Source organism: Marmota marmota, unplaced genomic scaffold (genome assembly GCF_001458135.2).
Source record: "Marmota marmota marmota unplaced genomic scaffold, marMar, whole genome shotgun sequence".
NCBI classification, from domain to species: domain Eukaryota; kingdom Metazoa; phylum Chordata; class Mammalia; order Rodentia; family Sciuridae; genus Marmota; species Marmota marmota.
This window is the reverse complement of record NW_026000174.1, coordinates 20,541,384-20,613,472: the sequence shown is the minus strand read 5'-3', so window position 1 is coordinate 20,613,472 and position 72,089 is coordinate 20,541,384. Positions and strand designations below refer to the sequence as shown.

The 72,089-nt window shown below is 35.7% G+C and overlaps 2 protein-coding genes across 3 annotated transcripts; one reads left to right on the top strand and one right to left on the bottom strand.

The window, feature by feature from the left end:
- Window positions 1-12,087: 12,087 nt before the first annotated feature.
- Window positions 12,088-42,480, bottom strand: Nlrp14 (NLR family pyrin domain containing 14). The gene is made up of 11 exons (XM_015476115.2): window positions 42,189-42,480; window positions 41,348-41,416; window positions 37,456-39,049; window positions 34,368-34,532; window positions 30,934-31,101; window positions 22,825-22,995; window positions 22,186-22,356; window positions 20,306-20,476; window positions 18,225-18,395; window positions 12,863-13,033; window positions 12,088-12,228 (listed from the first exon to the last, which is right to left on the bottom strand). Exons 1-11 carry the CDS (start codon window positions 42,478-42,480, stop codon window positions 12,093-12,095), a joined length of 3,279 nt encoding a protein of 1,092 aa, XP_015331601.1. The 3' UTR covers window positions 12,088-12,092.
- A 15,438-nt stretch (window positions 42,481-57,918) lies between these two features.
- Znf214 (zinc finger protein 214) lies at window positions 57,919-71,223 on the top strand. 2 transcript variants are annotated; one of them, XM_048788270.1, is made up of 4 exons: window positions 57,920-58,156; window positions 58,509-58,571; window positions 67,500-67,661; window positions 68,992-71,223. In XM_048788270.1, the coding sequence occupies exons 3-4, from the start codon at window positions 67,535-67,537 to the stop codon at window positions 70,683-70,685; spliced, it is 1,821 nt and encodes a 606-aa protein (XP_048644227.1). In that variant the 5' UTR covers window positions 57,920-58,156; window positions 58,509-58,571; window positions 67,500-67,534; the 3' UTR covers window positions 70,686-71,223. The 2 variants fall into 2 exon arrangements, with proteins under 2 accessions (XP_015333075.1, XP_048644227.1); XM_015477589.2 differs by lacking the exon at window positions 58,509-58,571 and having other exon boundaries at window positions 57,919-58,156.
- Window positions 71,224-72,089: the final 866 nt, after the last annotated feature.

The window sequence follows — 72,089 nt, the reverse complement described above, 5'->3', positions numbered from 1 at the left end:
CCTCAGTACCGCTTTCTTCAACTTTTCAGCCTTTAAAGGATTCATGATAATGTTGTAGTCAAACCGCCCTTTAAAGTTATAGCACAGAAAGTTGTCTATAGAACAAAATAAAGACAAAACACGCGAGCCCTTGGACGCTAATCCCCGTTGCTCCTTGGACACTTCTGAAAGTACCACTTGAGCCTATCTGTCACCTGGATAGAGGTGGTGCACCTCAGCAAAGAAAGACTTCCTGGGCTAAAACAAGTTACACAACTGAAGTTTGAATGGAAGTAAGCATGAAAAGCAAATGATGAGCACACCTTTGCTTGAAATAGTAACATCTAAATCCAGGTGTACAAAGACTGTGTTTGATGCTGTTTGTTCAAAAAGTGGTAATAGATTTTTTCAAAAGTTGTCATTGTGAAAAGTTGATCATAAGTTTATATCAGTGTGCACATATATACGTATATGAATACGTATACATGTGTTATATTGATTTATGGCAGTGACTAAGGTTGAAACAGTGAAAACAGGCATTTTTATGATGTTTCCAACTTTAATGGAGATGCTTCTAAGTTTTTTTTTAATCATGCGCGAATGGCGTTTAATGTTAAATGAATCGGTTTTTATTATTAAAACATTGTATTTCAAGGTAACTCTACCTGTGTTGGGATGTATTCATTTTCTAAAAATTAATGCATTTTACTTGCTCATTTTCCTTAGAAAATTCACATGTCTAAGCATAAAGGGAATTTGCATATGTATTTCTTTCCGTACTGAACTGCACAGACTTTTGCCTAAGGACATCCAGCCTGCTATTTTGAATCTACTTGCCCAGTAGTCAATTTCTTTTACTTATGAATGTATCCAGGTTTTTTTTTTTTTTAATTCCATTTGTAAGATAACTTTTCTGAGAATCCATTTTTGTATCAAATTTCAAATTTATCAATAGCTGCATCCTTTTTTGTTCTTTTCATTGACCAGAGCTGCTAAAAGTGTTTTTGGGTTTTGTTTCATAAATCTGTTGTTTTGTTTTAACAAGTTTTTAAAAGAACCAGTTTTCAACTGCTGCCCTCTGTTTTGATTTTATCTGGTGGTACTGTCTTTATTATTTCTATGTTCTTTGGATTTACAGTTTGTATTACTTTCGTTAGTTTTTTTTTTTAAGGTATGGCACTTAGCACATTAAAATTATTTTTAATTAAATTTTCTTATAATTGTTATAATGAAGATTGAAACTTCTACATACTGGTTAACAACATGTCCTGAGCTGTGATACATGGGGTTTTCACTGTTCAGTTCCTAACATTTTCTCATTTTCATCATTTCTTCCTTGATCCATGAGTTATGAAAAAGTATGTGTTTACTTAAGTTTTCAAACATAGGGACATCTTTGTTATTTTTAACATGCTCTATTATTATGTCCATTCTGTTTCTTATTGAGACTTCCTTTGTGACCTAATATGGTATGTGTAAATATGGATGTATATTTTAATGTTTCATATATACTGAAAAATGTATTCTGTAAATGTTGTTATAGAACTCTTTCTTTATATTGTGAAGTTCAAATGTTCCCTGTTCTTTTTTGTTGAACAGAATTGGAAACCACTAAGATCTATTCTTAAATTCCCCATAATGGATTTGGCAGTTTGTTTTTATGGGCATTTTTGCTTCATATAATTTAATGTTTTATTGTGAGGTATATAAAAATTGTGAATTGCTAATATATTTCTGGTGATGTCTTCTATTATGTAATGATCTTCATTATTCATAATAACCTGTTTGGTAAAATATTTATAAATTTCAGTAAATTTTAGATTTCTTCTTGCCAATTTATTGTGTGCCTTCTACCAACCATGCTTTTCTTGCCTGTTTTTTCCCATCTTTCTTACCTTCTCTCATAGCAAATCCTTTCTTTTTCCTCTACTGTGGAAGAAGTTATGCCTTCTGTTTTAATGCTTTGAATGATTGCCTTTCATGATTTTATTGAGGGCTAACTTATAAACACTAAATTTATTTATAAAATATTAAGTTTACTGTTTCATTAATTTCTATATTACCATAACAAGATATATAACATTTCCAGCACCATAGAAAGTTCCTTTATGCCCTTGTCAAAATAATACTTTCCTCACAAAGGTAATCACTATTCTGACTTACATCAACCACAAATTAGTTTTGCCTATTCTTAAACTTTATAAAAACGTAATCCTACAGAATGAACTCTTTTGTATTTTTGCTTATGTTACTCATCATATTGAGATTCACCCATGCAACATAACCAGTAGTCTGCTCTTTTTACTTAACATTTTTAGTATTCATTGCACAACTGTTCCACAACTTATTTTTTTTCTTTTTCTTTTTGATAAATGTAGGAGCTATTTACACTTTTGGAAGTGATTCTTATTTCTTCTAGTTCCCACAACGACTATCCCCAAATCCTGTCAGTCAGAAAGTGCTCTTGGCCCTGTCCCGAAGATACATCTGGAATCCTTTCTTCTTAATTCTGCACTGCTACCACCTTCATAGAAATTACCACACTTGCATCTTGGCATGGAGCTCCTAAAACCCTTTGCGTTTCCTATTAGGAATGTCTGACAACCGCAGCTGAGGACCGATGCTGCAGGAAGGGAGTTGATCACCTGAGGAACCCCCCCCCCGCCCAGTATTAGAAGGTTAGAACTTGAGTACTCCCCCAACCTCCCCAGAGGGGAAAGGTGCAGGACATTGATCTTCACAGCCAGCTAGGCTTACTCATGCCAGGCAAAGTAAGGGAACCATTGTGTATCTGAAATGTTTACTGTCTTTTATTCCAAGGAGCGCCTCTTTATAGTCTAGTTTGGGAAAGATCCAATAGCCCAAAAGAGACTGTTGCAATTCAATACTGTTTTTAATATAAATGTTTGCATCTTAGAAAGAAAACAGATGGTAATATTAGGTCATAGTGGCAAAGCACATAGTTTTCAGGAGTTTTAGAGGCAGGATGAAGTTCCCATATTCTTAACTATACCTTACAAACAAGCCTATGACTTTATCCCATCCTCAGCGAACTTTAAAAACAAAAACTTGGCTTCACTGTGCTTTGGAGCACTGGATAAGGAGTCAGACTCCACACCACATATTCAAATGGGCAAGCCAACTGAAGGCAAAAGGCTTGCTCAGACATCCAGCTGTCATATCCAAGGACCTGAAGGTGTTCTATCCTAGAAATGAGTCTCAGCACTATAGAACTGTCAAAAATAAATAGTATCCAACACTTTTTTTAAGTGACACAAATAGATTTAAGTATAAACTTAAATGATGTGAACTCCAAAGAAGACAAAAGCAACAAGTTTTTAAAAGTTGGACAGGGAACAAAAAGGAACTATGGGAAAGTAAAAAGGAACCAGAAAAAGGACAGAGTGGCTATGGGGAAATGGAAAAATATAGACGGGGAAAAATAAAATTATTGAAACTAGTTTGGCAACATGGGGTAGGACAAAGTACATTTTGAGGTTTGGCAGCATTTGCATTTTCATCTGCTGGAATATAGGGACTTGAGTCTCCTTTGTAAGGAAAAGGCCTAATACAGGTGGAAGCCAGGCTCAAGTTTGTCCAGCCTCATAGCACAGCGTTCAGACAAGTCCTTTGTGCTTCATGGGACTTCACAAGTAGTATACATTGGGACATAAGACAGAAGCCTGCAAGGGTATCCCAGCAGTGACTACTGGAACTTTGAAAGTCTGCCCATTGGAAGAACCTGCTTGTAGGTTTGGAAGGTGACTGGAATTTACCAATGGATATTGCTGTTTGACCAAAGTGACCACTTGGGTCCATGGAATGACCCAAATGAGTGGGGATGTAGAGCAATGTAGAAATAGGCTGAATTTAGACATATTCCTCTTGTACTTGTGGCACAAAATATTGCCCAAAACTGTTCTGTCAACAAAAGAAACAGATTGCAGATGATTATGTCAGATTCCCTGGGAGAAGGCCCTGAATATAGCTGGGAAGTGGGACTGATTCTGGCTACCTATTTTGTTGTGTGTGTGTGGGTGGGGGGGTCACACTGGGGATCAAACCCAGGCCCCCATACATGCTAAGCAAGTGCTCTGTCACTGAGCTATACCCCCACCTTTACCAATGAGTCTTGACAGGGATAAACACTGATTGGTCTGTTCTTTGCCTACCCAATGATAGATGCAAATGTCCAAAGTACTGTATTAAAAAAAAAAAGATGTTGTACTAATTTGAACCACCAAGTCACATTTCTTCAAATAAAGAATACATATGGTACAACCCATAATTTTAACAATGTGCAGAGAGAGATCCTCCCGAGAATTAGAACAGGCAATTAAAACACTGGTTGTCTAAAATGAGAGGCAATGAGGTTACGAAGGGCTGGTTTACACAGCTTCACATGTGTATGCTTGCACTCAACAGGAATGCTGAAGGAGTAGCCTCCCTAGGTTCTTCTGTTTTTCTGGTAGATATTCAGAAGAGGGATGGGAGCAGAATGACCCCATTAAATGACCATAGGTTTTCCCACATGGCACATGACTGATGACTATACTTCTTTCTTCCTTTCCACATCACCCCAACTTTGTTTGATGATCACAGGACCAAGGATTCAACTAGACGTGTTGGAAGCAAGGATAATTCCTGTACAAGAAATTGTTTTAAAATTGTATTTCAGAATTCCTAGTGGCCTGATGAGGCAGGTTGTGTCTTCATCCCTCTGGAAAAATTGGGATTAACAGTTAATGCAGCTATTCTAAGAGTGGAAATTTCCCAGTATTTTTTTTTATGAATACAGGAGGCACTCACCAGTCTATTATTTGTGTCTGAATCTGGACCAGCACAGTAGCTGAACATGACTCATGTACCTACCAAAGGAGGGAAATTTGAGGTATAAATGGAGAGAAGGAGGAACAACAGAAGAGGATCAAGAAATGAGTTAATGGGTTATAATATGATGGAAAAACACACAGTACATTAACATTCTGAAATAGGCATAGAGCAGGACATGTTATCTTTTATTCAATTATACCCGTCACCTGAAAGTATAAAGCTGTCTATTTCTGAGACCACACCTATTTTTGAAACCTCACAGTATCAAATAGAAGCCTACAAACCAAAATGGCTTCATCCTGAGAGATGTTTTCATACAATATGATGGATTAGACAAATTATTTGATTTAATGGCATTGTAGTAATGTGCCAGTATCTTTTGACTTTCATTTTTCAGGTTACAGCTACTATAATGCAACACTGTCTTATACTGACATTGTTGGTAAATTATAATACTGAAATTGATAGTCAAATATATTAGAAAATTGAGTTAAAAGCCTCTAATATCTATCTCACACTGGCTCTTTCAAATGTTGCTCAGATGGTATTGTTTTTTTTTTTTGTTTTTGTTTTTGTTTTGCTTCAGGGGATCCATGGTTAAAGATGAGGGGTTAGCTTGTGATGTAATATAAAACATTTATTTGATCTTTTCCCCTGATATAGAACTTCTAAAACCCTTAGAGATTTTTGAGAGAAATGACTCTTTTGTTATCCATAATGTGCCCCTCAATAGCATAAATCCCACTGATAGTGGGGCCCCTAGATAGCTTTAGATAGGGGCTGGTGGCCAAAGGAAACAATTCTTGTGACTGTAAAGTTAAAATTTTCACCTCCTCCTATTCTGACTTGAAAAGAAATAGGCACTAGAGACTTGAGTTTAATCATCCTGGGGCCAATAATTTAGTCAGTCATGCCTATTAACAATAGGGTTCAGGGAAATTCCCAGTTTTTGAACACTTGCTTGTGCTAGAATAGGGTATGCCCCAAGAGGGTTTGGAAAGTGTGTATGCCCCAAGAGGGTTTGAAAAGTGTGTGTCCTTTACCCACTTCTTGCCCTGTTTGCTTCTTCAGCTAGCTATTCATTTGTCTTTTATGACAAACTGTAATTATAGCACTTTTCTGAATTCTGTGAGTGGTTCTAGTGAATTACTGATCTTGAGGGGGATATGGGAAATCTTTAAATTTGTAGTTGTCCTGGAGACTATTATAGTAGTTGGAAAGAGATAATACATGATTTTACAATGACAATTCTCAATTCTCTGACACTGACCATGCGTTGTACAATTTAATTCTGCCACTAAGAACCAGGAGTTGAAACAAATTTCACAGGTTAAAAGCTCAGTACCATCAAGACAGCCTTCACTTCAGGTGCCAGCTGCAAATGGTATCCTCAGGCTGCTTGCACTGTTGCCAGGTCATCAACAATAAAGAGGTTTTAACATACATAGTCTTCATGAGTTCTAATACTCATGGTCTGGACTACTCATTTTGAAAAACAATAACTATGATTGATAAAAAAAATTATTAAATAGATGAGTATGTTGTGTGTTTATACACTGTCTCCTAGGTGACCATGAAAGGCTATTTTTCATTCCAGGCAGCAAAATGTAGTAAATGTGAATGACAAGTGAAGGTGTGAATACCGGTGAACTAGGAAGAGTACACCTCAGAAGCAAGAACAAGGTAAAGAGGGAGGCATTTCCTGTGGAGTTTCTCACTGGCCACACCAGTCCCAGCATCCTCCAAGAGAGAAACTGGGAGGAGAAATTTTAGATGGGGATTTATGGGCTGAGAAGCTCCAAGATGAAGAAAAGAAATGTATCTACCATCAAGGAAAAGAAGTCACATTTCAAGAAAGAAAAAGTCCCTACACAAGCCAGAGACAAGGAGGAGTTGGACAACACACAGAATAATCTTGCACATCCCCATCCTCTGTGTAGAAATCTATAGGACAACTGAACAAGACTCCCATCCTTCAACTAAGAAGGTGAGAAGAATTTCCCTGGAAGTAGCACCAAGTGCCTGTGGTCTGAAACCCTGACTCTGTTTCCAGTTTCTTAAGGGATTGAGTTCTGGTCCAAACATCCAGTTATGCAGTGCAATGTCAGGGCTTTGTACTGGGTCACAAGTTCCTTGACAGTAAAGAGAGCAGCTTGGGTACCTCCTATTTTTAAATTTTATTTTTTAAATGGAAAAATATAAAATTTACCATCTTAACCATTTTGGTGTACAGTCCAGTAATGTTAAATACATCCACACTGTCGAACTCTTTACCTTGCAAAAAACACAAACTCTGTCTCCATTAAACAACTCCCCACTGTCCCAGCCCCTGGCAACCACCATTATTTGTCTATAAATTTTGACCACTAGGGTATCTCCTCATTAATTCAAACATCAACTAAAAGTCTAGTTGTCTTTAAATGTTTCCTTAATTTATACATAATAATTTACACATAAATATTTCCTTAATTTACACATAATAATAATTTACACATAATTTCAATGACTAATACCAAGTATCCACTTTCTGCCTGTCTTTGGGAAACTGGCTTCAGAGATTAGGACCTTAGCTCCATTATGAGGAGTGAAATTGCCCTCAGCAAGCAAAGAATTCCAAATTAAGCAAATCTTAATTTGCTTAGGTCCGCCCCATGAGCGCTGTCCACGGTCCTGTTTTCTCCAGAGATGGAAACCAGGCTTGGGACAGCTTCTCTGTGGCACCTTCTACAGGTTCTGAATTGCCTTGATTCAGGGGCACAGAGGGTAGGGGATCTGGAGAGAACGACTTGCGACCCCCTCCCAGCAAGCCCAGCTGGGCTGCCAGTGCTGCAACCACCTAAGGCCAGGCCTGGAGTTGAGGTGCCTGGAGCTCCACAGTTCCTCTCCCGCCTGAACCGCAGGCACCCAGAGAGAACTCTGGCCCCGGCCTCCCGTTCGGCCTCGTATTTGGACTTGAGGGCTGATTCGCCTCACCCAACTAAATAATAGATCTCAAAAGTCAACTAGAAAGTAGAAACGCTGGGCTCCCTGTATAGAGAGTCCTGAGACTTGCTCTCTATGTGAAGACTGCAATTCCAGATGTCTCCAGAGGGGGGCGTTTAAGGACAGTGTTTCCATGCAGCAGGATTCAGAGGGGAAATATCCTGCCTTGCAGAGTTGGGAGATTCGAAATGAATGTTTCCAGAAGAGCTGGATACTTTTGCTTCCATCCACTTTTTTTTAAAAATCAATTCATTCATTACTGAATAAGAGCCCACAATGAGGCACTATGGTGTGGACCGGAAATACAATTGTGAACAAAAGAGCCATGTTTCTGATCCTCATTGAACTTTCTCAAAAGGAGACACACACACAATGCAGAAATAGTTCAATCTGAGTGGAAGTGAAGAAAAACACGATGCTTTGTTAGGAAGGGGAGGTGATGGCAGCATTTAAGATGCAGAGCTCTGCCTCTCCAAGGAGGCAATATTTAAACTGTAGGATAAAGAATGGTGTAGAGCCAGCTCTGAGAAGTGGTAAGAGGAGCTGAGTAGGCAGAGGAGAAGCTATGCAAAGGTCCAAGTTGTGAAAACTTGGAGAACTCAAGGAATTGAAAAGTGAGAGGGGAGAATGGCTTTTTGGGGGAAAAAAAAAAAGTTGAGTAAGGAAAACCTGGTCCAGCTCTATCATCATCCATTTGTCTTTCATTCATTCAAGAAATATTGAGCTTCCACTATAAAACAGGCACTGTACAAGGTGTTAAAAATTCTGAAGTGAAGATAAATAGTAAGGTGGGCTGTTTAATTATACCTGAAAGAGATAAAAGTACTAACTATGAGTCCAGTCTTTCTCCTTCCCCATTGTTGTAGAGTAACCTGATCATTTTCACCTTTTGCTCTTAAAAGGATACTTATTCACTGAGAATATCCATCATGAGCTACAGAAAAATAAAAAATAAGGAAAACAAATATTACAGAGAGAATGGTATGTGCGAAGGAAAACAGAATGAACTGAACAGTCTTTATATTTGAAAGTGCTGTTGTCAGTTTATATCATGGTTGGAGGTCAAGAGATGAGGCTGCTGTAGCGGCAGAGGTAGAAAGAGGGGAAGAGAGACTTGTATACTCTTTAAAGAAAACTACTTCAAAAGTGGTATGGGCGTAGAACACAGTAAAAGAGAAGCCCAGGATACCAGACAGGAAATGACTTAAAATGTGAAAGATTGGAAGAAGAGATATCCATTCAGTTTCCCTTTTATAATTTGCTCTTTCATTCTAGCATATTGATGACAGAAGGGTACAAATGGTCACTTCCATCACCTCCCTCCTTTTTCACTCTTTAAAGTTTGTTTTCTTATAAGGTATAAATCAAGGGTGTCAGTGACACATAATATTTCTAGCCTCCTATTATAGATAACTGAAGTATATTACATTCTCCAACATCACAGATTTTGTAACTGGAGTAATAGGACTAAGTCCCACATTTTGATTCCAGGTTTACATTTCTAATTCTTTCCATATTCCCTTATTTTCTACTTTCTATAATCCTAATTACAAAATTGTCATACTTCAGATTTCAGCTTTTCCACGTGAACAGATGGTTGAAGGGTATGGAGAGGGCTGTAATTCTGACCCCGTTGCCCCAAATTAGGCTGACCATAAAAATCTCAACTCTGTAGCTCCAGACCTTATTCTGAGTTTTTCAGTTTGGCACTATTGACATGGATGCTTTATTGTGGGAACCTGTCTTGTGCATGATAGGATGTTTAGCAGTATACTTGGCTTCACCCACTTGATGCCAGTAGATACCTCACTTGTAACAAGCCAAAATGACCCCTTAGTGGGATCTGTCTCTAACCCCTGTTGTAACCCACTATTCTAAGAAGTGAACATTGTTAGGAAAAATATCCAAATCCTCAAAATGGGTAAAAGAAGTAAATCTGTATTCTTTTGTTATAGTAGTAGGTATTGTCTAGCAGGCTGGAGATTATCTGATTTTCTAGGGGCATTTCTTTTAATTTTCGATTTGGCTACTGATCAGGAGATTTACAACTCTGTAAAGGTACAGATTAATTAGTAGGAACCTGATAGAAATGAAAATAATTCTTGTCGGCTAGTAGTACAAATCATTTGTCTGAAATGATAAGACCAAAGTTATCATTTAAGACATTAACCAATTTTGTATCCATCTAGTAATGTTATTCATTTTTAAATTTTTTTTCTAAAGTTATATACCCTTGTTTCTCAAATGCTTTGTTGAACTAGGATCTTACTAATGCCTTTACTAACTGATAAATCTTTGGCAAGTATTCTTTATTCATATAAAAGCCAAGTCGGTCTTTTCTTGCACTTTTGTTATAAATCACAGTGGTCAATGTATTTCAATTGAATTTTGGAATTTTCAGAATTTTCTTTGCAGTCATAAGAAACATTTGTATATTTCTCAGGAGTGCTAATTTTAAGTTCCATTATCAAATATTTTCCTGTCTTATAAAACGAATTGACTATAACATTCCCCTATAAAGCTCTGAAAGTTTCAGAAACACAAGAATTTTCCTTTATCTGACATTATCACTTTGATAGGAAGCATTTACCTGTGTTGGAGTTTTTCGCAGGGAGTTTGGAAATCCTGTTTTCTGTATGGGGTGAGCTGCTCACTGCAGCAAGACTGGCACATGAAAGGGTTGCTGCTGCCCTGCTGTATACTTCAATTTGTTATGAAAGCCCCAGATTAGATTTCTCTAACCAACATGACTATCCTCATTAGGATTAAACCTCAGTAATGCTCCCTCATGTATCATCTATGCCAAATATCAATAGTTACTACTTAAATTTACCTGTAATTTTTACATGATTGTCATTTTCCCCTTCTGTCATGGTCCCCTCTATTGCCAGCCCTGCCACATTGACCCAGAGGCTATTATACCAGTATGATACTGTGTCCTGTTTCCTGGTACACAGTTCCTAAAATCTTTGGAAACCCTGAAATGATAAGTGTCTGCTTTATGATGACACAACCAGTGAATGGATGGCCTCAGGATGGGGTCTGGTGGCCAGAACCAACCATGAGATTAGGGGGTTGGAACCTTTAGTCCCACCCTGACTCCACTGAGAATGGGATGCACATTGATCACCAATGGCCAATTACTTAACCAATCATGCCTACCTAGTGAAGCCTCCAAAAAACCCCAAAAGGATGGAGTTTAGAGTTTCCCAGTTGCTGACCACATCCACATGCTAAAAGAATAGCACACCCCAAGTCCACTAGGACAGAAGCCTTTCAAATATCACCCTATATGTCTTTCATCTGGCTATTTGTATCCTTTTTAATATGCTCTATAATAAATGGATTTACTTAAGTGTTGAGTTCTCTGAGCCATTTTGCAAATTATCAAACCCAAGTGGGGATTTTTGGAACCCTGATTTAGTTGCAATTGCTACCTGAAGTGGGGAGAAGTCCTGTGGGACTGAACCTTACCCTGTGATATCTGATACTATATCCAGATAAATAAAATCAGGACTGAATGAAAGGATACCCCACCAGTGTCAGAAAGTTGTTTGGTGTAGGAAAGACCTACATTTGGATAACTAGAAACGTGAGTGTTGACTGTGTAAAAGAAGAATTTGCTTTTCCCTTACAACCAATTAAGAGGCAGGGAGAAAAAAATTTGATGGAATCTTGAGTGGAGTAAGGAAAGCAAATTCTTTGACTCAATGTCCATCAATAATTAGCTGACCTTAAATCTTACTGTCCTGTTTTCACCAATGGTAAATGACAGAAGAGACTATATCAGGCTGGGCCTGGTTATTTTTTTTTCTTTCAGTTCTGGGAAACAAACCCAGAGCCTCACATAAGCTAGGCAAGTGCTTTTCCACTGAGCTACAGCTCCCCTATGCTACAGGCATAGCTTTTAAGAGAACTGTCAACTTGTGCTTGATCCTTTTAATTCCTGAGCCCCTACCTTATAAATCCTAAGAAAGCACTTAAAAAAAAATTCTCCAGTCCCATCCTCAGGTCTTATTTCTAGGCTTCTCCTACCCAAGTTCTTAAGTTTTGAATCCAACTAAAAACATGATATACTTTTCAGAGAGCTTTTTTTTTTCATTTCCTTTAGTCTATTAAAGACTTGTGTCAAGTAGAACCAATGTTTTACAGAGAAGTGACTAATCAGTATCTAACATGTCACCTGCAATATTTGTGTGCAGAGATTATCTTATTATGCTAAGAACCAAAGTCTTTGCCATTCTGAAGTTTTATTTCTTTTAATTTTTATTTTTTCAAGTAATGTCAGGGTCTTCAAATCAGGAACACCACCACCAGGACCCATCTTCTTCACCATAATCATTACAATAGGGCTTAATGACTAAATGTGGATTGCTTACTTCAACCTCTTCTAGCAGCTTCTGGGCTTCCTCATCAAATGCCTCTTTGCACAACCTGAGAAAACAAGGTGAAATCTCTTTTCCTGAACTCAATTTTCCTATAGCCTTCCACTTCCTCTGTGAAATTTCAGTAAAAGAGACAAAAACAAAACAAAACCTGTCTCTTAAAATAGAGAATATGAGCATGGATGGTGAGTAGGAAAGGGAACAGAGAGATGCAGTGAAGGAGATACAGTAGTCAAAGTAAAATTAAACGTAGCAAGAGCCTTTTCCTATCCAAGCAAAATAGTACTACCAATGATAATGTTGAAAATAGCTAACACATTCATTGCTTGTTATGCTAGGCCCTTTTATAAGTACTTAGCCTATACTGATTCAGTAATCTTCCCAATAATCCTACATGTCAATTTTATAATTTAACCTACAGATAAGGAAACCAAAACAGTGATAGGGGTATTATCCTACATTAAACATTTAGTAAGAAGAGAGATCAGAAACCATACTCAGGTAGCCTGGTTCCAGAATGCTCAATTCAACTACTATGCTGTATTGTGTCGTTCAAAATTCAATGTTCTAGTAGTAATCCTCCAAAGGATCCAAATCAGGTTCTTAGGCCTGTGATAAATGAGTGGTTCCCAAAATTTCTCATTACTGGAAACTCTTCTCCTGAGAAGCTACTGAAGACTTACCCTAGAATTTGTAGTTTACATTCCTGAGACTTCAAGGCTTCACATAACTTCCCAATTCCTTCACTCCCTAAGGCATTCTGTGTCAGGTTCATGTTTATCAGTCTTTGGTTGCTGAGAAGAGTAGAAGAAAGATCCTGACAACAGAGAGAGGTCAAACTACAGTATTCCAACCTGTAGGGAAGAGAGACAAAAGATAAAAATGACTTTATCCCATGACAGAGAGCAAGCACATGAGGATCTGTGAGCTTTGAGTGGAATTTCAGAACTTAAAAAAAAAAAGAATACTAATTAAAGGATTACAAGTACTCATAATATTATTACTAGATATTTATAGGCTGAGCATATACCTTCCCTTATTATGAATTACAAGCCTATAAATATAGTCCAAAGAATAACTATGCAAGTATATATACTACCTTCTGCACCTGATGTTTCACCAACCAACTAATTTGAATATGATTTTCACCTTATGTTTACCTTGCCATTGAACAGTTGTGTGCAAGGTAAACATAAGGTTTACCTTATGTTTACACAAGCACATATGCAGGTGCTGATCATAAAAAAACAATTAAGTTGCTATCCACATGGAATTCATGTTAATGTGGAAGAGAGGTGGTTACACTAATTATAACACAGCGTTCATAAATATTACATAAAATACACCTTAGGGTGAAAAGCATTATAAAACAAAGAGTTTTCAAGAATTCATCAGGAAATTTAATCAATTTAAATTTTCAATCCCTAATAATGGTTCCAAAAATATAAAAAGAAAAACAGAACCAGAAAGTGAAAGACACAAATCTAATATTATAATGGAGATTTAATATATTTTCATGGTCATTAACTAAGTTATCTGAAAGGAAAAAAATCCTTCTGTTTCCAGTAACCTAATCATCTGCCACTGGGTCCCATCCCTTAAAGGTTCCACACTTCAACACAATCACACTAGGGCCAGCCTGCCAGCGTATGCATCTTTGAGGAACACGTTCAACTAATATGCAAACCATAGGATACTGCAACCAGCAACTCTACATACTCTTTTCAAGTGCACAGTAGAACATATACAAAAACTAACTATATACTGACCCATGAAGCAAATGCCAACAGATCTCAAAAGATTAAAATCACATACAGTATTTTCTCAGATCACAATGCTAGCGGTTAATGTTCAAAAATTAAGAAATATAGGCTCAGTGGTAGTGTTTGCCTAGAATGTGTGAGGTACTGGGTTCAATCCTCAGCACCACATTAAAAAAAAAAAGAAAAAGCAATACATTTTAAAATAACCCATATGTCTTTTTTTAAATATTTACTTTTAGGTTTTTTAGGTAGACACAACATGTTTATTTTTATTTTTATGTGGTGTTGAGGATCGAACCCAGTGCCCCATGCATGCCAGGCAAGGGCGCTACCCCTTGAGCCACATCTCCAGCCCAACCCATATGTCTTAAAGAAAAATATAAGGGATGTCTAAAAATATTTTAGATTAAAAACAAAACACTGCATACAATATCAATACTTACAGAATGAAGTATGCCAGTTATGAAGGTAATAAAAAGAAACGTAAGGTTATATGATCTAAATAAGCATCCAATTCAAGAAGTTAGGAAAAATGGCAAAATCCAAAATAAAACCAATGAAAGTACAAGAAATAAGATTATATAATTAATGAAATATAAAGTATATATATATATATATATATATATATATATATATATATATATAGTAGAACAGAGAAATCAGTGTTGTTCTTTGAAAAAAAAATGAAATGTGAAGCTGCTCAAATTACCAATATCAGGATTGAGAAGAGAGATCACTATTGGTGATTTAGACATTCAACAGATAGTAAAATATTATTGGAAACTTGCCAATAAGTTCTATAATTTGGATTAAATAGATAAAATCAATAAGAAAACATACAAAAAAGTACTCAATAAAAATCCTAACCATACTTTTAAAATATAATCTAGATTTAAAACAATCTGCAATGGAAACTATATAGTTTCACCAGAAAGTTTTACAAAATTCAAGTAATTCCAGTCTTACTACATTCCTCCCAGGAATCTGAAAAGGAAGCAATATTCCCAAACTCAGTTTATAAAATTACTGCAACTTAGATACAAAAGCTTAATGAGGCAAGAAATGCACAAGAAATAATAATGTAATCTCCATTATGAACAAAGATGTGTAAATACTTATACTGACAAAATAAGTGTCCCTCCCTCTCATACACACACACACACACACACACACACACACACACACACGAAAGAGATATCATGACTGAGTTGCTTTTAGCCCAGGTTGATATAATAAATGTAAACAGGTTTGGCAAATTTCTTAAGTTAGACACCTACTCAGAATTTTAAAATATAAACAACTTTTCACAAGCTAGGTATATAAAAGAATTTTTAAAATTGATAAGTGGGTGATTTACTGAAATTTTGTTTTGGATATGAGGAACAACAGAAGGAAGCCCACTCTCCCTGGGCATATTAATATTATATCACATATTAACAGTTATTAAGGTCATAAAAATAAAAATATAAGGTCTGAAAAGGAAAATAACATTATTCCCAAATGGTCTGACTGTATACCTAGAAAATCCAAAATAATCTAAAATAGAATCAACAAGAGAATGTGACAGGCCACATATATGAAATCAACATACAAAACCAACTGTGTATCTATGAAACAATGAAAAAAATAGCAATTAACTATTTTTGATGGCATTAGTTTTAGAATAGGTAAACAACAAAGTATACATCCACTTCGGGAAAATTAGTAAGCTTTATTGGTAGACTTAAACTGAGTAATACTTCATTTTGGCATATCAAGAGACTCACTCATTGATAGATTCAATGCAATTCCAGTTAACAGGTAGGTGTGGCAGGTGCTTGTGCATGATAATTGATAATCTGATATTTGAAAATTAACTTGGAAATGCAAAGGAGAAGAGTCAAAATTATTTTGAAGATTATCATCAGAAATATTTTTGGAAGACTCCGTCTAGTAGACATCAGGACTTATTATAGAGCTGTTCTAAGACAGTGCACTATTGGGCCTGGGGAATTACAAACAGGCTAAAGGGAAAGAAGAGAAAATCCAGTGGCAGATCCATCCACCAACAAAAATGTAACAAGTAACAAAGGTGTCCCTGCCAAGAAGGAAGGAGAGAAAAAACTTCAATGAATTTTTGCTAGAGAAAATGAGTATCTATATAGGAAATATATTAAAATGGACTTTTATATATTTCCAACCATATTTTAAAAGGTAATGAAAGATCCATCTGCTTCATAATTGCCTTTGCTATTTAGGAGATAGTAAATAGAATATGGAATATAAAGGGTGTGGGAGATGAGGAGTCTCTATAAATATTGTAAAGATGCTTCCATCTCTCTACCCCAGATCCCACTGGGCTAAAGGTTTGGGTAAGGGTGAGGAATGGCTGAAGAGTAAGTGAAGTTATAGCCACCAAGTTGGAATTAGGGAACAACAACAAGAACCTGAGAAGTATAAAGAGTAAGGAGAACAATTAAAGTTCTCATTCCCCCCCACACACACAAAGTTCCAACACTACAGCCTGGCAAAATAACTATTTGGTCTTTGTAAATCCAGCAACAGCTGCACCCAGAAATCTGCCTGGGTTTTCATGTCTGTCCACAAGCTGTATAAACAGAAAACCTCCTGGGGATGCAGGAGGCACTGAGCTATTCTCCTGTGCCTGATGCTATCATTGGAAACCCCAATGTGGACCCCCATCATATGTGTATAAGTACAACAACCAGCACAGCCTCACTTCACTTGGATTTCCTGATGCCAGAACAGTCTTGGCCAATGAATGTATGTATGGCCAATGAATCAGCTGTAATTATCAGTGTGACTGTCTACCTCACTTAACCAAACCAGTCTAATGGTGACCCAAATCAATTACAGCAATACATCCCAAATTAGAGTGTCCTGTGCTCTTTTGATCCTTATGTATGTGGGGAACAGTGGACCACTTAATGTCCCTTATTGGAGATATGGGTTGCTTTGGGTCCATATTTTGCCCCATTTATTACCACTGAAATCAGAGATTTGCAGGTCATTCTAAATTCCTTTGTGTGGATCATAACAGATGAAAGACCTATTAGTTTTTTGGGATTTATTCAGTTGGCTGAATCCAGGACCCTAGCATTGTGATTGAAATCAATACTATAAGTTGGCCTCTTTCTGTACTTGGAGTTTTATCATGGTCTTCATTAAATAGTATGTGGGATTAATTGAACAGATACGGTTCCAGCTTCTATTGAGTAGATTAATCAGAGTGGCTAATGGAGTAGTACACTCATGTGAAAATTCACAAGAAGCTAATACTGTATTGTATAGAAACAAGGGATGGATATTGTTACAAGACATTTTTCCATTGATCTGTCACTCTCCCACATGTTTTGCTAACAAGAACACAAGTTTCTGATAACTCTACCCAGGCCATTTCTCAGGGCTGTATTTTCATGGAGCAACCTAAATGATAAAGTAACATCTCTCTCCAGGACGAAGAGCAGGCTTATTCTCACTTGCTCTACAGTGGCATGTTCAGGCATCCATCTGAGCCCTCCATGACAGTCCAGTAAAGCCTGGGGAAAATGGGAACTGACAATGATACTCTTTCTAATGAAGTCCTTTTTTTCTGAAAGAAATATTGTGTTTTCTTCCAGCATCCATGAAATAGAAGCAGGTTAAGTTATTAGGTTGAAAATAGGATAAAACTCTATGATAGTTACAATGTCAGCATTATTATAAAAGGTATGGAAACAAGAGAGTGCTGCTGTTCCAGTGTAAGAGTCAAGGAAGATTTCTCTGGGAGATACTGAATTCCTAAAGGCTGAAACGTATTGTGTCTTGGTTTCCCACATGGAGAATCCAATTCCTGACCTAGAGGTCAATAACTTACGTTGTACAGATGAAAATGAACTAGCCAATATCAGTTCAAGATCTAAGTAAAAAACTAAACACAAGATTGAACATAAGAAGTACATAGGATCAGCGTTTATTAGATTGCAAGCTCCTTGTGTTTTATAGATATAAGATGATTAGTAAAGTATTTGATTTAAAAAGAAAAATTAACTCAAGAACAAATGGAATATCTGAAGGATGAATGGAGAAGCCCAAACAGGTACCATTTACTTAATATGTATCTTTTATACCAAAGAACATGTAATACACATTGACCCATATATTTGAAATTCAGATTCTTATTTCTCAGAGTAACTTACCTTCTAGTCCTCATTGTTTTTTCATTCTCTCCACACATGAAACTACTATCTATACCAGCCATCAAACAGGTATCATTTTCCTAATGATACAACTACAAACTCACCCAAGCTTCTGAATGTTACTATTTGGATGTCTTAAAGCATCACATAGAATTTTCATCCCATCATCCTTCAGTTCATTATTCCCAAGGTCTAGGCTGTGCAGGTTTGGGTTGTTTAAAATAACTGAAGCCAGATCCAAACAACATGCATTAGTGAGAACACAACCCATTAATCTGTAAGAAATAGAAAAGAGAAGTGAACCCTTCAGTTGTCAGGCTTAGTTAACTTTGTCCTAGTAGAGCTGCCCAGACATTTGAACCTCTTCTCACTCTATCTACAACCCAGAACACACATGGGAAGGTCTAATGTTACCAGCAAACAATGCAAAAGAAACCCAGTGGGTAAAACTCCGCCCCCCACCAACAGATTGCTACCTATGAAGCTGATAAATCAAGGGTATAATCACTTTTTCTTTAAAAAAAAATGGATATAAGCTTTTCCAAGAAACCCACAGATAAATTATTTCCATTTTTAATAGATTTTTGAAATTCAAAAAAGGAAAAAAAAAAAAAACGCTTTCCAGGAATCTACCTCAAGGTTTCATCTTCAAATAAGAAAGCATATGAAAAGCTGTTTCTTGCAGGTCCTCTGCATGGCCTTAAGCTTTCCCTCCTCATACTTTGTCCCCACAGTATTTTCTAACTTTACACATGCATTTTTCTCCAAATACAACAGCAATTGTTATTCCCTTTTACTCTCTCCCTCCTTTCCTTTGCCTAGGATATCCCTACATGACAAAATCCTCTTCATCTTTTGAGCCTAAAGAACTTCTGTGTCCACTGTGAGGTCCTTCTCCTTGCTCCTTGGGTCCTTCTACCAATGTATGGTATACATTATGACTGGATTTATATTTATTTTCATGTAATCAACACTTTATGTTAATTGAGAATGAGAGTATCACTTTCAATGGCCTTTAGTTCAATGGCCTCAGCAACTAGCTCTTATTTATGTTAACATTGGTTAAAAGAAAGGGTTTGGCTTGCTTAGATGCTATGAGATAACTAAGCAAAAAAAAAAAATTGTGTTTACAGCAATACCCAGGAGAGAAGGTGGGCTGACCCTAAGTGTACAGATCACTTAGAAATTTAGTCTCTGTAATGAAATGAAGGTATTGGATTTGCAATAATTTCCATTAAGTACAACTTTATCTTCCAATTAAATAATCAAGGAAATTTCAGAGAATCACATAATAATCCATATCATACATTTTCCTGAAGAAAGTAAAGGTGGCTCAATCACCTTGGTGTTTACAATGTCATAATAAACTAATTTGGAAGTGTGGTTATCATGAGTCAGCCCACTCAAGACAACTACTTCTGAGTACTCCAAGGATCTTGAGTTTACAGTTTTGAAAATCAATTCTGGGTTCATGCGCTTAATGAATTATCCAAGCTACTAGTCCCAGTGGAGGCCCTTGAGGAAAAGTGAGCCAAGATTACTAAGTGACTCATCCACCCTGCTGCACTCTAGCCACAATATTTATACACTGAAATATTAAATATCATGCAGTCATTAAGATGATTTTAATATATATTTAAATGTGTTTCTGAAATAATATCAAGTGAACAGAAACCCTAAAGTCATGTCTATACAATAATGTATACACAAAGGCTATACATATGTATGTGTACTTGCTCATAGACCAAGAGGGGACATAGGATTAAAAATGTTGGATGTGAAATGGGGCTATAGGATTTTTTTAAAAAAATATAACCCTTGCAGTTTCTTTGTAAAAAATCATAAACCTGAGTTTAAATATAAAGAAAAACAAGAGTACAATTTCAGCTTCATGGCTATAAAGTGGAAGAGACACAGATTCACAGCCAAGGAAAGAGAAAAGTGACTCCTGTTTAGCCTGATGCTGCTGGGTCTTACCTGAGGGAAGCTGATATAGTGACTGATTAAAAAACAAATCTGATGGACAGACTTCCTCAGCTTGTCTCAGGCAGAATGACAGAAAATCAGCTCTATACACTTTGGATACTCAGATCTCAGCCTTCCTCACCTCGCCCCCCAAATCTCCTCTACCCTTAAGACAGCCTGTAACTGAAACTACCCAATAGTAAAGTCCCAGAAAACCCACTCCAAATCCTGAAGATTACAGCTTGGCTGCCGGAAGACATCACACAGAAGCTTTACTCCATCATCTTGAAGATAGTTTGAACCCAGGTCCAGATGCTTGAGGCTCTTATTGTGCACAAGAGAAGTTGAGAGATATTCACTGCTCAGTGAAGTGAAATGGCAGCACCTCAGCCTAGAGGAAGGACAATGTAAGGAAAGATGGAAGCATTCTTCTACTGCCCAGAGATTTTTATATCTGAAAAATTTTAGGTTATAATCACTTGCCAACACCCAATCTCAAATCAGACACTCTGACTAGCAGCCTGTCTCACATGGGACATTTATGTCTGCATCAAATTGTATTATAGACTGGATTCATGTTCTTCAGTTTTTCTTACACTAAAACCAACGTTAACCTTTTTATATTGAATACAGTACTATTGCAGAATAGAGCAGCAGGCAGATGGCATATAATAGAAGTAATCATAATAAAATAAGCATTCTTCATATGTAATAAAAGTGGCATTTTCAATCAATAAGAACAAGACATCATGCCATAAATTATTTTTGTAAACAGATCTGATAAGTATAAATCTTAAGACAAAATTGGGAATAATTTAACATGTAAATGTTAAATTGGAATAAACTTTGCATAATTTAACATGCAAATGTTAAAAACAAAACCATTAAGAACATGAGATAATGACTTAAGTGGATTTTTTTTTAAAGAAAGGTATTTCCAATTTTGATAAAACCTCCAGAAGTCATGAGGCAGAATCTGACCTTATGAAAAATTTAAATTTCTATATTATGAAAATAACCATAGAGAAAGCTGGAAATAAAGCAACATGCTAGGAAAATTATTTGCAATATGTAAGAAGTATATGTGATATTAATAACCATAATATAACATATCAGAAAACATGCATAAGAAAAGTAAACCTATGAAGAAGCAATTCCTAGAGAATAAAGAGCCAAAAACATTTGAAAATATGTTCAACATCAAATTACACGTTATTTTTCAACTTTCTAATACTGATCAGAAAGATTGTGAATACCTAGTGGGGCATTAAAATGAAGATCCCTAGACTACTGCTGGGAATATAAACAACCTATCTGGAACATCTGACCTCCCCAAAAAAGAAAAAAAAATGCAAACTTTGGCTTATCAATTTTATGTCTAGGAAATTATCTAGAAAAAATTAACAGAATAAGCACATTGTGATTCAGCCATACAATGGAATGCTATTATTTCTGTTTAAGGAGTGTGTAATGTGTATGTGTGCAAGAAACAAAAAAATACCTATATAAAAAGTTCATTCTAAGCCCAAATGACAGAGTTGCATAGCTGGTAAACTTTAGTTCTGAATTCATCATTTTCTTGTGAGATGTTAGACAAGTTACATTATCTAAGCCTCACATTCCTGACCTGTATGAGCTACCTAGAACGAATGTGGTCAGTTTGAGACCATCAGGTACCCTTGCACAGCTTAAATAAACTCAGCACAGTGTCAAGAATAGAGTAAGGATACAATACATGGCAGTTATTAGCATCATCATCATCATTAAGGGGTAACAGCTAGGAAAACAAGAGTCAGAATTTGTTCCTAATGTCTCCATCTTAGCTTGGTGTTACTGTAACAGAACACCTGAGGAAATTTATAGATGATAGAAATGTATTTCTAACAGTCTGGAAGCTGGATGTCCAAAATTGAGGGGAAATATCTAATATCTCTCATGACCTAATCACATTTGAAAGATACCACCACCTCAACACTGCTGCATTCAAAATTAAATTTCTGATACATGAATTGTGGAAGACACATTTGAACAATATCATAATTTTAAATATACTTTACAATGCATATTATATTGGAAGGATGAAAACTAGTAGACACTTACACAAGGCTCTGTAGAGTACACTGTGGGTTTTTCAAGGCATCACTTACAAGCTTTACTCCATCATCTCCCAAAACATTGTCTGCCAGGCATAAATGTGTCAGTGTCTTATTGCTGAGGAGAGCCAATGAAAGATCCTCACAACCAACTTCTGTGAGGCCACAACTTTCTAAGCTGAAGGATAAACAGATGGGAAAGGATCCTTCAATTTCCATAGTCCATGTCTCTTCTCCTTCACAAGGAAATTAGCAGGTGCTTATAAATTTGATTCTTTACTATGGGATTAACCTCAACAAATCTACTTCAATTGTGAATATCATTGTAGCCGTGTACAGGATAGAGTGAAACAAAGGAAGACGAAAAGTCTAGAAAAGGAATGAAAATAAGCTTGATCAGAAAGAAAATTATCTTAAAAGTCATGTAGAAGAGGAAGGGAGGGCTGCTGGTATAGTTCAGTGGTATATCACATGCTTTGCGTACACAAAGTCATGGATTCAATCCCCAGACACACACAGAAAAAGAGAAGTACCAAAACAGGAAGTACTTACAGAATTCACCTAGGACTGACAAATGGGCCTGTTAATATTAAGACTCAGGCTTTTCCCTATTTAAACCATAATGAAGTTATAAAAACAGACTCACGACAGTCTCTCTAGGCAACATTTTGGATGTTGTAAGGCCTCACATAACAACTTCACGCCATCATCCAACAGATTATTGGCCGACAGATTCAGAAATATCAGGCTCTGGCTTTTGATGAGAGCCTTGGATATATTTAGACAACAAACTGCAGTTAATTCACAGGATTCCAACCTGGAAAACAAAATCAAAAAACCAGAAATGATACATCCTACAAAAGAATGACAATCACCACTCACACCCAGCCAGAGAGTAAAGATTTGTCAGTTTGGGGGGAACCTTGACTGAAATTTCAGCTTCCCTTCATAGAATCAGTTATTTAAGTATAGGGCTATGACAGAGTTAAGGAGGGAAGAAAGCTTCTCTCTCCCATCCCCAATTCCCCATGAAAATGTGTATGAAAGCATTTTAAAATCTTTAATGGAAATACATTTTTTTTAGTCTGAGAGGTATTTCCCTAACTACAACTCTGAAGAAGATGGATCAAAGGATAACTGTCCCCTCCAACACTGATCTGTGGAACAACAGAGGCAGACAGAAGTCAGGAGCAATCTCCCGTGAGCTTGCTTACTCATGGGAATCAACCCATGCTTTCTGAGGAACTTGGTCCTTAAAAGTGAAACCAAGAAGTAAATCAGAAATAAAATTGTTTCTAAAAGAGGAAATGAAGTAGAAAAAGTACACATAGAATCCTTCTAAATAATCTTGAAAGAGATTTCTATTTGAAAATAATTTGTGCTCCATACACTGGGAGTGATACCAACAATTTGTGAGAAGAGTCAGGCAGCACAGGGTTCTTGGCAGCTGGAGCTGCTCCAGGTATTCCCTTTAATAAAGGGCTTAACAACTTGAGGCACTCAGGAATCGGTTCTCTCCATCAAAATCAGGGTACACAGAGGCAGGAACAGGAAAAAGCTCCCCCCTGCAGTCCAGAATTAGATACAATGGGTGACCTAGAGTATGACCAAAGGCTGAAAATCTTAATTTTCCCTGAAAAAAAAAGTGTTCTGGGTTGAATTATGTTCCTCCAAAAGTCATATGTTGAGATGCTAACTCCTAATGTGGAAGTATTTGGAGGTGGGTCCTTTAAGGAAGTAAATAGGGTTAAATGAAAAGAGTAGGGTCCTAATGTAATAGTACTGGCATACTTATAAGAAGGGAAAGGGATACAAAGAGTGGGCAAGTACACATAAAAAAGGCCGTGTGGGGACACAGCAAGAAAACAAAAGGTGAGAGACCTCACCAGAAATCAATCCTGTCTGCTCTTGATCTTTCAACCTCCATAATATTGAGAAGTAAGTTTAAGATACTCAGAGTTCATGGCATTTTGGTATGGCAGCCTGAGCAGAACTATATCGAGGGGACACTGTATTAGCAGCCACACAGGTAGTTGGGGAAAAAAGGGGGGACTCTTGTCATTCTGTTTGTACAGAACTCTTCTAGACGAGAAGATTCAATATTATGAGGACCTGTGGATAAAATATTAAATTCTTACAGAAAGATATTACACTAAGGGGCAAGTGTATGAAAAAGAGAAAACTAGGGGACATGAGAAAATGTGTGGAAGGATTTGTTTTCATTTTAAATGTATAGGAAGATAAAGACTCTGAAACAAGTAATAGCACAAGGGGAGTGAGATTGAGAGAAAGGGAACAGGCTGAGGATGCAAGAATCCAACAAAATCAAAAAGAAATCTGCTATCTGAGTTAGATGTAAAAAATAGTAAATTAAAATTAATGAAAATAAGTTTGAGAAACTCCCAAGAAAAAAAGAGGGGGAAACCAAACATTAAACTGACTAAAAATTACATAGGAAAAAATATCTATAATCAATGACCATTAGGTGCTTTTGAAAAACAGCATGAAAAAGGGAGGAAAAGAACTGAAGCCATTTTACAAAATTCAATTTAAAGAAATCCTTGCTGAGTAAAAAGAGATTGCCCTGCACCAAAAGATATTTTAGGCAAAAGAAATAAAAATATATCCTATCATCATCAATGACAAGACAAAATACTACAATCTGCAGAGGCAGAGAGAGAGACTACAGATTTGAGAGTCAGGCTTTTTTTTTTTTAAGGTGTTGATAGACCTTTTGTTTATTTATATGTGGTGCTGATAATTGAACCCCAGAGCCTCACACACGCCAGGCAAGTGTGCTACTGCTGAGCCACAGCCCCAGGCCACCAGGCTATTCTTATACTACTCTTTAGAACACTGAATGTTAGAAACTAATATAGCAAAGTAAAAGTTCGGAGAACAGGGTGGAGATCTAGGACCCTGGTAAGCTGTCATACATCTATAAAGGCAATTGAAGGACATAAATCAAACTCTACCACTCACATACATTTCAATAAGTCATTAGTTTACAATCTCACCAAGAATGTAATTAATAAAAATTAAGCTTTTTTTTTTTTTTTTTTTTTTTTTTTTAACAATGGAAAAGGAGTTTAAGAAAACAAAACAACCTGGTAATATACACTGACAAAAATTTTGTATGTGGAAATTAAGTCTGAATAATTATATTCATGTTGTCATAAAAAAATTCAGAAAAGTATCCAAAGTGTCCAAAAGTATAAAATATGTACCCTGTAATCCCAGATTAAATTAACATACTTGAACTGTATGATAGAGGTATGCTAAATGTATTACTTTATATAAAAGTATTTTAATGTCAAAATCCTTTTGAATTGGATAACTCAGGCAATTTGGAGGGGATCTAAAGAAGAATAATTACCACCAATTAAATTAAAAAGTGAGTATTTACAAATTTCTGGACACATCTGTATATAAAACAAAAATGAAGTAAAATATCTCTCACTTAGGAAGAAAAAAATAGAAAGCTGGAAATAACAATTGAAAATGTTTTTAACCATGAATATTAAATGCTTAACTATAATATATACATTTTAATGCTTGCTTAAATCATTTCCACATTAGAAGTTTGAGTTTCTTGAGATTTCCAATTTTTCTTAGTGCTAACTAATGAAATTTCACCTATGGAACCTCCTAATTCCTGATGAATGAATCTCAACTTCATAAAATGTTCTTTATTTTGCAGCTGCAAAGAAAAGCAGGTAGTTTATAAGTCAGAAACTATTTTATAAAAGTGAATGTTTTGCTGTTTGCAGTGGTGTACACCTGTAATCTCAGCAGCTTGGGAGGCTGAAACAGGAGGATTCTGTCAAAGCCAGCCTCAGCAAAATGGAGATGCTAAGCAAGTACAGAAAAAACAACTATTTCGTATTTTTTATTTTCTCTAAATAAAAAATACAAAATAGGACTGGGGATGTGGCTCAGTGGTCAAGTGTCCCCAAGTTCAATCCCCACAACGTACCCTCCAAAAAAGAATGAATGTTTTCTTATAACTAAGGCTCTCAATTACTTGGGACTTTAGAAATCATTGCTATGTTTTGTGAAAACAACCCTTAACTACTAAGTTTTGACTGTCATATGAAATAATATGTAACTCTTAACATTCAAATTAATATTTCTGAATTCCTAAATATTAAAAATATTTTGTCAAATTTAAAAAAGATCACTGGAACCCTCCCATGCATAGAAGTAATAGTAGAAAAAAAAAAAACAGTGTGATGATTTGAATAAGGTTTGTCCTCTCTAAACTGATATTACAGCTTAATCCCTTTGGGGGTTCTTAAGAGGACAGAAATTTGAAATTTAATCTGTATTTTTAGAAATGGGACTGTTAGGTGGTGATAAGGAAAGTCATCAGGGTAGATGAATACAAGTGATTGAATACTGGTGGCTTTATACAAAGACTAAGAGACCAGAGGATATACGCATCCCGTCTCTTGCCATGTTACGTCTTGCACCACCTCAGAATTCTGCCAGTAAGGAAGCCATTGGCAGATTCAACCCCTTAACCTTGCACCTCCAGAACCATGAGCCAAAATAAACCTCTTTAAAATACCAGTCTGGGATATTGTGTTACTACCAACAGAAATCAGACTAAGACACTGTTTCCTGTTTTTTCTAGAGTTAGGAGGAAATGTGTCATTTATATTAAGATATAACATTAATCACCAGTAATTCTATCAAGAGAGAAACTGCTAAGGGATTATGGCTCCAAACTGACACCTAAATATAAGCCAACAAAACAGATTATTTTATCTTACATTTAGTTTCTTCTGGAGAGCTTACCCAATTATTTTTTTCTTTTTTCTGTACTGGGGATTGAATTCAGGAACACTCAATCACTGAGCCACATCCCCAACCCTATTTTGTATTTTATTTAGGGACAGGGTCTCACTGAGTTGCTTAGTGCCTCACCTTTTTTTGCTGAGGCTGGCTTTGAACTTTTGACCCTCCTGTCTCAGCCTCCTGAGCTGCTGGGATTACAGGCCATGTGCCACCACACCCAGCCCAACTATTTCTCAATAGTAGCACTAAACTAAGGCTCATGGCTAGAAATTCCTAAAGCCCCTTAAAAATACACAAATTATGATTTTTTTTAACTGGCCTTATTGATTCTTGTCTATGGCTCTGACCAGATGTCACTGGGTATAGATCCACAAGGTGGCTCTTCAAACAGTTGACTCAGAGCAAGGGACCCATGTTCTACCTGGAATAAGTTCTTGGTTTGAGAGTTGGTCAGGGTAGAATTTTATCAGATGCAAGATGATGTGGCTTTCCTTATGAGTTAATCCCCAGTGGAATAAGTTCTCCTGTGCTGCTAGCAGATTAAGATCAGAAAACTGCCATCAGAGAAAGCTGCTATTCCTCAGTCATGAGGAACTGTAACTCTGAAGATGAGCACCACAGAAACTTGGGAGAGCTGTTTGAACATTATTTTTCTCTTCTGAAAATGTCTGCTAAGTATTTCCAGGTTGCTCAAGAATTTTCCAATTTTTTTGTTTGATTGTGAGGTTACTTTTATGACATCATTAGAAATTCAGGGATGACAGGAGAGGGTTGTTGCTGAAGCAACATGCAGAAGCTGTCTTTCTCTGAGAATCAGTATGAATGTACCACAGATGACAGAGGAATTGTGTTCCTAAGAGAAGATACCTTTTTAACAGGATAGGCCTCAGGGCCTACTCTAAATCAAGGAAAAATCATTAAATTAATTTTCTGAAATTTGAAATTTAAAAGATGGCTGGCTGTATAGCCTTCTGATTTTTACCACAGTGAAAACAAAAAATGCAAACATGTTGTTTTTAGATCACATAAGACCATATACTGTATTTAACAGTGAAAATTAAATTTCTTAAATCTCTTATGCTTACATTAATTACATTAATATTTAAAAGCATGTATGTGGGAATATGATTAAAGTGAGTTAAGTTACCAGCATATTTATAAATTGTAATCAGTGAATATTGCAATTATATACTATCTGGGTCAAGTTTTGAGGTATCATTGTTTTGATATAATCTTAGATATCAAAGGTGGTAGTTATATTATCTTTAACGTTAACTTAAATATAGAAACAGTTTCTAAACTTTGTAACCAATTTTGGAACCTTGGAGTTATAATATTTTAAAAATAAGTTAGCAATTTATGTGTATCAAAGTTTTCTAGAAAAATTTAAGACAGAAAATTACTTTCTTACCACACAATTTACTTTCTTTTTTTTTTTTAAAGAGAAAGAATTTTTTAAATATTTATTTTTTAGTTTTCGGTGGACACAACATCTTTATTTTTTTTTTATGTGGTGCTGAGGATCAAACCCAGCGCCCTGCGCATGCCAGGTGAGCGCACCACTGCTTGAGCCACACCCCCAGTCCCACAATTTACTTTCTTAACACCCATTTGTTCTTCATACTATTCAAATTAAAATAGCAATATATATTTCCTTATATTCCATGTTATTTCTGCTTTAAAAGTTAGGATTTAAAATTTTAAGTGATATTTCATTTAAGCCTAGTTGGTATGATTAGCATGTATACACAGTATACATACCATAATCAAGTTTACAAAAGTGAGTGAATACCAGAAAAATTTTTGAAATGGAGAAGAGAGGACTGATATTTAGTTTTCAACTCTCTGCACACTGAATAATGTGCCCAGGTAGCAGAACTTCTGGTTCCAAAGCATGTACCCTCTCCAAAGGCTGTTCATATTTATGATGACTCATTATTATAATTATTTACAATCATGAAGCACATAAACCAGAAGGGCTCCTCACTCCTGTAGAAGCAAAAATTTCTATTGATCCATGTTATTTACCTGTTATCCAATATTTTACTCTAGTTATTGCAGCACTGTTGTGGATATTTGCCTTTCTCAGGTATGTTTCTTTTATTCAATTATTGTTATTGCTTTCCTTATGATATATTAGTCTTCTAATTAGAAGTATTTTAAGATGTGTTTTGTCTTTATACCATTTGACACTCGTGTCTGATGGAACCAAGAACTGCTCCCTCACATTGTTTGTGACTCCCAGTATAAGAAGGGAGTCTGGACACAATTAGGAATTATTGGCATACTTCTAATGTATTTAGTTTTCAGTTTTCTCCCTATGTTTCCCAGCATATTTTAATAAATAACCTATTATTGGGCCCACAATGTGGAAAAAGTTATGAAGACATGAAGAACAGACCTTTCTCCTTTTCTTGAAACTTTAGTAAATATTATAGTGAAACATTTCTGTGAAAATTAGTGATTATGTTTACCTTTTCAGTAAGTTCAGGTACAAAGGCTGAAATGAATCCCTCAGCAATTTAAAGTTTTCTAGAATATCTTATTTCTAAATATGCAAAGTTCTGACAATAATTGGGGATCATACTCTGCAGGGCATACTTACAAAGACCCACTAATCTATTAACACTTTATTGCCCATACCATCTGGAATTAGGGAGAATAAACCATCAAAACACAATTCTGAAGAGTTCAGTTCAGTATGATTTATGCAAAAACCAGACTAAATGAGGACATTCATACTGCCACTGGCTCGTATACCAGGATATTTAAGGCAAACAGAAAACTGGAAGTTTTCCTATATGAAATGTTAAGAGGGGGTCTGGGAGACCATCAATTACTCTCTAGTGGCCACCCACAATGAAAAAACATCCAGTCCTTCCACAATGTAATGTTACGTTATTGCAAATTACATTATTGCAAAAGCATCTAATCACTGGTATAAGAAGCCCTAATAGTTAACCCACAGAGATGATTCCCCACTTGAAAGCCTGCTAACTTGGTCTTCATCAAGGTAGCAAAAGTTAATGAATTTCAGCAGAAGACTTTATTCAAACCTCAATTGCCGATCTGTCTCATGCCAAGATTTTTTTGTCTTAGATACACAGCTCCCACTTTAAGAAATATCTTTCCTACCATTTAACAGGTTTTATGCTACTAATACATTTTATTTTTAGACATGGGAACCAGTTACATACTTCTTACTGGATTACAGATCAGAAGGGCAGGTTACAGAAATTATTCATAATGTCCTAAAACTACTTCACAGCTGTAAAACTTTTGCCCCAACCTGGCCTGATGACAACTGCATTCAACCCATGTTTAAGAATTATCCAAGAACTCTCCAGACATGCTATAGGTTAATTTCATGCAGAAACCAGTAAGACTTTTTTAAAAAAAAAATTCCTTTGGTCACAGAATCCAAGAAAGATTCACTTCAGATATCAATTATCTCTCCAACACCTTTCTTTCCACAACGGTGGCATACCTGGCCCTTCATGCATCAAGACTCAGTCTTGGCCAACTGAATTGAGTCTAGGGATTACAAAAACTTCTAAGATAAAACCTACTATAATGATTTTTTATTTTGTCAGAAACTGATTTATTTGATCTTCACTGGAAAATAATATATTTCTTAAAATCTGTCACAGATTTTAATCATCAGAACAAGTATGATTGCTAATGCTCTCACATTCTTAAAGAAAAATCAGTAGACGGCTGACACTAAGATAAATATCTGATAATAAGCAAGCACCTTTACAGTTGCCACACTGTTCTTTCTCAACCTCTGGTCTTGTTACTGAGTTGCAGTTATAAATGAGGGGGATTCATTATCAAAACTCAAGTAAAACTGAGCCTGCTCCAGCACTGCACCCTGTCATCATTAATACATTGTTTGGCTATCTGTTTGGACAGATCAAAATCTCAATAATAATATAAAAAACCCAAATCTTACCTCAAATTCTGTAGTTTACACTCTGGGTGTTTCAAGGCTTCACATAATGACTTTACTCCATTATTCCCTATTTTACTCCCTTTCAGGTCGAGATGCATCAGATTCTGGTTGTGAGTCAACAAACTAGATATACCCTGACAATCATCAGGGAAGGCGACAGATCTCAACCTTCAGAAGAAAAAATATGCAGAAGGGATTACAAAATCATCTCTATCTCTGGTTACAGCACCCCTCTCTATTCATATTCAACTCTTGGATATGACATAAGTATTTTCTTATCTTACTTTCATCTTTTATCTGACTGGGTTTCTCATATTTTAGGTCAGGTAATTAATCTGAGTTTCAGAGTATTGCTTAGACAAGCAACTGTGTTACAGCTTTGATTTCCATTTATATCCTGACACCACCAACCTTTTTGACCTTAAAGGAAAAAGGTGATAACATCAGGAAGAGCAGAGAGTAGCTTCTGAAGACTTAATCTCAGGAATGACTACCAAAATCATCAGCACTGTTCCAAATACTGCAACTATAACATGAAATAACAATATTAAAATCTTTAAGTAATCAAAATGAGTGCATAGCTAATATCAACTGTGTGGTACACATCATTAGCAAAACACATTGTTACAAAATATGCCTTGTAATCTTACAGATGTTTTTAGGTGTACAGAGGCAATTTGAAGCAAAATATAAAGTTAAATTTTCCAATATTCTTTCCTACTTTCTATCTGCTAACTCAGTCAATATGTCTGATTCTTCTGTAGTGCCTTTGCTGGCCCCAAATTCCCAGTCTGTTCACACTTAACTGTTTGAAACCTCCTCTTGTGATACCACCTCCCCTCCGCTCTGATCACTACCCTTTCTCCCATCATCTCTGCCCCCAATCATCCACAAGAAAATAAATATTTTTTTATCCACTTGTCACACTAACCATCCTCATCTAATAAAAGTGCCTAAAGCACTCTGTAAATATAAATCAGAAGCAGTCTCACTTGTTAAAGTAAAGGAACTACCACTAAGGTTGCAAAGACAGAATGGTCACCAGAGTGTCATCCCTCTCAGAGACCCTTGCATTCTAAAAGAGGAATCCATTTAACCAACAAGGCAGCATTTTGGTTTGGTTTTTAAGATTTGGACTGGTGACATTCAATGAAGGGATAATGTTGGCCAGAGGTTTAGAAATGAGTGAAAAGGACTTCCAAAAACGCTTTAATCATAGCATATACCCTCTTTCCTCAACTCCTTAATCTACAAGACCAATGAACTCTAGTTACTTGAAATCTATTACCAGAACTCACTAAAAACACAGATTCTGAGGAAATGTTTAATGAAGCCTCTTTCCCCTTGAAAGAGCATTCAGGGTTGATAGAAACAAGGATCCATCATTTGTTCAGCATTCAATACATACTTCTAAGCACCCAATGGACCTTGGGCATATGAGACAGGCACTAAAATATAGAGGGAAATAAAATCAGTTCCAGGTTCTAGCAGAATGCAAGGGACATGCAAACAAACACATTTTTAAAAATAAGAGCATGAGAGCCAAATTAACAAAATTTAAAAGATTATATTTGCCAACATTTGTTGCTATCAAAGAGCAGTTAGAACTTCCATATATTGCTCTTGGGACTACAAAATGGCACAATCACTTTGGAGAACTGTCCATTTTTTAAGACATACATCTATTAATCGGCAATTCCATTCCCAAGTATTCACCAAAGATGAAAACTTATGTCACAAGGAAAGAATTCAAAGGATATTCAAAGCAGTCTTACTCAAAACAGCTAAAAAATTAGGAAAATCCCAGGGTTCCATTTACAAGAGAATGAATAAAGAAACTGTAGTATAGTCATATAATGAAATGCTAGTCAGTAATAAGAAAAAGACTAAAATATGTAAGAAAGACATTTTTCAAATATTTAAGAAAATAGGATGGACACAACAAGCATATACTGTATTAGTTAAACTAAAGGATTTACAAGAAAAGACAAAGCTGCCCCACGATGGCAGGTATTAGAATATGATTGCCTCTGGGACTGGATGACATGAAAGGACTGAATAGGAAGGGCTACAAGGAAATTTCCTGAGATGAAGAAAATACTTTATCTTGTTTTGGGTATTGGTGACAATATAACATTTTTTTATATCTGGGCATTTTATTGAATGTAAATTATTCAATAGAAAACCAATTTCAGGCCCGGTGCGGTGGCACATGCTTGTAATCCCAGCAGTTTGGGAGGCTGAGATAAGAGGATTGCAAGTCCAAAGCCAACTTCAGCAAAAAAGCAAGGCGCTAAGCAACTCAGTGAGACCCTGTCTCTAAATAAAATACAAAATAGGGCTGGGGATATGGCTCAGTGGTCGAGTGCCCCCCGAGTTCAATCCCCAGCGCCAAGAAAAAAAAAAAAAAAAAAAAANGAAATGGGGCTATAGGATTTTTTTAAAAAAATATAACCCTTGCAGTTTCTTTGTAAAAAATCATAAACCTGAGTTTAAATATAAAGAAAAACAAGAGTACAATTTCAGAAGAAAAAATAGAAAATTCTAGAGCTTGTCTTTGAAAGTGTTTTGCTGATTTGCCTAGAATGTCTGTGGGTTTTTTTTTTTTTTTTTTAAAAGATGTGTGTACTTGGGCTGGGGTGTGGCTCAGTAGTAGAATGCTTGCCTAGCACATGTGAGGCCCTCAACACCACATAAAAGTAAATAAAAGTATTGTGTACAACTAAAACAATATTTTTTAAAAAAAAAGGATTAAAAAAAAAAGTGTGCACATTTAAGGGCTGGGACTGTAGCTCAGTGGTAGAGAGCCTGCCTTGCACGTGTGAGGCACTGGGTTCAATCCTCAACACCACATAAAAAAATAAAGATATTGTGTCCATCGACAACTAAAAAAAAAACAGATGTGTGCATTTAATACTTTTTTATGTGGTGCTGCCGAGGATCAAACCCAGTGCCTCAAACATGTCAGGCAAGCACTCTTCCACTGAGCTACAGTCCCAACTTCCCCATGTCTCTGTGTTCTTTACCTAGAAAATTCCTAATCAAGCCTCAAAATCTCATGTGAACAATTATCACACCCTGTAGAATCTTTCCCAAAACAAGTTAGTTATGCTCCCATATCCTCAAAAGTTTCTGCTGTTCATGTTCTTAACAGTATTTTGACAAAGGATTTTAAAGTACCATTATGATAAACACATTTTGATCAGTGTGTCATTAGTCAATTTGTTGTTTTGCAAACATAAATGATAGGACTTACAGAAACCAAGATAGCTATGAGATCATTAGGAGATAGAATTTTATCATATCACCATCTGTCATTAACAAAAACGTTATTATGTGTTGCATGACTATTTATTTACCATTGGTTTCCCCTAATAAAAGTGGAAGATAAGAAAGATCAGTAACTCCATTAAATTTTCTTATGCCAGACTTACAGTAGTTTTTGTAGTATACAATTTGTGTGCCTCAGTTCTTGACAGAAAGTCTTCATTGCTAATTCATCAAGGTTACTATGATACAGTTCCAATTCTCTCAAGTTTTCATTTGTGTGAAACACAGAACAGAGATTTTTCCAGCAACGGATAATACGATCATTGTCCCTTTGCCTATATATGAGTGGAAAGAAGAAAAAGATGTGTGAATCTATTTCAGCTCAGTCAACTCTCAGAAGATGATATTAGTATAAAAGTAAAAGTGCTTTGGAAACTGGAGGAGCATTCAGTGCAGCTTTGCCATGGGCATAGTCCAACAGTAAGTCTTCTCTTTACTTGGCATCTTTCTAGAAGTTTTGTTTTCTTAATAGCTTCCCCATCTCTTATCCACTCCCTAAATACACAAAAAAATTAAAACTAGAGAGATTTCTCTTTGGAGGAAGAGACCTGGGAAGAACAAGAGATCAAATATCTGAAGAGTCAATGTCATGAAGGGAAAAAAAAAAAAAAAAAAAGCATATGACCACAAAGGTTAGGATTAGTAGGTAGCAATTTAGTGTGGTGTGGTATGTTATATATTAAGAACCAAAGGCTTTGAGCCTTATCATTTAACTAATTATAATACTTTAGATACATCACATCAATTCCATGAGCTCCAAGATTTCTTCATTTATAAAATGGAAATGTCTTCTCTCTTTATAAGGTTGTGAAGACTCAATAGTCAAGATAAGTGGGAACTCAGAAGCACCTGCAAACATTAAAATGCTGAACGAGTTAATTATCAGGTATATTACCAAAGACTCTAAGATGAATAAAGGGTGGTAAAGGAATAAAACAGAAGTAGCCTGGTGACTATAATAAGCATAAGCTCTAGAACACAGAACAACTCAACTCTTCCACTCACTAATTGAAAAATTTACTAATCAAGTGAGCTTCAGCTTATTCATCTTGGCAAATAAAGTTGAGAATCTCTTATGATAACTGTGAAAGTTCAGCAAAGCAACCTATAGAAAATGCAAGTGTCTCAGGTTTTAAGGGCTTCCTAACAATTGTTAGCTATCTTTTACATTGAAATATTTAGTAAATAAATTATGTATAAAATATTTACTATAAATATCTGTTGCTTTGTTCATAATAGTTACTAAATAAATTGGTTCCAATACCTTAATTAAATTGGAATGAATGGTACTACAGAGTAATGGTCTACCACTTAAGGTCAAATTTGTGAAAACATAATAAAACATTCAAATATTTCCTACGTACAAATGCTATAGACAAAATGGTGAATGAGACAAGTTTACAATATAGTTATCTTGTAGAATAGACTGAAGTCACCTACAATGACCCTTTTAAAACTTGAGTTCTCAGGTCCTTTTAAAAATTTTTAGCAACAAGGCCAACTCTAGCATTAGCAACTCTGCAACATAAGTGAGGGAAGCTAGCATGAGGCCTGACAATCTAGTGGCCAGACTTCCAAACATTTATTGTTAAGTATAAAAGACATTCTTAGGCCTGGGTTCAGTCACATCTTCTTGAAATGGAACAAGGAAGTCAGACTTAAGAAAACTGACTGAAGAAAATTACTTGAACTCCTTAAAAGTAAAGGTCAGAGCATTCCAGCCCCCAATTTCTATTATCACGGTTCAGAGGAAAAGGAAATATATGTTCTTAAGAGATGGCTGCTTCTGTAATTGTGTATAGGTCCAATGGAACATCTGGGGAAAAAGTTGGAAAATTAAAGTCTCAGGGGACTCAGATGTGTGACCTCACTCAAGTTATGCCTTTGTGGTGTCTTTTTTTTTTTTCCATAAGAAAAAATAAATCAAAGGTCTTAGAAGACTGTCAGGTACACAGTAAATACTCAGCAAGTGTTTGTCTTATTTGATGTTCTTGAATCAAGAACTTATTTTCTAGGGCTGGGGATGTGGCTCAAGCAGTAGCAAGCTGGCCTGGCATACGCGGGGTGCTGGGTTCGATCCTCAGCACCACATACAAATAAAATAAAGATGTGTCCACCAAAAACTAAAAAATAAATATTAAAAATTTCTCTTTAAAAAAAAAGAACTTATTTTCTAGGTAAACCTCTGAATCTCAGCTTTGAAACCTTAAATAGATATTTATGTATAAGATGTATAATTTTCTTGCTATCAGCATTAAGCTGGACAACATGTTGAGTGTCTGGCTCATTATGAGACCAAGTAAGCTCTCAATTTTAATTAAATTTGGAACTGAATTCTATAGTTCAATTTGTCCCCCAGATTTAGATGGGTAGGTGAGAAAAGTCAACTTGAGGATGGGAATAGGGCCAAATAATATACATAAAATGCTGAAGGTGAATTATTCTTTTAAAAAATATTTATCCAGGGCTGGGGTTGTAGCTCAGCAGTAGAGTGCTCGCCTAGCATGTGTGAAGCCCTGGGTTCGATCCTCAGCACCACATAGTAATAAATAAATAAAGGTATTATGTCCAACTACAAATAAAAAGAGTAAATATTAAAAAAAAACAAAAAAACACATTTATCCAGCACCTATTATTTCTTACTAACCTCTGACAGTCTTTACATAGGCATTAAAGGGCTGAGATCTTTCATAAAGCATGCGCACATACACTAAAGGACTACCTTTAGACAATGGGAAGGTGAGCTAGGTCAGTAGAGTACAGGGGTACACAGTACAGGTAGATGACCTTTGTGTATCAGCTTCAGCAAGTAGTTTCTGGCCCCTTATTTTTCTGGAAGGGATTGTTTTTAAAAATGAATATACTTCCTACAATGGATGCAAGTTTGCATGACACCATATCCTTCCTTCAGAACTGAAGCATTCATTTCCCCGAGTTGCTGGGAATGCTGACAGCTGAGAGTTGTCATCCCTGTGCCTTTTCTAGAATTTTGCCTTCAAACCAGAAAAGCCAGCTCAAGCAAGTTTTTGCTTATTTCTTATAGCAGTCAAAACTGGTCAATAGGGGTTTAAATGCCTGGCCTCCTTGCCACAGAGTGGATCAGCTCTCCAAGGTTATCCCAGCTCTGGGACCTTGGTTCAACTCCTCCTCCAACAAAATCTACTTTCTTTATCCCCCCCACAGGGCACTTACCAAGTGTCGGCTACAGGGCCTGAGTTTAACGGCTTTTCAAATATCATAGTCACAGACAGTTTAATGGTCTCCAAACATTGGCAGTACTGAAGGCAGAATGAAGACACAAGCAAATGGGCTTCCTTGCAAATCTCAATTTTAACCTTTGGAAAATAGCTCATTGCCTGGATTACAAATGCTTCATCTTGAGTCTCATAGAAACAGAAAAACAAGTCCAGAAGTTCCAGCTGTGATGAAGAAGTGTCACTTTTTCCAAATACTTCCATCCACTGAAGTAACTCTGATTTTAACTCCAGGGATATTTTACAATTAAAAGTGTCCTCCAATTGTTTCACTCTATCTTCATTCAAAAGGCCAAACAGAAACCATTTCATTTGCCTCAAATGGGGATTTTGACAACTTTCACTTTCAAGTAATAGCTTCAAGTCCTCCAAAGACTGGAAGAAATGGTCTCTGTGTTCCCAACTGACTTCCAACATATAGAACATAGCTGCAAAAAACTCCTGAAAATGTAGGTGAGTGAACACATAGCAATTATCATACTCTGTGTCCTTTTGAAGAATATTCGCATCCAGAAAAATTGAGAGATCAGATCTGGTTAACCCATGTTTCCTGAGATTGTCTTTGTAGAGCACATGTGTCATGGTCCATACTCCTCTGACAGCCAAGTGGCACAGGCTCCTTAGCTGAGCTTCATTGGGCAATTTAGGAGAGTGTCCATTTACTGGTGCAAACAGGCTGGAGATACAGCACATAAACAGAGCTGTGGTTGTTTGGCAGATCACCGTGACATCGCTGCCCCTCACCATTTGCTGCTTCAGGCAAGTACAGATGATCCAGCACAGTAGGGGAACTTGGCACATGTCAAAAAGCATCTCATTGTCTCTTAATGAACTGAATGCTTTCATGGCCCATGTCTCATCTTCAAAAAACTGGTAAATATAATCCCTTCTTGAATCCTCAGACATTCCTAGTAGCACTGCATAACAGTGGTCCTTCAACAAGGATGCCAGTCTCTTAGAAGCTGTGAATCTTGATGTCACCAACAAGAATGATTCAGAGAGCATCACTTTCCTCAGCAAACTACTCATGAGGAAGGACACAGGGTGTACTTGGGTCCAGTCTTTACAAAGTGCAAACTCAGGTTCCTCAAAGGCAAAGTTCAGTTCGTCAAAACTATCAACAATAAAAAGAAGACTACTTGGCTGGGACAGGATACTTTCAATGGGGATTTCATTGCTAGGCCAGTCCTCTGATATCAATTGAGCAAAGCTTCTCTCTTTCAGCTGGCTAATTTCTCGCCCATTGAGATAAAAAACATAGGCAAACTTCTGTTGATAGAGATTGCCCTCTGCCCATTCTAACATCGCCCTTCTCATCAATGTTGTTTTCCCAACTCCAGCAACTCCCCAGAGCACCACTGTCTGTGGCTGATCACCACTTTTGACATCCACATCAAACAAATGCTCCAATAGGTTTCGCTCTTCCTGAATAATTCCATGATGGAAATCTGTAGGTTCTCCCGGCAAGGAGTTCCTAACCAATATGTCAAAAAATTTTTCCTTTATTTGAATTTTGTATTCTGTTCCACCACCTAAGGACATAATGGAGCAGGAAAAACAAAAAAAAAATGATCAAAACAAATTTGATCACACATGATCAAAACAAATTTCATTAGTTGCAATGTTAAGAATACCAGAGTTACAAAAGTAATATAGGCTGAAATCAAAGATGGCTTAGATTTTTAAATGGAGAAATCAAAACAAATATTTCTGTAGGCTTAAAGCCTGCATTAGAAGCTGTTAAATTGTTATGGAAAATAAAAATTAGATTTACTCTAGAATATGTTCTCTTCTTTATACCTTTCTCAATAGAGAAAAAGAATGATATGTGGTGACCAGAATCATCATCCAGATAAAAAGTAAGAGAGACAATAACAGCAACTAGGGAGGACAACAAGACAAACCTGAATCTATACATCAAAATAATCCAAAGTAGATTCATTTATATTAATGAACACTGAAGCAAAGCATGAATATTTTGAAGAAAAGAATTCCCAGTGTCCAAACATAATCTCATCTTAATCTAGGATCTTGATTTCCCCCTAGATCTCCATTCAAATGATACTGTCTTGGAAAGACCTTCTTTGAATCTTAGTCCTAGAATAGTTCTCCCTTTCATATATTCTCAAAACTTGATGTATTTTCCATTCACAATACATATCACAAGCTTTAATTATTACTTTCAAAGAAATGATACACTTGGGTAGAGACTATATCCCTAGTTCATCATCACATGCCCAGAGATGAATATCTCCTTGTACACAAGAAGTGTCAGAAAAGAATGCAATCATAATTGAATACTGTTCAACTTCTGAATAAAGTACAGATATATGCAAAAATGCAAATATGCAAAATATCAATTATTTAGTTAAAAAGAAATCAAGTTTCAGGGAAATCCGTTTAATACAATCCTGTCCTGGAAAAAGTAGACAAACTTTATGTGCCTCAAAACCTATAGGATATGCATCAAAATGTTAATACTGGTTAATTCCTTTTTTTTTTTTTTTTGGAAAGGTAAAATAAAGGTATTTATTTTTCTTATTTTAGAATGTCTTAATGGATAACACTTTAATATAATCACAACAATATTTTCAAATAGGTATTCTACTTATATTATCTATATATGCTTATGTTTAAGTGAAAATGGCAGCAATGATAAACACAAGTTATTATATTTGTACTATGATGTGGTATATTATTTGAAACTAGACTTGGATTAGTTGTACATTTCTGATTCTAAGATATATTAATAGCAGGTTGGGATACGAAGAGGAGAAAAGGAGAAACCCACTTTTTAAATGATATTTTGAATCCTTTAAAAAATAGGTTTGTTTCACTTATGGGAAGTTGAAAAACAAAAATAGAAATAAGCAAACATATGATAGCCAAAACATTTTGGTAGGTTGGAGGAGGAACTATTTGCAAAAACTAAACCCTATCATGAAACTACAATAATTCAAACAGTGTGGAATTGATATACATAAAGAGGAGAATCAAATCATTGCTGTTCTTCATATCTTCAATTTTGTACTTATAATATTTTCTAAAGTTTCTATAAGAAGTACTGTTAACTTTTATCACAAATTGCTGAAAAATAATATAGACATAATTAACTGTATTTAAACAAACATCTCAACAAACCCACTAGGTTTGAAATAATAAAAATTATCATTAGTGTTTTTCATACTACAGGTGTGGGAAGTTATAGTCAAGGTCATTTAATAAGCAAACTGTATTCACTGGTGCTTGAAATTAAGTATATTCTCATTTATTGAATTAAATAATGTGGCCATTTAGAAAACATTGTAGCTAGATTAAAAATAAAGTTCTCTCACTTGGCTCAATTTTCTTTCTACTTTCATTCCATTTATAGAAGCTAGAACTCAACTAAGTATAATTCAAAACAAAACAAGGGAATTAGAAATGGTGATGAACCAGGATGGAGAAGATCTGGTTCCAGAAATTATAATTAACATGAACTAGTTGGTCACCTGGAACTCAATTACAGCACTACTCTGAAAGAAGGTAATAGATGTGATAAGCTGTACGTCCTCTGCCAACTCAAGAAATTTTTAGTCCACCTTGTTCATCACACTGTCAACTTTTAACTGGACATTTCCAAATACTGCTCTCCTGAGGCCCTGCATTAATATGGCCCTGATTCCGACTTTGGACCAGACAGCCAATGTTGTCAACTCTTTCTGAATGATATTCATGAACAGGTGGGGTATTAGAAGATATTAACAAAAGTTGAACAATGTTCCTCTGGGAGATAAGCCCCCCATGATACTTCAAAAGCTCAAATGCTGACAAAAAGCCTATCTACTCACCCAGCACCACCTCCTGAATTGGTGCCTCTCCAGCCTCAGCATCCTGTGGTCCCATTTTCTGGGCTGTCCCTGCAACAAGTTCCAACAGAATCATGATATTTTCCAAAATCAAATATTTTAGGTGATGGACAGAACAGGATCCAGCATTTCTACTCAGTGCTCCAGTTCTGAGACTATCTGGGTTAAAAGAAACTAGAGGCAACAGAGCCTCAAACACCACCAGCTTAGCCAAGGGAGGAAATGATGCGGTGCAAACAAAACTTGCCATTCCTTCTACTCTGTAGGTCTAGGGTAAATGGTGTAGTACGAGTCTCAGTTTCCTTGCCTATATTGACCTTAGAGCAAGATGAAGATGCACAAAGTATGTAATGTATACACACTTGTGGCTGTAAAGCCTTGTATATGGGCAATGGATTTTAAATGTCTAATACTGAGATTGCTAAAAATACTTGCTTTGTTTTGTCTTTTAGTAATTTTTAGCCCATTATATTTCAGCAAATATTTTAAAGCATATTTGAGATTTCTCAGAATTTAACCTATGACTTTATCATTTAGGCAAAGGCCATTAGATGGGATAATTCCCATCAGTCAATTTCTTTAGTCATTTTAATAGGTACAAAAAGTTATCCCTGTAAAAAAGCCTGGCTGAGTGATATTACTCAAAATCTCCTGCTTTAGTGTTGCCCAAATGACCTAATAAGCTCCCCATGTATGAGACCACCACTAAGCCTATGTCCCTTAGAGTGGTTTAATCCCCAAGTCCCTCTAAAGAATCATTTGGAAGAGCTCTAGGAAACACTTCCTACTCCCTCCCCCCAGATTTGTCCCCAGTATCACTCACAGTTGATCTCTGCTTTTGCTCTCTGACACAGATCCTTCAAGTTCATCTTGCCAAAGATTTTGAGAGTCACATCCCAGGCCTGCCCTCCTGGATAGTGTTTGTTAATCAGGTTAGCAAGTTCCTCCCGCTTAGCCTTCTTCACAGCAGTCCAGGGTATCGGACAGGGCTGGGGTTCTGTGGTCTCCTTTAGGAACAACTTGAATTTACTTAATTCCTCTTTGTTTAGTTCCTCCAAATACAATAGGAGCCCAAAATCAGAAAAGAAGGAAAACGATGACGATGAATCTGCCATCTTGTCCATGGATCAGAATTCAGGCTTCAGTGGGGAAAAAGAAATTTTAAAAAAACATGGAATAAATGGGACATGTGGAAAAGTATGATTTGAGAACCATAGCATTTTCTGATACATTTCCTGACATAAAACAATCCTTTGACATAGACCACTGTATTGCATTACTTTTTCCACCCTCCCAGAATTCAGTCCCAGCCCCACCATTTATTTTTTTTTAATATTTATTTTTTGGTTGTAACTGGACACAATATCTCTTTTATTTATTCATTCTTTTTATGTGGTGCTGAGGATCGAACCCAGGGCCTCCCACATGCTAGGCGAGCACTCTACCGCTGAGCCACAATCCCAGCCCCCCAGTCCCACCATTTATGAACTGTAAAAGTTTGAAAGTCAGTTCATCCTCTATCAGCCTAGTTTATACTTCTCCAAAGAGATATGAGAATCAACCTCAGAGGAATGTAGTATGAATCAAAGGAGGTAGGGTTCATGTATCACCTGGCACAGAACAGGCTCCTACTAAGTATGGGTTAGTTTCCCGATTCCTTCTCTTCCCCACAGACACCTAACACATATCTCAGCCTATAAAACATTGTTACTGCATCCTTGCCAGTACATTATAACTCTTGAAACATATGCAATTGGAACATCCCACAGTCTCATTTTACCATATCATGTCTGGTCACAAATTCATAGAGGCTCTAAATATCTGGTGCTTGCTCACAAACTCCTTTCATACCCACTCCCAACATCAGTTATTGTGGGTGAAGTTCACTGTTAAAGCTCATCCCAGATAGAATTCTTTCATATCCTTGACATCAACTCTCATGACCTTATTGCACTCCAACATTTTACTCTAATGCTGTCATCGAAAGTTTCAATAGCTACTACTAAAATTAAATTGCAGACTCCCATAACTCACTTTCTACTAATATCTTAGAGTTAATTGAGCAATTTCAAGCCCTGATTCCCATGACAGTTTTTCAAACACCAAATTCTAGTCTTTTGAGCCCTGCATTTCATTTATCAGCCACTTTATTCAGTTTTTTATTCAGCATGGGCATTCCAGTTAGCCACTTAAACACACTCCCTAATACCTTCAAGGTCCTCACCTCCTCTTCAGTGATCTGCCTGAAAAGACAGAGCTAAAAAGTGGACAGAATTCAGCTTAGATCTCTCTCAAACCCCCTGCCCTTTGCAGTCTTTCATTCTTGTTAATGGTATTGGAAAAGACAGGCGATGGAAGTAAAAATGTACAAAAGGGACAGTTTAATTGCTTAAATGGAAAGTGGATTTGTCCTATAGTTATTGGTGAACTATCAGCAGGTTTAGAGTTTTTTTTTTTTACTACACTGCAGAAATATTCTAGATTACAGATAAATCTGACAAAAATAGGTTACATAGTGACTTTTTAAAAAGTAGTAAAAGGGAATAAATTTATAGAAACTTTAAAGGAATACAAACTTCTCCATGACATACAGAATATGGCAGGTGAGGGAAAGTAAGGCATAGAACACATTCCTGACTTCCTAACTAGAAAATTTTCAGATATCACTGTAAATAGGCCTTTTTATTCTTCTTTCCTGTAACAAAGGGGCTCTACTCCCTTTCTGTAGCTTATCCTTCCACCTGTGATCTGAATCTCATCAGCATTAACTGTTCTCAAAGTGATCCATGAGTGATCTCTCATCTCATTTTCTCTCTTCTATCTTCAACTTCTCCCCGTCTTTGAGGTCTTTCCATTAGGGTTTTCCAAATATAATTTAGTCTTTCATAGATGTTCCCTTCACACCATACACCCTTCATGTTTATAGTCAAAACTTCTAAAGCATCTTCTCTACTTATTACAGTTTCAGTCCACTTCAATCTAACTGCCTCCTCTATACTTACACCAAGATAGCTCAGCTGTTACAAAAGCCAACAGGTACTTGGGGATTCATTTTTCATATCTGTAAGCATGAATGGCAAGAATGCCTACATCATAAGGATTAAGGAAGTTAATACATACCTGTAACTTACAAGTTACCATTCATAATAATGCATTTTAACAACACCTTATGTCTTTTTAAAATTTGTTCTTTCGATATACATGACAATAGAGAATATTTTGACATATTATCTATACATGGAGAACACCTTATATCTTGATATTTTCTCTCTCCCTGACTCTCATAATCCCACACTTTTTTCATTTGTGTTCCTCTGAGACAAGTTTTATTCAAGTCAGAATTCTATTGGGTTTCAACTACATTATATCTGCAATTCTGATTAGAATACAATACACTCTGGCCTTTTCTTAATGGATTTGTCGTTTTCAAGGGATTTTTTGTTTTGTGTTCTTTTATTTACATTTTCAGGAGAAAAACAGATAATTTGGTGCCACTTCTCTTATGTGAAGGTATTCATTTATCCCAAAATGTTTTGAACCAATATGGGCAACCAGGGTCTAAGAGAATTTCAATTTAAAATAAATGACATGAACTTTTACCACCTACAATAATTAAAATATTTGTTCAAAATAAATTATTCCTTCAGCTCATATTCATAATGACTATATTTCTTGAGTACCTACTGCTCTTTATGAAAAGATTATCTAGCCTGTTTTAAAAATATATTTTTTTAGTTGTAGATGGACACAATACCTTTATTTTTATGTGGTGCTGAGGATCGAACCTGGCAAGGCGCGCACTCTACCACTGAGCCACAACCCCAGCCCCAAGATTGTCTAGTCTTTAAAACACTCCCTAAAGTTTGGTTTTACTTACATTTTACAGATACAGACACTTAGAAATTAGGTCACAGAGTTGACAAATAGCCTATCCAACTACAAATCTTACTCTTTCTCTTAAGTAGTGCTGCCTTTTTCTAGGCACTGGGAGTTCATTTACATGAAATTGGTGCTACCATGATCTATGATACCAGAACCTGTGCTGAATGCCTGGCTAGAAGACGACTTCTAAATATATAACAGCTGTCATCTGAGCTACAGTAGTCTTAGGAGAACACAAAGGAAGGAGAGGTTCTTTATGGTTGAGGATAGAAATAAGTTCTGTGGGGAAATGTCATTTACCCCAGAGAAGAGCATATTTTTGTTTATTTCCTCCCATAGACCTGCCTGATTTCCTTTCTCGATTGTCCTCATGGAATCTCCAATAGCAGTTTCTCAATCTCAGCTTTACTGACATTTTTGGTTAGATAATTTTCTGCTATGTGTTTGTTATATGATGCTTAGTAGCATTCCTGGTCTGTACCCACTTGAAGCCATTAAAACTCTTGATCTTCTGCAGCTGTGACAAATAAAATGCTTCTAGATATTGCCAAATTTCCCCAGGGCAGCGAATTGCCCCAGTTGAAACCACTTTCCAAAAATCTTTAACTTATTGCTGCACACCCCTCCTCCAGGAGGTGGAGCTTCACTCCCTCCCATCACATTGCAGGCACCCTTCTGCTTGGCGATTTGCTTCCAAAGTGTAGAATAAAGAAGTAGAGCAACTTTATAGAGAAACATGACAAACATTGTCTCAGTCCCATGATAAAGGTTAATAACATCATTCCCAGGTGTGTACTAAGAACGGCACATCACTGTTATTCCTCCCTCAGGCCCATAATCCCAGTCTAACCAAGAGTAAAACATCAAACAAACCCAAATGGAGGGACACGCCACAAAATATGTGTAACTTCTCAAATTGTTGTGGTCACCAGAGACAAAGACTAAGAAACCCTCACAGACCAGAAGAGACTAAAGAGAAAGTGACTAAATGTAATGAACAGAATCCAGGAATACAAAAAGGAAAAAAAAAAAAAAACAGTAGGAAAAAAAACTTGTGAAAACCAAGTTAAGTGCAGCTGAATTAACTTAATTACTGTCCTAGTTGTAACAAAAAAGTATACATGAACTTTCTGTGATTCTAAAAAGTTTATTCTAAAATAAAATGTTTTTTTCAATTGGAGATAGGCATAGTCTCATGTTTTAGCAATTACCTTCCTCCCAACTATCCAGTAGAAATGTATGTACATATGCTTCAGAAATAATGCAAGAACTACTACCACAGTATGCTCTGTAGTTTCCAAACACTAGGAAAAAAATGAATCTGTCTACAGAATAACAAAATTATGGAAAATTTGTACAATGAAATCCTATACAGTAACAAAAATACATCATCTGCAGCTATATGCCACTAGGATGAATCATCTCACAATCACTAAAAGAAGCCAAACCAAATAAGATTGTGCACTGCATAATTCCATTTTTAAAAGATCAAAACAAAAAAAAAATCCCACTGAACAATAATGTTTATGAAGGCATATGTATTTTTAAAATGGAGTAGGTGTAATAAAGTACCCGAAAAGTTGGATGAGTTACAGCTGCAGGACAAGATGTAGGAGTGCATACTCTGGGGCTCTTAAGTACTGGTAATGTTCTATTTCTTGATCTAGTGATGGTTTCTATGAGGGATCACTTGGTAATCACTTATGAAACTGCCATTTATATTTAATGTAGTTACATATAGTTCACATTAAAATTTGGTTTTAAAAAGGTTCACATCACCTTTAATAAAGGCATGATACAAACAGATCAGGATAGAATGAAAACAAATGTATGGTGAATTGCCTATTTATAGAAGTTTTAAGAAAAAAGCAAATGGCTAACAAGTGTTAAATATTTCAAAAAAAAAAAAAAGTTCAAACAGATACCAAAACTGATGCAAACCAGAAGATAGCACTTCTCAATTATCAAAATGACAAAAATAAACTTAAAAAATAATACCATGTTAAGAATGGGATTAAGCAGATACTGTTAACATAAATGTTAATTGTTATACTTGGAAAGCTACATGTCCACAACTACTGAAAATGTTAAAAACTTGCATGACTTTTCAATCAGTACTTTCTTCTCTGGGTCATCATACCATGGGAAAAATCTCAAATACAGAAAAGAAAGTTCTGGGCATAAGGGTGCTTTTTCAGAATAATCTCAAAGAATCCAATTTTGATCAGTGAAAAACACATAAAAGTATGGCCCATGCTTGTCTGTTTAATCATTACAATAGACAATATACAATATGTACAGGACTAAAAGTATATGGTAGAAATATGAGGATTATAACTAAGGAATTAAAACAAACCCTTTGCATTCATTAAAAAATATATCAAAATACTATCCACAGGTGTTTTTTTTTTTGGGGGGGGGGGAGGTTGTGTTTTTTTTTTGTTCTTGTTGTTTGGGATTTGTAAAAACTTTCTTGAATCAAAATGAACTCCTTTAAATTAATGGAAGAGGAGTCAAAAAGGCAAAATCCTTTTGTCAAATCCCCAAGAGATAAATGAATACCTGCCAACTATCATTGGATTTGGTGGGTGGGCGATTATTGGTAGCCTCTGTAGAGAGAGAGAATTTTAGGTTACTGATACATACGTTCTACAAGTTTGCTACCAAAATAAGAAATAAACTGGTAGTGAGGAGCACAGGAAAAACAGCTTTCAGGTGGTTTCTTTGCTTTCCAGTCAGGACAGAAGGCTGAAGCAAGATGAGTACCAGCAGAGCACAGGTGACAGGAATAGCCTTGAATTGAAAGAAAAACACCTGCCAGAGTCACAGAGAGGGCCTTGCCTAGATCCCCCGGGTCTGATTAAAATGGGCTATTCAGACCACTTTAAAACTTTAACTGGAAAGTTAAAAAGCAGCCAGCACATGAGTTACAAGTGATAGTAGGTCTCCACGCAAAGACTCCTCATTACGTGCGAACCCCGATTCTGTCTCCCATCCCTGTCCCAGGTGACCGCAGACTCAGTCAGCACATTCCCCTCTCCCACGAGGACAACGGCCACCCCTGAAAGACTGCAGCTTGGCCTTCCCCACCACCCAGGCCTGGAAGATCCTCGGGACTTAGTCCAGGGCCTCTTCCCTCGTCTTCAAACAGAATGTGGGCGCTGGAAGGACCCCCCACCCCCGGAGTCCTTCCTATTCTACAGCATATAGAACGCACATCTAAGAAGAGACACGTCTTTTCATACCGTGGGTCTTCGTGGGTGTCGGTGGCAAAGGGTAAATCCCCGTGTTGAAAGCCACAAATCAAAAGGAAAATGTTCTACCCGTACCTGCTTTCTGATGAGAACAGAGAGCTCAACCTTTAGCCCTTTAAAGCCTCTCTCACTCCTCCGAATTGAGCGCAGCAAACCAGCAAAGAGGGCTGGCTGCGTGGGCTGGCGCAGAGGGGTTGGCTCCCGGTGTCCCGCCCAGTGATTGGCTGGCCAGACAAGGGGGCTTAGGTCCCATGGTCTGTCTACGCCTCCCACTGGAGTTTCCCCACAAAGAAGACACTTTGTTTCAATAGAGGGGGGTCCTCATCACTCTGCCCACCTGCGGGCACACAACTTCCTTTCCTGATGAAAAATAACCTTGTGGTTGGGGAAAAAACATCTGGGAATTGGACCCAGCCTTAATGATCAGACTGGTTGACTCCCAGTAAATAATATCCCTTAATTTATTCACCCATCCAGTAATTTGCGTGACTGTTGAGCCCCTACTTTGTGTCTGGCAGTTTTCTAGGTCCTCTATAGCAGTGAACAAAATAACCAAAAGTCTGTTCCCTTATCCTCCATCCATATGGAGCTTAAATTCTATTGGAGGAGCTCAGATTTTTTTTTTTTAAGTAGTATATATAGTGTGGTGATAGTTGCTGTGAAGAAAAATAATGGGGCCTAAGGGGCATGATGGTGGAGATGCGGTAGGGAATGGATGGGTCCTATTTGTCTTTAAGTGGAAAGGGAGAACACTGCTAAGGAGCCATTTATAGAAAGCTAGTCTAAGCCATGCAGATGTCTGGGAGATTAAAGCATTCCAGGAGGAGGAAATCTCAGCTGAAGAGGCCCTCGGGCAAGAGCCTCCTTAACATAACAGAGGAAAGTGTGAATCAAATCAACCACAATGGTCACCTTCACTATGTTGATTTACTGATAGCACAACTTCATCCAAATCCCACAGGACCAAAACTTCTCTTGTGTAAATTTATGACCTTGGCCACTGAAGACAGGGATCTCAAAGTTGGCTTAGAACCTAATAGGTCCAGTAACTCCAGGAATAGATTTGTCTAATTCTGAGATAAGAGATCTCTGGATTAAATGAATAAACGGGCCTTCTCTTGGTATGGCTTCCATTTTCTCAGAATAAACCATTCAAAAGACCTCTTTGGATTTAGATAGCAAAATCTGGGAGATTCTGGAGTTGACCATCTCCTCATTTAAGGTAGCATTTCTCCAGGTGGAATCTTCACGGAGCGCTTTACACTTTATTAGCAAAGGAGCCAGTATTCATTGGCATTAAGCAGATATATATGCTAGGCAGCTGATGCTAAGGGGCTCAGGCGTGCTAGGTAACAAGACGGATCCAACCATCTCAATCACAGTTACAGATCATAAGCCTAGATTACAAAGATTCATGTAAAAACTAACTCAAAAGGATAACCAATGCTGTGTGAGATCAGGAAGAAGATAAACTCTCCTTTATTTGATTCTAAGCTAGTACTTTAATTGGTTAAATACTGGCTTTCAAAGGTGTGCATTATTATGTTCACAAGTACATCCACTTTAAGAAAAACTATGAATGTTGGAAGTTTAGGTTCTGAAACCATTTTAACATGCCCATAAAGTTATGACATAGAATGCATTTATTCCCTGGGGGGAAAAAAACTGGGGAGACAGTTAAAGAAGCTAAAGAAAGTTTTAGAAGCTTGAGGGTCCTGAAACTGTACCTGAATAAAAATGAATTAGACATTTAAAATTTAATTTACATATGCTTGATCATATTTAATTTTACATAGAGCTTAAGTATTCTAATATTATAAATTTTAGTGCAATCGAGTAATCTTTTTTTCTTTTTCCTTTGCTTCATTTTTTATTTTATTTTTATTTATTTATTTTTTCAGTACTAGGGATTGAACCCAGGGGCATTTTACCCTACACCTCCAGCCTTAAGCTGCATCCCCAGACCTTTTTGATTGATTGATTGATTGATTTGACAGATTCTCCCTAAATTGCTGAAGCTGGACTTGAATTTGTGATTCTCCTGCCTCAGCCTCTGGGTAGATGGGATTACAGGCATGTGCCACTGTGCCAGGCTTTCCTTTAACTTTAATTCCCACTGAAATTAGCCCCTGTGGCAAAGAATATTGTGTGCTCCTTAATGCAATGTTATTAAAGAAAATTCTGCTTTATCTCCTCTTTATTACTTTAGTAAAATTTAATTTTGTAGATCTTTTTTAAATCTTAAAATACTAAATAATAAAAATGAAAATGTAAGTCTTCTGTGGTTCAGCAGTAGCGTGCTCCTCTAGCAAGTGTGAGACCCTGGGTTGGATCCTCAGCACTACATAAAAATAAATAAAATAAATGTATTGTGTCCAACTACAACTAAAAAATAAATATTTTTTTAAAAAGTAAGTCTTCTTAATTCACAACTATAGCAAAAAGGCATCTCAGAAACATTTTAAAGATGTCTTCTCACACTGATGTTAGTGAGATACCATTCTTCATAAAACTAATAAGGTGCCAAGAAAAGATTAACAAAATCTCCATCTTGTTTTGCCGTCTTAAAAGGCAATCTGCATAAATATTCATAGTGCTATCATCTTGTTCTATTTTCTGTTTATATAAATTTGTATTTTGAAGTGTTATTTGGACAGAGGATGTTTATGATACCTAGACTTTTGAGATTGTTGCAATGACTTGTGAAAATGATCATTACTTATCTAAAAGTTAGGCCAATCTGAGTAATTGTAGTACTTATTATCTGTTGACCAGATAATACTTTAAATGACATCTCTGGATTATTAATGGCAAAAAAATGCTTAGAGTAGTTAGCACTTGTCATTTTTCTCATATCTCACAAGCATAAAAATAAAAATTAAAGTGGTAGGGGCTGGGGCTTGGAGCTCAGTGGTAGAGTGCTTGCCTCACACATGTGAGGCGCTGGGTTTGATCCTCAGCACCATATAAAAAATAAATAAATAAAATAAAGATATTGTGTCCATCTACAACTAAAAACATTTTAAAACATTAAAGTGGTAGAAATTCCTTTTTCACTAAGAGTTTGCAAGAGTGTCTTTTAGGCCCCTGATTTCTTCCTGTCTGTACTCACATCAATCTCTCCCAATAAACAATCACACTATATACACAAACTATCCAGTATAGATCCATTCATATTTTCTCTGTGCTGTTTAATTAAACTCAAACACATTAAGTTATAAAATTTGAGTTATATTATTCCATTTTTATATCTTTATTTTCTCACCCAATAAATAATTTTTCTTATTTCCTGGCTGACTATTGTTATTTTTCTCCCCACGGGACTTCACCCACCAAAGGTATGCTTCATACTGAATAAAGATGTTTTAACTATTCTTTGTTTTATTCCCTGAACCTAGAACAGTGGATGAAATCAACAGGTATCAAGAATGTGAGAAGGGAGTGAAGTGAAAACAAGAAGGACAAGTAGAAAGAACAACCAGGAGGCCAGACAGGCTAACATGGGATGAGGGAGCAGAAAAATGGAATATGGAGTCAGAGAGGTGGGGAAGAAAAACAGAAAGATAAGGAGAGATTATGTAAGACCATATAGGTCACTGTAAGTACTGAAGACTTTCACTCTGAGTAAGCTAGGAAGTCAACTGAGGGTTTGGAGAAAAGTGAATGATACAATTATATTTTAAGAGAATCATCCTGGATTGTGATTAAATAGACAAAGTAGGACAATGGTAAAAGAAAGATAAGAGGCAATGACAATTATCCCTGTGAGAGAAAATAATGACTAGGGTAGGGTTGACAATACTAGAGGTGGTAAAATCAGTCATATTCTGGATATAAGACAGAACTTCAAGAATTTACTGACAGAACAGATATGGGATGTAAGAAAAAGAATCAAAGGAAAGTTCAAGATACTAGTTTGGGGAATGGGAAGGATGAGATAGAGAAGATTGTGATAAAAAAAAAAAAAAAAAACTTAGAAGACACAGAGTGGGGCAGGCAGAAAAAGTGTTTTCAAAAGAGCCTGAAAACGAACTTCCAGAGAGGAAAACCTAGTGAGTACATTATCTAAAAATCCAAGTAAAGAAAGTATATCTAGAGATCAGCAGGGAGAGGGCAAGAATAGATATTCAATAGATTAGTAAAGGGGAATGAAGGAAGGGAAAGGGGATAGAAAAAGGAAAGACAGTGGAATGAATCTGAAATAATTTTTATATATACTGATATGAAAACACCATAGTGAATCCCACCATCATGTACATCCATAAAATGGGGCTCTAACAAGAGTAGGCTATATTCCGTGCTTGTATAATTATATCAAAATGAATTCTACTGTCATGTATAACTAAAAGAACCAATAAAAATATCAATTGCACCTAGTTCTCCAGATAAGACAAAATGAGACAGAAAACAAACCGTTGGGTTTAGCAACATGGATATCATCAATGATTTTGTGTGTGTGTGTGTGTGTGTGTGTGTGTGCTAAGGATTGAACCCAGGAGTGTTCTACCACACCCAGGCCCTTCTATTTTTTATTTTGAGACAGGGTTTCTAAGTTTCCCAGGCTGGCTACAAACATGCCTAAATACAATACATGATTGTATTTAGGAGATGGAAACTTTCAAAGGCAATTAGGTCAGGAGGGTTCTGCAACATATCACAATATATCATGAGATTTGTGCCCTTATAGAAGATGTACCAGAAAACTCCCTGGTCACTTCTGCCATATGAGGACTTAATGAGAAGTTAACTGCCTATAGATCATGCAGTGAACCCTCATAGGACATGGAATCTGTCAATGCCTTGATCTTGGAATTCTAGTCTCCAGAATTCTGAGGAATAAGTTTCTGTTATTTGTTAGGCACACAGTTTGTGGTATTGTGATTGGCTACCCAAAGAAAGACAGGGTCCTAAAGAAGTTTTTGTTTTTGTTTTTGTTTTGCTTTTTTATTTTTTAAAAAGGATATATGCTTGATTGTTGATGTCCAATAAAGGAGGACATCAACAATTAGGAGATGGACTGGAGTTAGGTACATGGGAGCAAGAATGGTTGGAATATGATGACTAAGTGAATAGGTTTCTAAGCTTGGAGCACAGACTACTCATCCATGGTAAAAGACCAAATGGGCACTGATGCAGGTAGGCACATGGATATGTGTGGGGTGTGAGAAGGTGTGAAAGTTTTCTTTGATTGTTTTCTCAGGGCAATTAAAAACACACTAATCAGCTGGGCATAAGAATGATAAAGCTCACAGTTTTTGTCAATGTTCTATGAATATAAAAATACATTCTTTATTCAAGGCATATAAATTTTTCTATATGCTTCTTTATATCATTCAATTTATGTATTCCTTTTTTAATCTCTTAAAGTTAATTCTGACACAAATGTATTCATATTTATCACAAATTTGTATTTATCAAGTTCTTAAATTTATGTATCTTTGCTGTATATATTCAACAGGCTTGACACCATTGTACTTCTTCAAAAATTGTGCCTTTTATCAGCATATAAAACCTCTTTCTCTCTAAAATGTTTTTTAAGTTCAATGGACTTTTATTTATTTATTAATTTATGTATATGTGATGCTGAGAATAGAACCCAGTGCCTCACAAACTAGCTAGGCAAATTCTTTAACACTGAGCTACAACCCCAGCCCCCTCTCTTTAGGTCTTAACCTTCAACTAGTTGAAATTTCTCGTCTGTTTGCCTGGTATCTTTCTTGTAAAACATATCTCACAATGTTTCTTATAAACATCATAAATTTGGTTTTTATTGTTTGACTCAGTCTGATAGATTCTGCTTTTATACAGAAAAACTCAGTTGTTGGGCAGGCCCAAGATAACTACAATTAGGTTCCTTGCCAAGACTTTCAGCAAGTTATGTTTTTAGTAGGTAGTAAAGATCATAAATACATGGATTCAGCATATGTACTCAAGGTCATAAACATCTACTTGTGAGCATGTACTCATTCATGTAACCTGTTGGCATTTTCCCTTTTGGTTGGCCTGCATATTAATAAAGGCATATGGAAAGACCCAGGAGGCTGGGTTTGCTGCTGCCTTCAAATAATATGTGTTTACTATCCCAACTAACTTTCCAGGATCCCAAATCTGTTTCCCAGGGCCTGAGCCCCTGCTAAGCATCAGTCCTATCATATTTAGCTGAATGATTTATTACATTACTTATATATGTTACCTTATTTATTTTATATTATGACTTTCCTCTGTTACTCAAAATTTTTTGTGGGGGTATCTGTTTTTAGTTTGTTATTTGTTTATAGTCCTTTCATTAATTGCTTCCTTATATTTTAGGGAAACTTGAATGAAACAAATTCAAATTCCTACAAATCCTCAAGTAGTTCTTTCATCATGACAGGTGATGATAGTTTGGTTGATGGACTATTTAGTTTACTAGTCTGTATTGCTATTAAACAGTATTCTGGCTTCTTAAACTACAAATAAGAAGTCCAATATCATTTTTCTTTTTAGATAACTTACCCCTTTTTTGAAGTTTATTAGTTTTCTTTTTCACCTTAGAGTGTAGGAATTATACTTTGATACATCTAGCTTGCCTTTACTTATTAATCTAGACTGAAAATGTAATGAGTTCTGTAGATCTACAGATTCAGGCCTTTCAAAAAATGTCAAACTAATAAGAAAGTTTCCATTATTTTGTTATTCATTTGTTTTTTCACTTCTACCAATTCTCTTTTCTCTTTCTGGAAATTCGTGTATCTGTACATTAGATCTCATAGATCTATCCTTTAAGTCTTTTATCTTTTTTTCTTCTTGATTTCCATCCTTTTTTCTCTCTGCCCTTCAGCAATTATAGTTCCTCAGATACACATTCTATTTGTTTCTCTGACAACTGGGTCTTCCTAGGGTTGGTTGGTTTTGTTTCATTTTGTTAGCCAGTTCACTGAGGTTCAAGTCTGGTTAATGGAATATTTTAAGTAGAAGCAGTTCCACAGTCAGGGGAAGACAAAGAGATCTCTGCTTCTATCAGCCATTGAACAGGAGCATGAACCTGCCAGTTTTCTACAAAAGCACCTGGATAAATCCCTCTTGCTCTATAGTTTTCTTATAATCTCTCATACTCAGCACAGGAATAGTTAGCCTACATGTCCAGCTTCTTCTTGGTGTTGTGGGAGCCAAAGAATCCCAATAGATTTGTACAAATCTCCTAGAATTTCCACAGATCTGAGGTTCCGATGTTTTTCAAGAAACATTACATTTAATTTCTCACATCTTGGCTCTCATGTTGTTCACATTTATATCCTTCCCAGAGGGATGGAGACCCACACTAGGTTTCTAAATTCATGCTCTAATTCCAAGGTTTATCTCTATAAGACCCACTTCCCTGGTTTAGTTGAAGCTAATAACTATGATCAGGCAGTGGAGAAGCTCATTCAAGTAGGCATTCCTTAAGATCTCTGAAAACTTCCACATCTATCTTTAACAGAGATGTTATTGACCTTATGAAATGGGAGACCCATTCACTTTCATTTATATGAAAAAGTCCTGATTTTCTCCAAACTTGGCAAGAAGAACACATTATTAATGCACCTGGAGGCAAAAGGCCATGATTATTGTTCTTAATCCATTGGTCGTTTGAAATCCTAGGTTTCACTTCTCTCTCAAAAAAAGTTTTAAAATGCTCAAAGTCCAGTTACAACTCTCATATCTTCTGATACAAAATAATTTAGTCTTAAAGCACATTATTTAAAAAAAAATGAAAATACAAGTCAAACAACATCAACAGCTAATATTTGGTGTTTGTATATGCCAGAAATGATGAAAAGTTAACTATATAGATTAGCCATATTATTTTTAACAGTAATGACTAATATACTATGGTCGAAGGTAGAATAGTAGAAGAGCCCAACTCCACTGTTTGTTCTTACTGGTCAATGTGCATTTAGGACTTTATCAATTATAACTGTTTTGCTACATTGAAATCTTCATCTTACATATGAGAAGACTGAAGGTGAGAGGTTAAATTACTTGCCATACAACCTAGTGAATTACAAAAAGAGGTTGTGAAGTCAGTTTGTTTATTTATTTATTTATCTAATTAGTTACACATCACAGCAGAATGGATTTTGATTCATAGTACACAGATGGAGCACATTTTTTTCATTTCTCTGGTTGTACACAACGTAAAGTCACACCATTCGTATCTTCATACATGTTTTGTTAGAAACAAAGCTCTAATTGCTAAACTTGAGGGAGGTCCATGCAAAATGATTTTCCAAATGTGGTCAATGAAGTCTTAAGAAATTCAAGTGCTCATTGTGGTGGGACACAGGCAGGCAGACTCTGGGTCATTTACTCCTATTAAACATTAAACTATATAGTTAAAACTTAAAAGTGCTTGCTATGTACCGGGAACTGGTTTAATCATTTTTTGACTATGCTCTTTTTCTTCTTTTTAAAATTTATATATGACAGTGGAATGCATTACAATTCTTATTACACACATATAGAGCACAATTTTTCATGTCTTTGGTTGCATACAAATTATATTCTGGTTTAAGCATTTTAAGTACACTAAATAATTTAATCCTAAGAGGCCTGTGTTGCAGCCAAGGTTCATCAATTATAACTGATTTACTCAGATTAGAATCCAGGGAGTTCTTTGCTTTTAATGAACTTTACCAAAGCTTCCTTGCCTAGTAAAATGTTTTAATACTACTAATCAGATCCAGGGCTGAAGAGAGAGAGAGAGAGCTTAAGGAAGCAAAAACATTTTCATAATATATCACACTCAACTACCTACTAAAAGAGCGTGTGCAGGCTGGGGCTGGGGCTCAGCAGTAGCGCACTTTCCTGGCATGTGTGAGACACTGGGTTCGATTCTCAGTACCACATATAAATATATAAAATAAAGGTCTATCAACAATTTAAAAAAAATTAAAAAATAAAAAAGAGCATGCACTTCCAAGTCTTTCTGCAGTCCCAGGACACCGAGGAGGGGCTCCTTTCCACGGGTTCATCTCAGCCCCACTTTGCCTCCAACCTCAAGATTAGGCAGGACAGGGCTCCAAGGGCACGACAGTGGGCGCAACCACCTTTCGCCAACCAGAGCGATCCTACAGCAAGTATTTCCTAGGGTTTAGGCTAAGGGGTTACGCATTTGTAGTCTGTGAGTATCCCAGGACTATTAGAAGCCAGTGACCCCATTTCCCGGACACCTCAGCCATGCCCCACTTCCCGGGACCTTCAGCATCTGGAGGCTCCATCCAAGGCTCAGAAGCGCCAGAGGATACCGTCCTTTCGCGCGGGAATAAGAACTGCTAGGGGTTGAGCTACGCTACTGCTCGATCTTTCTGGCCAATCAGGAGTCACGTCTTCCAGAGCGCTCCTCTCCCACCCCGCCCCTCTCGTATCCTTGGAAACGCGGCTGAGTCAACGCCTGGGAAGACACCGGACTTCCGTTTCGATCCAGCCGGGCTGCGCCATTGTTTGCGTGGGCCTAGGGTTTTGGACCCTCCGGGTGTTCCTTCAGAGGCTCGGTAAGTGACGCGGACTCTCGAGAGGGCCGAGCCAGATGTGGACCAGGGCGGGAAGTGCTGTGGCTGAAGGAAGAGTGGCAGAAAAGTAGAGTTGGGCCGAAAAGCGACTCCGACTTAGAAACATTGGCGACACCCCGGTATAGGTGGGTTACTCCTAGCTCCTCTCGCCTATTAAGGATTAAGGAGGGAAGAGGGCAAAAGGCAGCTTGGCCCCGTGGTCGGGTGCTGGGTTGGGAGGTGTTGGGGTGGACTCGGGCCGGGGACCTGGATGCACATCAGAGGCCTGCGGGTCTTGCTGCAGGAGCCAAGGCTTCGCGGATCTGTAGCCCTGAGATCCCGCTCCTTGAGTAACATTGGTGCAAGTGAAGGGATGCTACCCAGCTCGGCCCGTGGCGCTTGGTGGAACTCTCATGTATCATCTTGGGACCTGCGTGAATAGTTTTTTTCTCTTGAGAGATAGGGGGTTCTTAACTAATTGCCTATCTTTTTTCCCAGAGACTTACCCGTGATCAGCAAGGAAGAACCTGAGTGGTAAAGGCTCATGCCCCCACTTTACAGGTGAGGAAACCAAGGCCTTGGAAAGTGTAGAACTTGGATCTTTTTATAAAGTCCTAGAAATGGTTGATAGCAGAGTTGAGATTATAATCATATTCTGGAAGGTCTAGATCTTGATCCTTCTCCAAAATTCCGGTTTCCTTTGTGATAGATAGAATCTAGTATTTTGTTGTAATAAGTAAGAGAAGGCAATGGAATTATTTTTTCCTTAAGTTAATTTAACAAAATATGAGCAATACTCTAAAAACAGAAAGAAGACTTTTACATGTGCTGCTATTATTTACTTTATGATCTTATATTAATAATTTATATAAATAAACCATATAATAATACATGTAATTAATAACTAATTTAATAATGTTTAAACAGGTTAGTGAGTACGTATGCATATTAAGTATTAGGTAAAAGGCTATAAGTAAACACATCTAAATGTCAATAATGGCTGCTTATGGTTCATGTTGCACAAGAATAAATAACACATCTAATATGAATACTCCTCTATACTATGGCTTCATTTTGTACATTTATACTCCCCTGCAATAAGTCTGGTTACCTAATTTGTCCCCTCTAATTCTACCTGAGACTAAATGATGATTTTCCTGTAAATCTGAGCTGCTGTTGCTGTGTTTTAAGTGCCACTCATTCTGGTACAATTTAATGTGGATAACTCCATATATTATTAATTTCTCCCTGGAGAGACCAAACTGTGAAATCAAATTTTGTTTTTCATGTCTAGAGTTTTATCCCTTAGTGTCTCTAGACGCTTAGAAGCATCAAAGTGCCAATTTTTATAGCTCTGCTTTCTAATCCTTGAAGGGGAACAGGAATGTTTCTGGGCTTTTTTGGACCTCTTTGTAGGAGATTTGGGAGTCATATTTACTTACTGTGCGGGGAATTTAGTGCCATGCTCAGTTTTTCATTCCTTCGTTCCTCACCCACCTCCAGCTTAGTTGTCTCAACATTCCACCCATTCCCAGAAGAGAAGCACAAAGGAGAAACAGTTGTATGCTGTTTTCCTCAAAATTTGATCTCAGGTAAATAGGATTGTCTTTTCTTACTTATAAAATGCCCTGATTCTTCATGGGTAATGGAGATAGTAGAAGTAGCAGTGAGGACGCATGGATCAGATTGCTTAGAACATGTTCCTCACTTGCAGAAAGGCTTCCACGCCTCCTATGCAGCATGCGCATGCCTCCTACCCAGGGATTTTTACCAACATTAACTCATTCCTTCATTCAGCCATTCAAGTTCAGGCTACATATCATTTGTATTGTTCTTAGTGTTCTGAGATAAATATATTAGAATGTCTTTGCACTGAGTAATTTAAACCAGGAAATTAATAATATATGGAGTTATCCACATTAAATTGTACCAGAATGAGCCTCACTTAAAGGACAGCAACAGCAGCTCAGATTTACAGGAAAATCATCATTTAGTCTCAGGTAGAATTAGAGGGGACAAATTAGGTAACCAGACTTATTGCAGGGGAGTATAAATGTACAAAATGAAGCCATAGTATAGAGGAGTATTCATATTAAATGTGTTATTTATTCTTGTGCAACATGAACCATAAGCAGCCATTATTGACATTTAGATGTGTTTACTTATAGCCTTTTACCTAATACTTAATATGCATACATACTCGCTAAGCTATTTAAACATTATTATGTATGCATACATATATACATACACATATATATAAATACTAAACATAGGTTTATCTAAGGTACATGTATACAGAAGATGAGTATTTATAAAAATTTTTATTAAAAATTTTTCAGGAAGGCAGGGAATATTCCCAGTGCATAGAACTGGACCTTGCATGTAGTAAGCATTCAATAAATATTTGCTAAATATGAGTGACTATTATTTGTATATTTTTTTCATTTAACATACAATGAGCATTTTTCTAAGCATTTCTTAGTAGTATGAGTTTTAATGATTATATAATATTTAATTCAAGGTATGTACCATTCTTGATTTAAATATTCTTTTATTAGGGAAAATTTAGGTATGTCTTATTTTGCTATTATAAACCACTTCTAATTAATATTCTTATACAAAATTTATTAGACACATGTCTTTTTTACTTTCTTAAGATATACTTTGAGAAATAGGAAAACAGTCAACAGATATAAATATGTTTTAGGCTTTTGAAAACCTAAAGTTCTTTTTAGAAGTATTGCATGAACTTAAAATTGCATGACAATTTGATCCTAACTTGTTCAACTTTTATCAGCATTAGATATTATTTTTAAAACTTTTCTTTCATTTGCATCCTCTTTAATCTTCAGTAAGGTTTACTATTTTTTCACTTATATATTAATATATGTCAATAGACCCTTCATCAAAAAAAATTGCATTTTTTTTGATGAAGGGTCTATTGATATATATTACCTTTTTCCCTACTAACCTTTTTGTTTCCATTTGATAGTAGGTAGTCTTGTATATAAAAAAAAAATAATAATAATTTGTTACATATTGTAAATATTCCTCTTACTTTACCATTTGCCCTTTACTTTCAAGGGCTTCTTTGTTTAAATGAGCTTTGAATTTGTATAAAGCAAAATATCATCTTTATATTTTTAAGCATTGAAATATATTTTTATTTCCAAATTTAATATATACTTTATTTCCAAACTAATATATAATTACTTTTATTTCCTCAATTATTTTTTATACTTTTAAGTATTTTAAAAGTTTAACTCCTGAGTCTATCAGAAATATATTTGAATGTGAGAAATGACAGGAGAACTTAAACATTTTTTTTTATTCCTACTTGGTTATTTAATTCTACTGGTAATATTTGCTTTCTCTACTGAATGTGGTTCTCCCTTTTCATATACAAAATTAGTAATTCTTTTAATATTTTAGTTGTAGATGGACACAATACCTTTATCTTGTTTATTTAACTTTTTTTTTTAATTTTTTTTTTTTTTTTTTAATATGATGCTGGGATTCAACCCAGTACCTCATGCATGCTAGGCAAGTGCTCTACCACTGAGCCACAACCCCAACCCCCCCGAATCAGTAATTCTTGACACATATGCAAATCACTTTTGGGCTGTCCTGTTTTGTGGATCCATTTCCCAATATATTTACTGGTATCAGAGTGTTTTTATTGTTATTCCATTATATGTAGTTAACTTAATGGGCAACTAAGACGAATAAGTTTTTTTATTTAATAAAGATAAAGAAAGGGGCTGGGGTTATGGCTCAGCAGTAGAGCGCTTGCCTCGCATGTGCAAGGCCTTGGGGTTGATCCTCAGCACCACATAAAAATAAATAAATAAAATAAAGTTTAAAAAAAAGGATAAAGAAAGGAAAGAAAGAAATCATATGTTAGAAATATTCCTCAGAATGACATTATGGTGATTTCCATTTTGGGAAAAAAATATTAAAGTTAGGTATAATTAGTTTTAAATACTGAATATATTAACCTTTCAGTATGTTTTATTAGTATAGACTATTGGTCAAAATATAGCTAGTGCTATCTTAGCTTGCTGTCTATGCTTGTTTCATGTCTACTGTTTCTTAGTTTTATGAACTAGATTTAATTACTTGACCAGTTTCTCATCTTTAAAGTGGGGAAATAAAACTTACTGTGTAGGAGTATGATGGTATAAGGGCACACACACACAAAAAAAATTAGCACAGTGTTTGACGTATAGAAAGAACTCACTAAGAGTCAGTTGCTATTTTATTAGTTATTACTTAAAATATAATTCATATCTAATACAACTCTTTTTAGTCACCAAGCCATAAATATGGAGGAAGAGAATCTAGCTTCATTTTTCCTTCCAAGTGTCTATTTAGTTGTCCAAACATCATTAATTAAATAAGCCATTTTTCCCCCACAAATTTAATGTCACATCTTCATGTTTAAAATTTCCTGTTGAACCTGGGACCATTTGCAGGTTTCTATTTTTTTTTTATATTGTTTTCTTTATTCCTGTGTCAAACCCATGCTATTATAGAGGCCTTATTATAGTTTAAATATGCTATTAAATTAGTCTCCCCTTATTATTCCTCTTTCAGAATTTCCTTTTTTTTTTTTCCCCCACAAAAGCACTTGAAAACCACTGTGTTAGATCTTTTTACCCCCTCATCAAAATCTTGTTAGTATCTTGATTGGATCCTATAAAATAGAGGTAAATTTAGTGAGAAAAAATTATATATATATATATTTTTTTACATAAGATTGAATGGGATCTTCATACTCTTTCAACCCTTTTTTAATCCTTCCAGATTCTAGAACTATCGTTATATAGGCTCTAAGTATTTTTGTCAAACTTATTTTGAGGAATTTATATTTATATTTGTATTGTTATTATAAATATTACATAGAATAATTTGTTATAATGTCTTTGCTATTTTTCTGTATTATTTGAATTTTATATATGATATATAAAATTTAAATTTATTGTAATGTATTACATATATGTAGAAGAGTATATGAAAACACATATGTACAATTTAAAATATAAGATAACATCTGCACTTATCATCTAAACCAACAAATACTTTTAAAAGCTTCCTGATAACCCCACATTTTCATTCCCACCAACTTGAGGGGGTATAACCACTTTATTAGAAGTTGTATTTAGTATTTTTAAGTCTTTCCCCTATATTTTAAGCTGTGCATATTTGCATCTCTTAGAAATTATTTAGTTTTGCATATTTTTGTATATTGTACAATGTAATGACTAAATATATTCTCCTGTGAATGATTTCTTTAGCATAATGTTTTATTTTTATACTGTATCTGTGTTGTTTTACATAACTATAGTTCCTTTTCACTACTGTGTACTATTTCATAGTATGAACAACTTATTTATCTATCCTATTGTTGTTGAACCATTTGGATTGTTTCCAGCCTTTTGCTGTTATAGTAACTACTTTACTCTAATTGTTCTTGTACATATCTTCTGGTATACATAATGTAAGCTTCCATAGAGTACAACTGTATTAGTGGAATTTTGAGGACATTAATTTGTTTTATAACTTCCAGTTGTTTTCAGCTGATTTTATGACAGTCTTCAGATATGCAGCCTACCCTCTACAGAAAATCTATGTGCTTTCACATCAGTGGTGTAAAGATCATGGATCTGCAATATCTTTTTCAGGTTTACAGTTTTAATGGGAATGCCTTTAATATTTTGTTTTGGGTTTTGAGATATGATTAGGAAGTATTCTTTCAGCAGTCATTGAAATACTTATATGACTTTCTTATTTGACATTATTAAGAAGGTTTAAACTTAATAACTTTTCATTTTAACTCTTCCTTTATATTCTGGTATAAAGTATCAATTTATTATGCTATAATATGCCTTAGTGTTGTAGGAAATTAAATTTACCAAAGATGACCACAATTATACTTTATCTTGTCCTTAATGTTCTTCTTGAAATGTGACTGATATTTTTCCCCACCAAAAGGCAGGGCCTATGTCCCTTCCTCTCAGATCTGTCAGAAGCTTATGATTGGTTCAAACCATGGAGTTCAGTAGAAATGATGCAGTGTGAATTATGAGACTAAGTCATAAAAATAATGAACCTTTTCCTTGCTTTTCTCATGGGAAAATTGCTACCACGTTGAGAGATAATCCAGGCCACATAAAAGGACCAAGTGGAGAGAAACTGAGACCCCACATCAACAATCAGTAACAATTTGCCTGCCATGTGAGGGAACCATTGTGAAAGTGAATCCTCCCTCCCAGTCGAGATACTTGATGACTATTGATCTAGACAATAATTCACAACAATTTCATAAGAGATTTGAGCCAAAACTGCCTACCCACTCCTAAATTTCTGGCCTAGAGAAAATGTTAGAGATAATAAATAATTATTCTTTTAAGGCTTTAAGTGTTGGAATTGTTATACAGCAGTATGATAATTTATAATCTACAAGTGTTGCTGGATTTTATTTGCTTTATATATTATTTGATTTACCTATTGTAATGTTAATATTTTCCCCTAGAGAACTAGTTCTTGGATTCATTTAACAATGGCAAAAGTTTTCAAATTCCCATATTTTCTTGTGATTACTTTATTGCCTTTCCTTAACAGTTAAGTAGTGTTTTCATTACATATGGTATAATACTGGAATCCTGTTAATTTTTTCTGCATATAGTTAATCAGTTTTTGTATCACCATCTAGTGAAGAATCCATACTTTCCTCTTTGATTTATAATGCTACCTTCATTGTTAACATGTTTTCATAAAGAAGCATATTGGTTAGTGAGAGGCCTCTATTCTGTTATACTAATTGATTGTTCTCTTCTAATTTTGCTACTAGCCTTTGGTGGTATGTTATTATCTAGTAAGGCAAGTCTTCCCACTTGGTTTACTTCTCCTTATGGACTTATTTTCCTTCCCTATAAATTTCAAGGGAAAAAAAAGTATATTGTGTTTCTCAAAAAAAAAAAAAAAATCCAACTGCAAATATTCTTTAATTGTATTGCATTTAAATCATCTCATCCAAGAGCATGGAAGCATGCTTCTCCTTTTATTCAGATAATCTTCCTTCTTCTCTTTGGAACTTGAAAGGATAGAATTTTTTATATTCTTGGTTCAACTGGTCTGTTTGTTGCTGTTGTATATGAAATTTTACTTTCTAGTAGTTGATTGCTGATACAGTATGCTATTGTCTTATTGTAACTAGTTAATTTTGCTGAATATTTAGTTTGTTTTATGTGCATGTTCATGGGTTTTCAAGACACATGTCTCTAAGTATGAAAATAATGATACTACATTTGAACTACAATTGAAATATCTCCATTAAGCCTATAGTTCTTACTATACACTGTTAACATTTTAGAGAGTTTAGAAATTTTTTTAGTTTGCTAAAAGCTTTTCTTAATACCATGTATAGGTAGGTGTTCAGTTTAACGGAATTTATATTACGTGATGTTCCTGAATTAGCTGAGATAATCATGATTGTCTTCTATAGTTATTAATACAGGAAATTATGTTGCTAAATTTTTCTTTTGTTGAACTCTCCTTGCATACCTGGAATAAACTGCACTTGATCATGATGTATTATTGATACATTACTTAATTCAATTAGCTAATATTTTATGTAGGAATTTTGTATATTTACAAATCTTCATTTCTAAAAACAGGAGATTAGACATTTAATTTTCTGAACTAGCTGAACACTCCTGGAAAATTCTGGTATTTGAATCACATATACAGCTAATAGAAGAATTATAAGATATTTGAGTAAATTCTTCAATTTTAAAGATAGAAATTAAGATGAATTTGGGGCAAACAGGGATTGAGTCTGAGGAAACATTATGTAGACAAGAGACTATAAACTCTAATTAATATTTCTAAAGGAATTAAAGAAGACATTATATCCACGAAACTCTTAGAAATATCTCTTAGAAAGATATTTAAAGCATCAATAAAGTGAGAAAGAATGCCAAGAAAAACAACCATGAGTATGAACATAATCTCACTGAAGTTAAAATATAAAAATAAAAAATAAAAATTCAGTGGAAAAGTTGAAGGTAAAATTGGGAAACTTTTCCATATGATAGAATAAACAGACAGAAACAAATTATATAAGGGAAAATGGACAAAGCAAATATAGACTATCCAGGAGAATGATATATGACTAATAGGGGACTCAGTTTAAGTGAAGTCTTCTAGATGAAAGAAATCAAGAAAGGAATTTTGCAGAGAAACATAAGAACATTTCATAGAGTTGATGAGCAGTCTCTAGATTGTAATGCTCACTGAATAATCAACAAAAAAGTCCCAAACCAAGGAATCAACAAAAGAAGATCCTAAAATATTTTTATAGAGGAAACAAAATATTACCTACAGATTCATTAGAATTTTAAAAAAATCAGTCTCAGAAGCAATGCTTGTAACAATGAAGCAATTCTGAGAAAAAAAATTTAGTCTACATTTCTGCACTCAGTCAGTTATGAGGGGTTAATGATGATTTCAAGTGTACTGTGATTCAAATGATCTGGGAATTTTTCCTAGTAATCCTGCTTGGAGATTCTCTTAAATGATGTATATTGAGGAATACCTTGTCTGCTTCTCACCTTTGCCTTTTTCACTGGCAGTGAGCTTAATATTCATAGGTTAGTTTGGATTCATTTTGATGTGTTCCTCCAAAATGACAGAGTAAAATAAAGAATTATGGAATATTGAAAATTGAGCTTTAAAGAGTAGCCAGTCCAGATTAGAGCAAGAAGATAACATTTCCAAAATAAAACGGTTGGGTAGGCTGAGACACTTGATAAAATAAATTATATAGAGCTTTTCAAAATAAGAATATGAGGATAGCAAATTTCTTAGAACAAAACAAATCATCCTTTCAAACAAACTTTATAATCATAGTCAAAATTATATAAGCACTGCATTGATTTAACTGAAAATTAGTGAAAATAGTATGAAAATGATGAATAGAACTCTAGTATATAATTCATCATCTCATAGGAAGAAGTAAATAATATCTAAAATGATCACCCATGAAGCAATAATATAAGCAATATTGAGTAATATTATTGCACTTGGCAAATTATTCTTGTCTGAAGTGTACATGTGTGGGTCCCTTCTGGGCTGCCTTCTAGCTCTGTGATCATTGGCATTAATCTGTTTCAACCAGTATTTACTATTTTTGTAGTACAGAGATAATAATAGTATCTACCTCACAGGATTGCTATGAGGACTAACTAAAATATAAGTTGAAGTCATTATTAGCTCATTGGTTGACAGACAAGTGCTATGTAAGTATTTCTTTGATAGTGATAATATTTGATATTTGGATACAGTTTTAAGCCATTTGGCTACTTGTTATATCTCCCCTTACCTTTCTTGTTTTTCTTCTTTTTTTGAAGTTCTTTCTTTTTCTATGTGGTTTGCCACTTATATTACCTACTAAATATCTTTTTCTTTGTTCATCCTCTCACTTAGATTTCTTCTGCCCCAAAAGCCTCATCTTTAACCAGATGGCAGTAACATTTGAAGATGTAACAATTATTTTTACTTGGGAAGAGTGGAAATTCCTGGATTCTTCTCAAAAAAATCTCTACTGGGAGGTTATGTGGGAGAACTACACAAATGTCATGTCATTAGGTAAAGTTATCCCAGCTCACAAGGAATTTAGAGCTTTCTAGAACCAATTTTGTTGAGTATATTTCAGTTCTTTGTCTGAGTTCTTGTGTTGGTGTGATAGAAGAAATATTCACAAAATATGTTTTAAGCCAGATGACAAATACAGTTTGAGTATCCCTCATGCAAAATGCTTGGGACCAAAAATGTTTTTTAGATTTTGGAATTTTTTGGATTTTGGAATATTTGTATGATCTTTATTGTTTGAGCAATCCTAATCCAAAAATGTTCCAAAATCTGAAATTTTTTGAGCATTATGTCAGCACTGGATTTTGGAGTATTTCAGATTTTGAATGTTTGGATTAGGGATGCTCAACCTGTAAAATATAAGGCAAAGTATCTTCTAAGACATCTGGGTTATGCAATGACCTAGATATTTGTGATTATTATTTTTAATTATTTTCTATATTATTCTTAGAGCACAAATCTCCATACATAGTAAGTTTTGTTTGTTCCTAAAGTTGTTTTTCGTCATACCGTTTGTACAAATTGCCTTTTGTTATATAACAAACTACCCCAAACTTAGTGGCTTAAGATAAAATTTATTATTTTTTTCATGATTCCTCAATAGGAATCATGGATGATGTCTCATAGAGGGATTTTCTTGGGACTGGGTGATTTTAAGATAAGGCTGACTGGCCTAATTCATATGTCTGACAGTTGGCTCAAAATCACTAGGGATATTGGAGATACATTGGCTATATGTCCCTTTTTTTCATGTGGTGGTGGTGGTCGCAGAATTTTCAAAAGCAGCAAGAGAGAAGGCAAGCACTCTTCAAATTTCTGCTTTTGACACTTTAGCTGTTATCCCAGTGAGCAGATTATATTACCAAGCCTAGACACAGTGTGGAAGGAGAGCACCCAAAGGCATAAGTAGAGTTAATGCAGCCATTTTTTTTCCACCCAGTGTCCCACACTATTCTATAGCAGAAAAATAGAAACATATTTTACTTCTTATAATAATGTCTCAAGTAAAGTAATATAGTTTAGTCTTCAAAACTATTTCTATGAAGCAGTTGGCCTTATTTTTTATTATAAATAGTACCTGATAAATTGTAAATTGATGCTCAAGGTATGTTTGTAAAATGAATGAATGAGCAAATGAATAAATATATACATGAATGTACAAAAATAAATAAATCTCTGACCCAAAAGGAGCGGCCAAAGTCATACCCTTCATTCCTACTCCTCTCCACACATCTTCCTACCATTATGAAAGTCTTTGATTTAGATAATTGAAAAGCTTTAAGCACAACCTTCATATCATCACTAAAGTAACTGTTTATTCTTCTAGGAAACTTGAATGAGAGCTACAAGCCACAAGAAGAACGATTCAAATACTTACAATATGAAAATTTTTCCTTCTTGCAGAGCTGGAGAAATGCTAGCACTCAGATATACGAGAATCAAAATTATAATGAAACCATTCAAGGGGTAGATTCCAAAAATGTAAAGCAACAAGATCTTTCCCAGTGTCAAGAGTGGTTAATTCTCTCCACACAAGTACCAGAGTATGGAAACTATGAACTGACCTTTGAAGGTGCAAGCCATAGGAACTTAAAATTCAGAAAGTTAATACCTTGGCAGTCCTTAGAAACCAAAACCACCCAAGACTTTAGTAGAGAAGATTACATGAATGATTCCCATGGTTTTCGAAGGGACGGAAACCATCTTGTCATATCTAGGAAAAATCTTTTTATGGAAAAAGACCAGAAATTCATAGCTCAGCATTCTTATATCTCAGTGGAAGAAGCCCTTCCAGTATATATTGGGGAGATATGCCAGTGTGACCTACTGAGAGACTCTATGGAGGAGAAATACTGTGTCTGTAATAAATGTAAAGAAATTCGTCATTGGAACTCACAATGTGTTCTCCACAAGAGAAATCAACTTGGAGAAAATCTCTATCCATACTCCATTGGCACAGCATGCTTCTCTCAGAGATCAGATTTTTACAGATATCCAAGAATCCACATAAGTAAGAAGCTGTATGGATGTGATGAAGTTGGCAGTAACTTTAGTCTTGGCTCAGGAGTTTACTTTCATCAGAGAGTCTTCACAGGGGGTATACCTTATATATGTAATATATGTGGTAAGAGCTTCAGTCAGATTTCTTGTCTTCATAGTCATCAAAGTGTCCATACAGAAGAGAAACACTATAAATCTGAGTGTAATAAGGACCTCAATACAAATTCACTATTTCACATTCATCAGAGTCTTCACACAGAAGAAAAACCCTTTAAGTGTGATCAGTGTGGTAAGAGTTTTAGTCGGAGTTCAGTACTTCATGTTCATCAGAGAGTCCACACTGGAGAAAAACCATATAAGTGTGATGAATGTGGTAAGGGCTTCAGTCAGAGCTCAAATCTTCGAATTCATCGATTAGTACACACAGGAGAGAAGTCTTTTAAATGTAATGACTGTGGTAAGCGCTTTACTCAACGCTCAAATCTTCAAATTCATCAGAGAGTGCATACAGGAGAGAAGCCTTATAAATGTAGTGACTGTGGGAAAGACTTCAGCCATAGCTCAGATCTTCGCATTCACCAGAGGGTCCACACAGGAGAGAAACCTTATACCTGTCATGACTGTGGGAAGGGCTTTAGCAAGAGTTCAAAACTTCACACTCATCGAAGAATACACACTGGAGAGAAACCTTATAAATGTGAAGAGTGTGGTAAGGGATTCAGTCAGCGTTCACATCTTCTCATTCATCAGAGAGTTCATACAGGAGAAAAACCCTATAAATGTGCTGATTGCGGGAAGGGCTTTAGTCACAGCTCTAATCTTCACATCCACCAGAGGGTCCATACTGGAGAGAAGCCTTATCAATGTGCAAAGTGTGGTAAGGGTTTCAGTCAGAGCTCAGCACTTCGAATTCATCAAAGAGTCCACGTGGGAGAGAAAACTTATAAATGCCATGAGTATTATAAAGGGTTTGATCAGAATTCACATCTTCACAATAATCACAAGAGAGGAACTGTATAAATCTTGTTTATTAATAGCTTCAAGTAAAACTTAATCATTAAACTCAATAAATGCCGCTGGAAAAGAAATCCTTAAATTAATACAAAATTCTAAACAAAAATAGTTTCCCCTCCTACCTCAAGAGGCAATTCTTAGGAGAATTACTATTTATTTAAAATTAAATGTATTTTCTTTACTATAAATACAAAACATAATTATTACAAAATATATATTAAAGTTTAAGGAAGGATTTTTTTTTTTTGCATCCTGTTGCATTCTAGCCTTTTTTTCCAGTGCATTTTAATGTTTATGAAATCAAACAATGTCCAACTTGTATTTTCACTGACTTCAAAATGCTTTTAATTTTTGTTTCAAAACATTTCATTTTGGTTTTAATTGAAACTGGCTAGTCATCTTTGAAAGAGCATCTCTTGACATCCTCGGAAAGTCTTTGGGAAGCCACAAAAAAGATGGAATTTGCAAAAGTTGAAATTCAAACTGGTATTGTTCAAATATGGACAAATAAACTATAGTAGAATTCAATTCTTATGCAACAAAACCAACCTGATAAAAGATGAGAAAACATTGTATGACCCTGTATCTAAGATAATAGATACACTGGAGATGTTATCACTGTCATCCAGAAAACTCGGGAACCATTCTTCTGTTGCTAGGGTACTGCACTTTGAGGTAACCACTTCTCCCCAGGTTTCCACATTCATTCATAGGCTCAGAGACCAAGTAGATTTAGATTCCCTAAGAAAGGTATGGATGAAAGTTAATAGTGAATTCTAGAAACTAAAGATCATCTATTGGTTCAGAAATAGAGATTCAAGCAATAGAATTTAACTTCAGTAGAACAGAATGGTAATATGGAAATATCTGCTAGGAACAGAATTGAACCCTCCAGCTAATTGTGAAACAAGAGAGTTGGCCATTATGTGTCATAGAGTTAGGAATACTCAAATCCTATTTTGGTCAGCTTTTCACTGCTATGACCAAAAGACCTGACAAGAACAAATAGAGGAGGAAAAGTTTATTTGGGGGCTCACAGTTTTCAGCAGTCTTAATGCATTCCTCAGGGTGTGACCATGGTGGAAAGGTGCCAGAAGAAAACAGCTGGACATATAGTACCAGGTAGCAGAGAGAGAGTCCACTCTCCAGGGACAAAATATATACCCTTAAGGCACACCCCCCAGTGACCCATCTCCAGCCATACTCTACCTGCCTTCAGTTATCTTAGTTAATCCCTATTAGATTAATTCACTGATTGGGTTAAGGCTCTCAACCCAATCATTTCATCTCTAAACTTTCTTGCATTGTGTCACATACACTTTTGGGGGACATCTAATATTTAAACCACAAGTCCTAACTATTGATGCATAGTTATGTTTAGATATTACTTCCTAAGAAAAAATGGACCTG

Excerpts from the sequence above, each read along its gene's own strand:
- Znf214 (XM_015477589.2), top strand. The coding sequence starts at position 67,535 with ATGGCAGTAACATTTGAAGATGTAACAATTATTTTTACTTGGGAAGAG. Across the intron at positions 67,662-68,991 it reads CACAAATGTCATGTCATTAG|GAAACTTGAATGAGAGCTAC; the intron begins GTAAAGTTATCC and ends TTATTCTTCTAG.
- Nlrp14 (XM_015476115.2), bottom strand. The coding sequence starts at position 42,480 with ATGGCAGATTCATCGTCATCGTTTTCCTTCTTTTCTGATTTTGGGCTC. Across the intron at positions 41,417-42,188 it reads AGCAAAAGCAGAGATCAACT|GGACAGCCCAGAAAATGGGA; the intron begins GTGAGTGATACT and ends AACTTGTTGCAG. Across the intron at positions 39,050-41,347 it reads AATTCAGGAGGTGGTGCTGG|GTGGTGGAACAGAATACAAA; the intron begins GTGAGTAGATAG and ends TTATGTCCTTAG.